Source organism: Eublepharis macularius, chromosome 10 (genome assembly GCF_028583425.1).
Source record: "Eublepharis macularius isolate TG4126 chromosome 10, MPM_Emac_v1.0, whole genome shotgun sequence".
NCBI lineage: Eukaryota > Metazoa > Chordata > Lepidosauria > Squamata > Eublepharidae > Eublepharis > Eublepharis macularius.
In genome coordinates, this window is record NC_072799.1 from 26611492 (window position 1) to 26672775 (window position 61284).

At 43.8% G+C, this 61284-nt stretch overlaps 2 protein-coding genes across 2 annotated transcripts in view; both read right to left on the minus strand.

Moving 5' to 3' along the window:
- Window positions 1-22852: 22852 nt before the first annotated feature.
- Window positions 22853-42474, minus strand: LOC129336565 (alcohol dehydrogenase 1-like). The gene is made up of 9 exons (XM_054989729.1): window positions 42343-42474; window positions 38983-39084; window positions 36240-36381; window positions 33759-33846; window positions 33438-33657; window positions 30955-31215; window positions 29072-29207; window positions 25063-25201; window positions 22853-24559 (listed from the first exon to the last, which is right to left on the minus strand). Exons 1-9 carry the CDS (start codon window positions 42358-42360, stop codon window positions 24535-24537), a joined length of 1131 nt encoding a protein of 376 aa, XP_054845704.1. The 5' UTR covers window positions 42361-42474; the 3' UTR covers window positions 22853-24534.
- Window positions 42475-52904: 10430 nt separating this feature from the next.
- LOC129336611 (alcohol dehydrogenase 1-like) overlaps window positions 52905-61284 on the minus strand; it is a 19429-nt gene continuing 11049 nt past the window's right edge. Inside the window, exons 5-9 of the mRNA XM_054989823.1 lie at window positions 60889-61108; window positions 57989-58249; window positions 57051-57186; window positions 54700-54838; window positions 52905-54186 (exon numbers count right to left, since the gene is read on the minus strand). Coding sequence (XP_054845798.1) covers window positions 54162-54186; window positions 54700-54838; window positions 57051-57186; window positions 57989-58249; window positions 60889-61108 — 781 coding nt within the window. The 3' untranslated portion in view covers window positions 52905-54161. The remainder of the gene's footprint in view (window positions 54187-54699; window positions 54839-57050; window positions 57187-57988; window positions 58250-60888; window positions 61109-61284) is intronic.

Genomic DNA, 61284 nt, shown 5'->3' on the forward strand with positions numbered 1-61284 from the left:
CTCAGGTGCTCCACTAATGAGCTAGGGACCATAGACTTCACACATAGAGTTCACCACTATGTTGCCTTATGTACTATCTGTTGCTTTAAATATGTGCTCCTATGTCAGCCCTAGAATTGCTTATGTTCTGTTTCACCATTTCTTCTCTGTATTGCTTGAAGTGCTTTTGTTCTGTCTCAGCATTTCTTCAACTCTGTATCGGATTCTTGCTAATGTTATGTCTTTGTAAACTTGCGTTTATTTTCCCTATGGCATTGTTTATGAAATTGTCCTTGACACTGACTGTACTAATCTCACACTGCATAATCAGCCTTGAGTCTCAGTGAGAAAGGTAGACTATAAATGACATGAATAAATAAATAAATAGATTTTTTAAAAAAAGTTTCCTTTTGCTATTGTTTGTCATATATTAAAGAGACAATTTTATTGAGATGCTGTAAACATGTGAGCCCCTTTGAGCCCTTGTTGAACAGGTAGAATAAAAACGAACAAAATAAAAATTCTGTGAGAACTCCAGATACTTACCTTAACTCAGTCTTTACATTCCCTAGGCGGAATGTCCTCAAGAGACTGCTTCCCAGACAAGAACAACCTTGCATTTAATAACCTGAAAAGGAAAATAGCATATGTTAGGGTGAAATTCTTATCTATTGAGATCTGTGGGAATTTTGTCATCGAGTTCTCCAATAGTCAAAAATTTTGTAATTAAGGTTCAACCTACACATCTTCCTCCTTCATTTTTTAAGAAATCCAAACCATCCAGTGTTACCCAAACAGCAGGTCTCCTTGTGAGTAGGGGGATTAGCAACAAGGAGAAGCTTGTGAGGGGGGGTGGTAACTGGGATCTTTTGCTCCAATCTATATGAGGATTCCTTCCTCTAGAGAACCCTTTCAATAAGCAGGCAGATGGTCAATTAAAAAGGGTTTTTATTTAAAATACTACAGATCAATTGCACACAAAACACACAGCACATACACAGAGCTAATTACAAAGATCAGGGAGGAAAGTTGGAGAGATTTGCAGAGTTGGGTTTATAATTACCAGGTCCAGAAGATTGAGGGCAAAGCCACAAGTGACGAATAACACTTGAATGGCAAGTGTATTTCTCTCTGTTCACTTGTGCTCCACTCAATCCACTTGCTGTTCAAGTGTCATTCGTCACTTGTAGCTTGGCCCTGAGAGGGTGTCCTAGGAAGAGCAGCTTTAGTGACTAGTACTTCATGGCAAGAGGGAGAAGGGCTCAGACATGCCATCTGAGGGCGTGTGGAAGGTGCAGAACACACACACACACACACTGCGCACAAGGCAGGGCAGTCAGATATACTATGAAACATGCCCTGAGGCTGGACAGAGAGTCTCTACCCTAAAACAGTGCCTTACTGGTTCTTCCCAGGGTAGAATAAAGGACTGGGAAACTGTCTCCAAGGTGGGACAATGAACTAGGAAGGTTTGATTAGGTCTTCCTGAGAGAAACTATATGTGTAAAATTATTATTTGATAACCTATGATGGCTGGATGGGCGAGGCTATAATACAAAAGTGGGTAAGGGGTAGAATTGACAGGGTGTGTGAATGGATTCATTCAAGTACTTCTGGAGACCTCCATTGTCCTATGGTTATGCACAAACTCCAGGGTGTGGGACTAAATCAGCCTTATTTCACTTCTTACTTCACTTCTCACATTCTAGTACTTTTCCATCTCCTGCCTAGCCAGGCAGCTTGTCTGTGTTTTAAACACATGAGCAGAGGGGCTTATGATATTGCCATATTCATAAGCCTTAATATCGTGAGGGCAAGTATGACCACTTACTACACCAGGGTCCTCCTGCATCTGAAGCTCCATTGTGAAATGTAGATGTTGCTGTGTAAGTCAGGGCTCATTTCGAGGGGGAAGGCGCAGGAACATAGTTCCGGCAGTTCCCCAAAGAAGTCACATGTCAGGTGGCCCTGCCCACCTGACTCTCAGCCATTTTGGGCCTGTTTCGTCCTGGATTGCTCAGCAGCGGCTCGATCCTGACCATTTTGGGCCCCTTTTCTGCCATTTTCAGACCCTTTTTGACATTTTGGGCCCAATTTCGGCCCTGAATGGCCAGGATTGGGTCCAAAACAGCCAGGATAAGTGATGCCAGGGGGTGTGGCATATGCAAATCAGTTATGCTAATGAAACATTTCCAGTGATGGCAAGGGGCATGGCATATGCTAATGAGTTATGCTAATGAGTTCCTCCAGCTCTTTTTCTACAAAATGACCCCTGGTGTAAGTAATATGATTTTTATCAAAAGAGCCAATAGTAGCCCCATAGGGTAGACTGAGGACGTGAAAACAGTAGCAAGGTGGGAAGTTAAAGCAACTTCTCCTTGCGTGCTGCAGCCACAAACAGAAAATAGCCAGCGTGCATCTGGGAGGTCCAGAGAGTCCAGACTACCATGGCACGTGCAATACAAAGCCTTCATGTTGTTCCCCAACAAACACAAGGACTTTGCAGAATCTAAATGGAGCCTAGGTAGGGAAAGGCCACTGAACCCCATCCTCTCTTGTTACCTGAATACAGGTACCTGTGTTCTACCAATGCCCTTTTTAGTTGTTATGACTTTGGTGCTTCCAACTATATGTGCCAAGATTGTGTACTACACATGATCCTGTTGAGAAATACGCTTGTCATTTTTTGAGAATAGGGCAACATGTGAGTTTGCTGAGCAGTAAGTATGAACATGTACCCTCAAAAAAATCTGGGTTTTCCTGTAACATATATTGAAGATGGAAAATATGCATGCCGTAGTCACAGGAAATGGCAAATGCATGTATTGAGAGGATCACACATTGATGCCGTCCTGGTACAGAAGGTAAAAGGTAAGGTAAAGGTAGTCAGTCCCCTGTGCAAGCACCGAGTCATTACTGACTCATGGGGGGATGTCGCATCATGACGTTTTCTTGGCAGACTTTTTACAGGGTGGCTTGCCATTGCCTTCCCCAGTCATCTACACTTTAGCCCCAGGAAACTGGGTACTCATTTTATCGACCTCGGAAGGATGGAGGGCTGAGTCAACCTTGAGCCGGCTATTTGACCCCGGCTTCCACCAGGATTGAACTCAGGTCGTGAGCAGAGCTTGGGCTGCAGTACTGCGTCTTTAAAATCATAATGAATGAAAAGGGCTTGAGTCAGACCATTGGTCTGTTACAGGCAGTTTTGCTATGCTGTCTGGCAGTGAGTCTCCAGGATCAAAGGTGCAAGCCCTTCATATCACCTCCTATCTTCAAAAGAAAGAAGATGCTAGGGGCCTTCTGCTTGCTCTGCCAATGAGCCACAACCTTTCCCCTTGTCCTTTTTAGCTCAAAATCACTCTCCCAAGCTGTTTTTTCATTCATCTGAAGGAACGGTGGTGGGAAAGGGACTCTGTCCTTCCTCGTACATGTTGCAAAGCAGCAAGGGGAGTGACTTTGAATTCAAAAGGGTTAATCGGCACATCTCCACCTGCCCTTCTGAAGAGATGGTTATTGATTAGTTTTTTAATTTAATAATAGGTTTGATGTTTTTATGGAAGTGGGTTTATAGATACATATCTGAATGGTTGTTTTTATTGTTAGCTGCTTTGAACCCCAACTGTGCCCTACATTTTTGTTAGTGAGCCACGTGACAGGACTGTTGGGCAAAGCATTGGGCAAATCCTGTTTTTATGGCTTGCCAAAATTGGCTTGGCTCATGTTCCCAGTGTTATATGTTGGACACATTCCATAAAACGATAGGAGGTAGATTTCTATTCCAAGGGGATCGTCAAAGCCACACCAACCTCCTCTAACCATATTACAAAATACTTAGCAAGACGGCAATCACATGGCAATGTGTAAAACTCTTATATAATCTTGCCTTGCAAAAGTAATCTTTAAAATCCAGAAAAGAAACTATGCCTGAATTTGTCAGAACAGCAATTGCAGTTGATCACTGTACAAAAAGGGAAGAGGCATTCAGAGGGTTAATTCAGTTTTAAAGTTCTCCAATAGACAGACTTTGTACAAGAGGTGATCTTACCTAGCAACTAATTGGGCCTAGGAGGTTCTCTTTTAATTTATGTTTTGCTTCGCTTATTCCTTTTGTTGTTTCTGCTCAGTTGCGCTCTGCTCTTTCTCCAGATGTGGACCCATACAGTTACCTGTTCTGTATTTTTAAAAGCTAAGTAAAAGGAATTTCCTTCTTGTGAAAGGTAACTTTAGCCTGGGGCTCAGGCATTTGCAACCAGTGACACCCACTGGAATTCACTTATTTTTCTGGAGGATTTAGGACTATCATAGAAGATAAGAGTCAGCAGGGCGGTTTTCTGGGGAAAGAGGTGGTGGAACTCAGTGGGTTGCCCTTGGAGAAAATGGTCCCATGGCTGGTGGCCCCACCCCCTGATCTCCAGACAGAGGGGAGTTGAGATTACCCTCCGCACCGGTCAGCAGCACGGAGGGCAATCTAAACTCCCCTCTGTCTGGAGATCAGGGGGCGGGGCCACCAGCCATGGGACCATTTTCAAGAGGTTCCCGCTGAAAAAAAGCCCTGAGAGTCAGAAATGGTTGCTTTCCAAAAAAAAGTCAACAGCTGTTCACACTCAGCTTAGGAAGCAGAAGTTCCTACTCATTGTACACTTTCTCTGGCACAATAAATGACCATTGGGTTGGACCGTCTTCCCTTTAAGGAAGCTTCAAGAGAATGGACCTTAATAGTTTTGGAAATTGATGACCAAAGATGGGGGAGAGATGGGTGCATCCTAGAGGTTTAAGAGCTCTAAAGCAGAACAGCACCTGGTAGATGCAGCTTTCCCCTTCAGTTGGACACTGCAACTGGAAAAGTCGCAATTGTTCTTTCATGCCTCAGACTCTTTAAAGAGCAACAGCCTGGTCCTTTAAGACTAAGCCCCCCCGCCCCCCACAAAAGAAAGGAAAGGTCTCCCGCTGAGCACCCTGTGATCCACTCTCATTCAGTCTCTCTCAAGACAGCACTGTAAATGATCCAAGCAGTGGACTTATAGATTAATTTAGCTGCAATGTCCCCCCATGGCATCAACCTCACTCTCTTGAGGTTCTATCTGACTGCTTGAGTCACTGACTCAGAAGGTTTGATTCTTCTCCCAGCTGTTGCTTGCAGAATATCCACTTGGGTCTGAGAGAGGGTGGCCGTCTTTCCATCCGTCTTCCAGGGCTTATAACCGTCAGAAAGGAGGTGGTTTCACTTGTTTAAATCTCTTCTCACCTGCACTGTGGCCAGGAGTCTCCATTGCTGCAATTAACCTTTAAAAACACTGAGAAGATCTCAGCATCGTGTGTAGTTTGGCTCAGAGGGGAGACAGAAAGGAAAGGAGGCTGAAGGAACAGAGTGTTGCCTCACTGCTGTTTATCTTCTGGCAGCGGTAGAGTCTTTCCAGAATCCCAGATCTCTTGATCTCATCACAGATGGTGCTTGCCCTTAGGGAGTCCCAACCCACATCTTAGAACCTCAAAGGCATAAAGAAGTACAGAGAAGCTAAGAAAAACAGTAACTTCTATAGAATGTAGGTCACATTGTTAGGTTTGTTTTTTTTAAAAAACCAACAGTTTAACCCTCTTTTCTTCTCAAAACAGCTCCCTGCACATCTGTTTTCAGCAAATATTTACCCTTGTTCTAAAGTAACAATCAAGGGGTGGGGGGAATCATTGCATTAAAACGTTGGCTCCAGACTTTGCAGATTCTGCATTGATATAATTCATTGTCCTGTCTGTCAAATAATTTGACCTGTCTGTCAAATAAACCAAATGATTTATTTATGTAATGCTGTATATTTTCAATATTCTAGATCTAAAGAAATAGGTTGACTAAGGGCCAGACTAGAGGATGCCACATTCCCCGGTCTGCTATGGGGACAGGATGCCATTTTAGAGCCTTTTAAAAACTTTTAAATAAGCTGCAGGGGCCTGATTCCACTGGCCACTGTGGTGCGAGGGGATTTGCAGCTCCTGTCCCCATTTACTGTTTCCAAGAGTCAAAACAGGCAACTGCAGCATGTGAAGAGCAAGAACCCTTCATTCCTCCTCATGGTAGCAGACATGACAGGACACTTGGGTGGCTAGTTGACATTGACAGAGAGGTTGTGGAGAGGCACCTGGCTGCACTGGACAAATACATATCCGGATGGTGTGCACACAAGAGTGCTCAAAGAACTTTCTAGAGAACTTGCAGAGCCTCTGTCCATCATCTCCAAGGCCTCCTGGATGATTGAGGATATGCCACAAGTTTGGAGAAGAGCAAATGTTATCCCAATCTTTAAACACCACTTGTCGCTAGAGAGTCCAGACATTTACGTTACCTAGTTTGTGAATCCTTTAAATTCAAAGACATAGGAGGAGAAAATTTTTGCAGCCCTTTAAATATAAATGTATTTCTTTGTGTCGGTTGTAAGTTTCTTCTTAATGGTCCCTTCCAACTCTGTGATTCTGTGATCCACACCATGGTCCTCACCAGGATCCTGCACGGCATTTTTAAAAATAAAAATAAAGGCTCTAAAATGGCACCACATCCCTGTGGCGGACTTAGGGACCTTGTATCATCTAGTCTGGCCCACTGACTGAATTAGTGCAACAGTATTACTTGAAATTATTTATTTATGGAATTCATCGGCCACCTCTCCGAAGTCCTGTGTTGCCACTTAAAATGCTCAAGAAGTAAGCGATATGATTGACCTTGACCTGAGACCCTGGAAAGTCTCTGCCAGTCAGAGTAGACAATACTGACCAATTGTCTGACTCAACGTAAGGCAGTTTCATCTGTTCAGTCCTGGTTTAGAATACATGAACTGTCACCAAATTTGGATGTCGCAACCATCTGTTACTTATTAGGAATCAAGAATTTTCCAGGTGTGTATTATTTATTATTATTATTTATTATTTATTATATTTCTAATCCACTCTCCCCGCTAAGGGAAGCACGGAAGGGAGTGTGTGACTTACAGATTCATTCGCATCAGAAAGTTTGTTTGTGATGTCAAAATATGGCCGCTAAGTAACATCAGCTTGCTGCGCAAACCGGTTTATTTCCCACTCTTTAACACCAATGATAGTTCAGAATTGCATTTTGTTCAGAGGACTGAAATTCCTTCTTCTGTTACTTTTAAAATCATCTAAACTAGTGACTATCAGTATCGCTTTATAAGGCCTGTCCAGCAACATGCACAATTAACAAATATTGCAGTTAGGCATTGCGCTTTGAACCATTTGCGGAGGTTTATTTCATAGCCTTTCTGAGCTAAGGTGTAATAGACATCCGTGGCGCTGGCAAATATATCCTCAGCAAAATGAAAAGGCAGCGGCTTTCTGAAAGTGTCATGTCAACTGTTTACACAAGTGCAGCTGTAGATAGTCAGAGAGCAAAAGTGTAGGCCTTTTCAAAAGCAAGGTTGAGATTTTAAAAAGGATTCCACTTTATTGAACATAATTAAATATTTGTAGTAATTTATCTCTTGCCAACATGGTTATGAATGAACCATCTGCTCCAAGAGATGGAATCCCTGTTGACATTAATGCCTTTTAATTAGTAGCAAGGCTGCTTTGAGTCTGAATATTTGAATGATACTAACATTCGATAAGAGTAGTTTGCAGAGTAAGAAAAAGAATTGTCATTCGGCAGAATTGCTGGACAAAGGGGAACAAAGCCTCTCTAACAGGTATGGGAGTCTGATTAATTTCAAAGGAATTTTCCATTGTTGCTAAGCATTCACATTTGGGCTGATCTTCAGTGCCGCATAGCACTGTATGGCAGTAATCAAACATCGATTTGATTCTCTTATCTGGTTATTCATAACTTTTTTTGTTTTGCATTGAGGGACAGTAATTCCTGTTCCTTAGCATCTAATTACTGGAGCATATTCTTTTAATTCTGTTTTGTGTACTATTGGCGATAAGGTGTTTATAACCGCACTTTGTCACTTTCTCAAACTAACCTTGTTTTTCCTCTTCCGTTATGTTCTGTTTGCTTTCATTTATTATACAATTTCAGGATCAAAGCTATTATGTGGGATATGTGGTTTCCATAGTGTGTACAACCACAGCACATCCCCATTATCTGTTTTTTTTTCCAAAGAAGAGCTTCTCAACTAGAGTGAGAATATGATGCAAATTCTGTGTGAACCACATTGGACCTGGAATTAGATTCGCAGCCCAGCAGCTATTTGTGCAGGCTCCCACTAGCTTCCTATTTCTTTCACGTGCATTTCATTTTTTCATTTGGTAATTTGAAACTATTCCTGGTTTGAGAACAAATTCTTGTCCTCTCAGGTTTCCTGTTATATTCCAGCTTGGCAACAGCATGTGAACAATTTCATTAACGTAGATGCTGAAACTGAGCATGTTTAGTGCATTTGAACTCTAGTGGGAGCTGGAAAGTATATGCTGTACTTTTGAGAGCCTACTGAATGCTTCTGCTGCACCCCCCCCCCCCAGTTCTGGCTATGCTTTCTCTCTGTGAGTTCTTTTATCCTGAAGGTCTGCTGTTGGAAAGCCTGCAGTTAGTTTTGTTTTGCAAATCCTGTTGTTGCAATAAACTTTATTAAAACAACTCTGCAGGCATAGGATTTCCCCAACTCTGCTATCAGCTTAGGGCCAAGCTACAAGTGACGGCTTCCATGGGTTTTAAACCTGTGTCTGCTGAATGCTGACACTATTTTTAATCAATTCGTAGTCTTTTAACCGAGAGTCCTAAGTCGTCCCCCCTCTCCAGAACAGTCATGCAGCAGGGCAGCTTGAGAAAGATACAGGAGGAAGATGGTGACGGGGCTGCCTTCTCTAAGAGCCTTGCTACAAGTGACATTTTACACATGAAGGATAAAGGATCATTTTTGCAAGTCTTTCTGGGAACTGAAGTTCCTCTCCCCCACCCCTTTTCCTTTTGTTCCTTCCCCTCGCTGCTTGAGGAGACAGAGAAAGCCTGCGGCAACAGCAACTTTTGCAAATCGTTCCTCCAGTCACAAGCCTGCTCTCAATGATCTTTGGGGAAGGCAGCTGCAACTTTCTCAGCTTTCTCCGGAGCATTCCCCCCCCCCCAGCAAGACGATTTGCAAAAGCTGATGTTGCCGTAGGCTCTCTCTGTCTCTTCAGGCAGTGAGGGGAAGGAACAGAAGGAAAAGGGGTAGGGGAAAGGAACTTCAGTTCCCAGAAAGACTTGCGAAAATGATCCTTTATCCTTCACGTGTAAAATGTCACTTGTAGCAAGGCTCTAATAAGGCAGATGAGCGCTGCCTGCCTGCCTGCCTGCCTCTCTTTGCCCAGCCCAGTGTTGAATCCACGTGCAGAGAGGGGAAGGCTTCTTTGCAAAGGGGCCAGGGAGAGGGAGGGCGGGGCAGGCGCTCTGGGCTTCAGCAGGCACAAGAAATTGGAGGCATCTAGCCCACCCCCTCCTCCTTCCAGTTTGGAAAGTTCCCTGAATCCATCCCTGTCAGTATTTACAGGACCCTGTGCAGGGTCTGTAAGCTGGGCAGAATCTGTGCTTTCATTTGGGCCCTTTCACAAGGCACCCCTTTGCCACTTCCAGGACAGTTAAGAGCTTACGAATCACTGTGCTGTTCCTGAGGGATCCTTCAACCCTGATTTTCAAAAGAAAGAAATACAAAGCGGCCCATGATGCAAAATCTGTTCATTTTTGTACACAGTGAAGATTGCCAAGTGACATCCTTTTGCACAGCGGGCAGCCCAGCAGTCTCTTGCGCTTTGAAGATGTTTGGTGGGTGTAGTTAACAGCAGGGAGACACGGCAGGGCTCGCCAGCCATGTCGCCCGCCTATCTCCTGTGAAAGGAAGAGAGCGCAGGAGTCAAGCAAGCCCGCTCGACTAGGGCTGCCCCACTGCACATCTGTTCTGGAGGGGGCCTTGTGGTTCTGTGTTAAAAAAACCCCTACAAATCGATTAAAATGGTGTCCGAATACACAGATTTAAAACTCAAGGGAAGCTGTCCCTTGTAGCTTGGGCCTTATTCACAACACAACCCCAAGGCCAGTCTGTAAACTGTTTAGGATGGCAACTAAGTCCCTGCCCTGATGTAACTTGGAGAGATGACTGTGTAATGCTCACCTGGGCCCTCATCCTTTTGATATAGGCCATGGAGGCCTATCCGTCAGTCATCCGTCAGACTTGGGAATCAAGGATACTCTGGAGAGACTTGGTGCCGCTGGGCTGTCCCAGGGAGCAGACTCCATGCCCTTGGATTGGGGTTTTGGGAGATGGGAAGTTGGAGGGCAAGGGGCCATTGTGTCCTGGGGTAGTCCTGTGTGTGGTGGCCAGCCCCAGGGTGCAGGGGGCATGGCCCACACAGTGCATCCCACCCACCTTCACATCATTGAGAGGCCAGGCATGAGCAGAAGGATATGCTGCCCTGCAGTCAGCAGTGTTTGGGCTGCTGAGGGTCAGGGGACAGCTACTGTCAAGGTAGAATGGCTGGTAGCAGTCACTGAGGACGTGGACTGGTGGCAGGCAGGCATGAAGGGCATACTCATGGGCATATCAACAGTGATCTGTAGCCTCACTGTTGGGCCTGCCCCTGAGGCCCCCTTCATCTGTTGGCAGTGGCTGGGGTCCCCCAGGTTGGTCCACAGGCATGGCCTCACCAGCATGGCTGTGATGCTAGGAGGTACCACTCTACTGAGCAGTGGGCATCTGTGGCATGTTCCATGTTTCTGGGAATATGGCTCAGCCAAGAGTACGGTTGTGCTTTGGGTGATGGTATGCAAGATGGTTCGTGTTGCTGCATCCATTCTGTTTGGCAGGTGTCTGTGCCTTGAAGGGCAGGTCAGGGGCCCAGCACTGCACCGTATCATCCCTCCTCTCCCCTCTCCCCACGTCTCTGTGGTCATAGCTGCTGATTACTTGGCTCCCTCGACTATCAGGGCCAGGACATCATGCCCATGTTACATTGTTTGGGCACAATGCTGCAGTTGCTGAGGACTCCAGTGTGGCCCATGCAACTGCAGGGGCATTGACATACTCCCCAATCTTTGTAGTATCCCCTTGGGGAATGGTCTATTCTTGCATCAGTGGATGTCCACCTCCACTGCAGTGGCCCTCAAAACTGGCTGCCTGTTACCTGCATCCTTTTTCTCTGGCTTCTTAATGTGCATGGACTCCTTTTCTTCCTTTCTCTACTGACACTCTTGTCTCTTTTCTTTTTTTAAAAAAAAACTTATGTTTTCACTGCTTTTTTTCTGCCTTTCCCTCTCATTGCCCAATCATAAGCAGGGTTACATAGAAGTAAACTACACTGAACTGAATGGGACTTACTTCTATGTAACCATGCATATGAGTGGGCTGTTAGTTCTTCACTCTTCACAGGAACCTGCAGGACTTTGTCCCATGCTGTCTTCTGCTAGTGGAAGACCACTTCTGCTAGTGGGGAAATGTAGGGATTTTTTGGTCAATTCCCCCTTCCAGATCCCTGCATTGCATTCCACACTATTCCTGAGAGTCCCTTAGAAGCAGCACTTCAGGGAGTGCCGTGGGAAGTGCAAAAAAATCTGTTGTGAGAGTGGCAGTCTGCTCACAGTCCCTTGACTCAAATCTGTATTTTATTTTATGACCCGCACTGGAATTTTAGCTCATTTTAAGATTGTATCTAAATGTTCCTACATTCATTGCAGGTTGTAGCAAAGTCACATTTTCACTTGCAATCTCCCCTCCTGCAGTTAACAATATAATGGAAGGGATCTCTCACTTGTGTAATGAGGCTCCCTGTGTCCATTCAACTTTAGTACTTTTTCACACTTTGTAACAACAAGTGGTCCAAATGACGTCAATGTTCTTTTTAAGTGTTCTGAAACACCACAACCGACAGTTCAACTGGTTTCCATGCTACTGTATTGATCCAATAGTCCTTTAAGCTGGGATGGCCAAGCCTTGAGCCGTAAGAGGCGCTTGTAGCCCAGCAACATTTTTGCTAGTTCTGGCAGATCCAAGCAGGCGAGTACTGCACAATATGCATTTTGGCATTTATTGCTGTTCATAAAGCAAAAATGGCCTGCTGATGATTAAACCTGGAATTTCCCCCTTTTATGACAACTTGACACAGAATTTAATGGACACTTTGTAAGGAAAACACACTGGTACATGTTTGGCTTATGGAATCATTTACAAAAAGAAAACACCACTGGTCGCTAGAGAGTCCAGACATTTATGTTACCTAGTTTGTGAATCCTTTAAATTCAAAGACATAGGAGGAGAAAATTTTTGCAGCCCTTTAAATATAAATGTATTTCTTTGTGTCGGTTGTAAGTTTCTTCTTAATTTCATGATACCCTAGCCTAAAATAACAGATGAAAGTTATCCAAATACTCAGCTAACTTCCTTTTATATATTGTCGAATATATATGTCGAAAACTTCCTTTTAGTCTGTCTGTAATTTTGTTTCTCTTGAACATGTATTTTAGATCGTTACTTTGATCAGAAATGTCCTTCTTTCTCTGCAATTACGCTACGTGATCAAGCAGAGTGCAAGTGGAGCGCAAGTGAACAGGGAGGAATACACATGAGTCTGTTCACTTGCCGTTCAAGTGTTATTCGTCACTTGTAGCTTGGCCCTTAGAGTTAACTATGTTATGATGGCACTGTACATGTATGAAATCTGGAGCTCTGGTTGCTTTCTCAGCCACTATGTGCTGTCATTAGGGTTGTCATCCTCCAGATGGTATGCACAAAGAGAGTATCATGGGAAAAAGCCAAACCAAAACAACCAGCTGTGAAAACTAACTACATCACAAGTTAAAGAGATACATCATATACATCCTATAATGGCATATTTAAAGGTATAAACCCAATAAAGTTTTAAATTATATGCATTTAATCATATGCCACTTTTTTGGTATCTAGTAAAGTTCTCTAATGCCTAAGCAAAAAAATTTCAATAACATAACAAAGGAATTTCAAGCCTACTTAAGGAACTAGCAAAATATCCAAATCTTATATAGGGAGCACATCTCAGAATAGTAAAGTGCTAGTGCAATATAGTTCTTGAATGGTTTGGATGCACTAGCACTTTACTATTCTGATACTATATACTATTCCTATAACCTGTTTTCAGATTTTCTATTCAAATGCAAAGAAGGGGGTGTTACTCTCTATTCTCAGGGGGATTTGCCCCTTTATCATAGAAACAGAAACTTGCTGATTCTGCACCCGTTGGATAATGCACTTTCAATGCACTTTATCAATTGTTTGAGGTGGATTTTTTGTTCCGCACACAAAAAAATCCGTTCCAAATGATCTATAAAGAGGATTGGAAGTGCATTATCCAACGTGTGCGGCATCACTCTAGCTGTTAGATTTGCTAATGCCCTACCCTACCATAGCCATCCTTTCTTGCCAGGTCGAGCTGCTATATTTCCAGTTGAGACTTCACATTTATGACTAGAGAATCCCCATAATCAGTAGCAACTTCCACAGACCTTCTGTATGGGCACAATCCCTCACTTTGGTATCAGCACTGCTGTGAACACAAAGGCAGTTGAAGCAGCACGGAGTCCTTAGGGCAATTCTCCAGTCTTTTCCTTCCCACCTTCTTCCCCCCTCTTTACCTCCAGCAGGCTTTTTGACAGTTTTTTTTAAAAAAATGGTAGCTTGTTAAAATAGTATTCTGATATTCTTACTAGTGGTGATTTAAAAACCTGGCAAAAAATCTGATGGTCGTGATGCGGGGTGGGAGCAGGTAGGAGGAGAAATGGTGCATCTTCTCTATCGTGCTTTTCCCAAACCCATTTTGGGTACAGTATTTAAGGAAAGATTGTACCAAAGCAGGTTTGGGAAACTTTCCAGGGAAACCTGGAAAGTGGACGTCATGGGACAGGATGATAATGTTGTGTGGAATCTCCCAAAAGAACCCCTGAACTTAGGGAGGCAAGGCAAAGAAAAAGCTCCCTGTCAGTAAGGCAACCTCTATCACTAATCTCAAGTGTGCATGCATCATATTTGTGTTTATTATTTATTATCATCAGAGAATTTGAACTATACCCAGGCTTGCCATCTTCCCTCTGGGAGCAGGGAATCCTTTACCCCAGCTCCCATTTACTGCCACAACTTCTGTGGCTGGAGGGAATAAAACAACAGGAGGGAGTATATGTTGGGAAACAGTATATCACTTCCAGGGAAAATCCAGAAGTCCTGTCAGTCTGCTCTAGGAATTGCCAGAATCTCTATGGCTTTCCCCAGAAGAGATAATATGCTGTTGCCTGATGGTGCCCCCCTCGTGTTCCTGCCCCCAGGACTCCCTCTTGTTGCCAGCCACTGCCAACCCTAATTATACATCTTTTCTGGTGAATGGGGGAGATTAATAAATAAAGTATCGATACATAATTATATATAAAGGAGAAGCAATTCATTTAGGCATTTCTGCCTCACTTGTCCCATTAAATTTCATTTCCCACAGTTTTCATGTGAAAGTTAATTCCTCATTAAACTGATCCAAATTGTGGACTTGTGTGTGTGTGTGTGTGGGGGGGGGGAATGATTTGGAACTCCCCTTCAATCCCATTGCTTCCCAAATTCTTCCCCTCAAACATTTTGCGAGTTCTCAGAGGCTTGAGCAAACAGATATTTCTCCTTTTCCTCCTTTGACTCTCAGCTTTATCAACATTCTGTCCTTTTTGGATTTTGTGGCTTTCATAATCTGCACAAACGCCAGCCAGTTTACTGTTACAATGACAAGTGAACCTTTGCCTAGTGTTCCCTATTACAGTATTGTACATGGAACAGTTTTGACTGGCAACCTACAAAAATGTGGGTTATTGGGCCTTTCTCGATGTATACAGGAATCTTAAGATGTGAACTGTTTCATGTCAAAGCAGATAAACTGTAACTATAGCAACACATGTTGTGCATAACAATGCATACTACTAAAAATTTCTGTGCCTAAAAGAGTATTAGGGGAAAAATAATTCTTTTAAGACCACTGGAGAAAACTTTTTAAATTCAACGTTCTTGGGTTTAAGTGCCGTTATATAATTCTGCTGCCTGTTTTATGGTAACTAATGCATCTTCCTCACTTCCCTTCCTTCTGGATATATGGTCCGTTTCCACACTGCTTACCTTCCCTCGGAATGACCCAGAACATTGCGCAAAAACCACGGAAGATCGCGTTTTCTCGTGCGAGATTTGCGCGACGTCACACAAATCTCACGTGAGAAAACGCGATCTTCTGCGTTTTTTGCGCAATGTTTCGGGTTGTTCCGAGGGAAGGTAAGCAGTGTGGAAACAGCCATGGTCTGACAAAATACATTCACGTGAACAAATACTTGGCAGGGAAACTTGGCACAGCAGTCTATAAACCACGCAAATCACAAACTGTGCGGGTTAATAAACTAGGGAACAAGACGATTGACAATATGTTTTGAAACCTAGCTGTTCCTCAAGACAGCCCAACTGAATAAGATTGTGTACCACATTTGGCAGTAGATTCCTCATCTATCAATTTGGCATCTACAGTAGAAACCAATTATCTTGAAAAAAACCTTTTTGTGCAATTGTATAACTTGCGTTCTCAAGCAGACCTTTGATATGTTCTACCATAAGACTAGTACGGTATTTACCTAAGAAGAGATGGAGAAATGCACAGATTCTTCCAGACTTCTGCTGAATTATTTTCTGAGCTGCTAAAAAAACTATCTTTGTTGGCTGTGTCACTTGTCTGATATCACTGCTGAGCCGAAAGAGCTTTTGGACTCTCTTTCCTGGCACCTCTGCTCAAATCTTTCACTGGGTAAAAGGAAAGGCCCCCAATGAATTGCTGAGGAATGATAGCTGAGAAGAGGCTGCCAGCCAGGATTGCCAAAGCACCCCCCAGCCAGACTAGTTTTACCTCCTGCAATTTGTCAAGTGCTATGCTTCCAAATGCCAGGAAACCATGCCTGCTGGGGCACTGGTCAACAGCTGTGTTACTGTAAAAATTACGAGCAATAAGACCCTGACCTGCAGGCCCTCTCAGTACCATCAGACTTGGGGTTAGGCTTTAATATCTTGAATGTGTCAGTCTTTTGAGCCACTGTGGGATGTAAGAACACCTATTAATATTGTTTCTTTTGTTGTACAAATATATTAGTTTCACATTAACCTGTGAGAAATGTGACTGAAAATTTAAGTGACATCTTATGTTCCCTGGTGCAGGGGTTTGAAGAAAGAGGGAGGAACAGCAACACTTCAACCTGGACCCAGACAGATACATATCAGTGAGAGATTGTATTCTGGAAGTGCATCTTCTTGGCTTCAAAATGACCAAGCTGATGTATCCTAGGATCCTGTGGTTGTTGTGGGTTTTCCGGGCTGTATTGCCGTGGTCTTGGCATTGTAGTTCCTGAGGTTTCGCCAGCAGCTGTGGCTGGCATCTTCAGAGGTGTAGCACCAAAAGATAGAGATCTCTCAGTGTCACAGATACTGAGAGATCTCTGTGACACTGAGAGATCTCTGTCTTTTGGTGCTACACCTCTGAAGATGCCAGCCACAGCTGCTGACGAAACGTCAGGAACTGCAATGCCAAGACCACGGCAATACAGCCCGGAAAACCCACAACAACCATCGTTCTCCGGCCGTGAAAGCCTTAGAAAATACTAGGATCCTGTCTTAGTGACATGTTTACCTTTTCAGAAGAAATTAGTATACTATTTTGGATTTGGATATGTTCCTGGATGCCAACTTGGCAGCTATAGCTGGGAAAGCTAGAAAAGCCTTTTTATTATCAATAAAGCTTGTTGAATTAGGCCTGAAACTAATCAACTAGTTAGTAAAAGTGTCTTTAAAATGGTGTTAAACGTTGCATCTGGTATACCGACTGCATTCTGTTTTTAAGACAGGAGGAGTCATGCTTTCAACATGATTTTATACATAAAGATGGGTTGAGTTGAATGAGCTCCTACTTTCTTTCTCCCTTTTCCTTCTCCTTTTCCAGCATTACAGTGCTATTGGCAAGGCAAGGCAAGGCAAGGCACAGTGTTGGGGAAAAGAAATGGGTTGTTAGCTTGAACCACTGGAAATGAGTAAAATTCCCCCCTCTGCACATTATCCAGAAGAAGGGTGATTGTAAGCTTGCCCAGGGGGTTATTCAGTCAGGGATATGTGATGCCCGAGGGCATTTAACCCATGGCGACCCTCCATGTGTTCCTGTTTTAATATTTCTGGTACTTGTTTGGCATTACATCTACTCCTGTTCCCCATGACTTCTAGGCCCTAGTTCCACCCTGCAACATATTCGGTCTTGCCAGAAATTACAGGATCTCTCTATTTTAACTTTTTGTTGCAATTGCCTTTCTCATCCATTTACTTTCAGACAGATTTTGTGGTGATGATAACTAACGAACCCCATAACTCTCTCTGTAACTCTTAAACATTATCTTTACTGAGTAGGAGCTGTTTGTACGAGGTATACTCCTGTTCTGCAAAAACAGTGGGGTGGATGAGGAGATATAACTAGACATGGGCATGAACTGCATTACGAACTTCAAAAACCCACGAAATTGGCGATCGCACAATCGTGATCTGGCAGTTCGTGATTGTCCATGGCAAACGAACCAGCGTTCGGAAGAAGCCTGGTTCAGTGTGTTTGGCTATGGTTCAGGAAGCCAGTCAGGCACCATCAATCAATTCCCCTGGAAACGGAGCTGGGGGAATGCCTGAACTCTGTCTCCGCTCCTTCTGTCACCCTGGAAACCCAAATCGAAGCCCAGCTTACCTTGATCTGCAGGTCTTCCTTCCAACCATGGAGCTGCAAAGTGGTTACAAGTTGGGAGAAGACACCTGGGGGAGGGAGGGGGAGGGGTGTTCTGTAGCCACGGGCACTCCAATCTCATCCCTGCAAACCGTGATAAGCAGCTCTGACAGCCAAACACAGACCTCCTGCGTTGCTCTATGGGACCTCAGCTTATAAAAAGCACTGCGCTCCTAGGCTGGCTTTCACTTTCAGAGAGCAGTGGAGTGTGAGAGCTGTTGCTTGCTACTTGCTAGCCTTTGGGGACAGACAGAGAGAGTATAATTGAGCTTGGATTTTTGTGGGAGTTTCCTGGGGGCCTCAGATTGGAGAGGGTATAACTCCAAGATCCCTATTGCAATCTTGACCAAACTTGGATGCTGGCTGAAGGAGAGCCTGCTACACACTCCCTGTGAATATGGGCTCTCTAAGTGCAATGGGGGCCGTTCTGAGCACCACGAACCGCAAACCAGTTCGGCAACGGGAAATGTCCGTTGCAGTTCACGACTTTGGGATTGTCATTGGCACCGAACCACAAACCGTGGATTCGTTAAATTTTTTTGGTTCGTGCCTATGTCTAGATATAACTACTTAGGGAAAGACTATTATGGTAGCAGTGTGGGAAGGAACCAGGTTGCTTGCTCTGATGGTTCTTATTTATATGTCTATTTAGAGCAGTATGGACTGGACCACACTGAAGCATTTCCCGCACTGCAGAAATAATATTTGAGTTGGCCTTTTATCTTGGATTAAGCAAGAGCCCTTGTTGAAAATATACAGTGACCATGTTACCTTAGCAATAGCTTTGTATACAAAACTGTTGCGGATACCTTGCTTTTAACATTTTCGGTAGCAAAACAGAGGAACCAAAGATTGAAATTTCCGCCACTAAAGCAACAGAGAACGTGCCAGTTTGCAAAAGTGTGTTAGGTGTACCAAATAAGATAAAATCTTTTAAAAAGATATGAGCAATATCCTGCATCCTACCAGATCTGAAATAAATACTTGTTTGACATGTATTAGACATGAAGAGCGAGGAAGGATCAGGACTGGCCATTGGCCAGATTCATATGTGCTGCCTGTCTCCTCTCTGAGGGCCAAGCTACAAGTGACGAATGACACTTGAATGGCAAGTGGATTGAGTGGAGGGCAAGTGAACAGGGAGAAATACACTTGCCATTCAAGTGTCATTCGTCACTTGTAGCTTGGCCCTGAGTGTTAAGTAACAAACATGCTTGTATCATTTCTTAAAATGTTTACATATTTGATGAAATTTACACTATGGTGTGATTGGGGAGGGGGAGACACAGGAGCTAATTTCTTGATGCTCACTTGTAGTGGCATCTTCCTGAAAGTTGTCCTTGCTTAAAACAGATTGATGCCATGTCAGTCTGATGTTCATCTGTTCTCCAGATGACCTCTAAGAATACAAACTTTAGAACATCAGACTTTATATCCCCAGATGGGAACAAAACTGTCAGGAAACCAAAGTAAATATTTATAAGCTATGAGCTCATTGCTGGCTCATGCAAAGACCATGCTTCGAAAGGCAGTGCCTTGAAGTTTCTTATATACTTGACCGTGAGTTAGTATGAATTTACTGAAATTGAAAGTGTTTTGACACCATGGCAAGAACAGCATCAGACTCTTAAAAGCCAAGATAGGTATTTTCAGTCTTATTTTACTTTGAAAATGTTTTCCCGTACACATTTATCCATAATGGAATATTGCAAAAAGCAAAGCACAGGAGTGCCACAGATTTAAGATCATACAACTTAACCTTTGTGGCTATATTTCCACAAAACATGGGGGCTTAAAAACAGTTGCAGTCTAGTAGCTGATGGTTCGATTTAGCTTTCCATGTGCATTACACGGGGGCTGCTGTTGTAGCAGTTGCACAGCAATATGCCTGGCCATAACATAAAGGTCCTTTACTTATCTTATTGGGCTACAAAGCTCCCCAAGCCAAATGCACACAGACTAGGCCTTCCAGAATGAGACTCAAATGCCACGTGAGCTAATCTCTCAAGCAGCAGCCGCGACGCAGATGGCGCTGGAGTAGTGGGAGTAGGCTGACTTTCTTCACCCTGTCCACCCCCCCTCCCCAATTCTGTGACAGTTCCTGCCATTAATGAATGACAAGCAAAATGGGCCCAGGATATAGCGAAGTGTGAAGGGAGGAGAAAGTTGGCCCAGCTTACTCCCTCACCTCCATCTCCCTTGCTCACTCGTATGTGAACCCTCCGAAAACAGACAAGAGAGTTGTGTCCCTGGACAATCAATGTGACTGATGACTACCAATCTTAACCTTTATTTTGATCAGATTTGCTTTTTCAACACATTGCCCAGGTGGTATTTATTGTCCACAATACAATGGGAATGCTAATTGGTTTATTATTGAGATCATTTCCTCTTTCTGGCCTTCCACTGTTAAGTTGCTTTTAATGTCTGAAAGTACACAGAGTCTGGGGTAGGGCACTGCTAGCTTCCTGGTTTAACAGTCTGCCCTGGAAAAGAGTCTGGCATATACAGTGGAATTAGATATTTCTCACAGAAGTGAAAGAAGGGAAACATAGCGTCTGGATTTTGGAGAGGAAATGGCTATTGTTGAAGTAAAGACAGGAAATGAAGTACTGAGCCAAGAACCAAATAATCAAGAGAAGTAATCTCCTCCCATTTGTAACTGATGGGGTGTCTTTCTGCTTGGTTCTCCTAATTTAATTCTTCGCTCAGAGCCACTGCATCTCTTTTGTTGAGGTTCTGCCAGCCAGCCTTCCTAACTGTGCTGCCTAGTGCAATACCACACAAGCAAGAACTTCTTACAGCTGGCACCATAGCCTCTCAGTCTCCCATAGAGTTCTCAGGTGCCTGTGGGTGGCGGGCAAACTCCTGAGGGTTTGCTCCCTTGCCTGCTGATCCGCCAGTGATTGGTGGGAGGTGGCAAGTCCCCAGAAGTTGCCCGCCACCGGCAGGCACCTCAGGAACACTTGTGGTGCGCGCGCTCCCAGGAGGGCGTGACAACATCACTTCCAGAAGTGATGTTGTTGCACCACCTGTGGGAGTGCCACCACACTTTGTTTGACATTTCAGTGGTGCTAGGAGGATAATTTCTTAATAACAAGCTGTTTGAACATAAAAAGATGTGCAGGCAACGAGCTGGATTCAGGTACTTTTGTCTTTCAATCTTGCCAATTCTTTTTTTTGTAATTTTTGTTCATGCAGGTCTCATGGTCCCCAGCATAGCCTTTTTGGGTAGTCAAAGGGAACGCATCCTCCCTCTTTCACCAGTGGAAAAATAGGTTGGCTCCAACCCAATGGCTCACACAGTGGCATGTTAGACATACTTGACAGTAAACTGCCAATGACCCAAAGCCATGGAAAAACTAGATTTGGATCCTTGAAGGGGCTAATATATATTGAAATGTGTTCCTGTGACAGAGCGAGATCCTTTTGAGGTCTGTAGGATGAATGAGCATGGGAGCGAGCACATACAAATGTCAAGTCCCCCCCCCCGCCCCCCCAGCATGATTGGGAACTTTATTTGGACAAAGTTCTTCAGTACACAGAAAGAGCCTTATGTACATATATGTGCAGGCTCAATGCACCCATTAAAATGAATGTATGTTTGTCAGGGGCGGAACATGCCACAGCAATCCTGCTTTGCATTCATAATACACCCTTCAAATATTTGGAGACACTTTTGAAATAGACCTGCACTGACATATATATGGCAGTATTGTACAGCAACTGTGGCGCCATCTTGAATGTACAGATCCCTCCTTGGATACTAAAATTGTGTCACTTACTTTATTTTTCCAGAAAAAAAGCTAAGTGCAGATATCTGTTGAAAACAGTTGGCAACACTGGATGTATAAATCAGATTTCACCAGCACATGCTATGTTTTCTTTGAGGTATGGAATTTGTTTTTTTCTTAATAAGAGTTTAGCTGTGAAGTGACCTGAGTCACTGTTCCTGGACACAAGCTGTGTGGATATCTGAGGACCAATTCATATGTTAAACCTGACTGCTAATTTATGCACATAATACTTCCAGTGAGCAGTGGAAATCTCTGCATCTCTTGAAGTACAGGGAATAGGGTTGCCAGGCATGGCCTAGCACCTGGCAGTAGTCTGGGGTGGGTCAAGTAGGGTTGCCAGGTCTAGGATGGGAAATTCCTGGAGATCAGGGGGAGGGAGCTTGGACAGAGTTAGGGTTAGTTTGGCAGGGGGCCTCTGCAGGGTATAATGCCATAGATTCCACCCTCCAAAGCAGCCATTTTCTCCAAGGGAACTGATCTCTCTGTTCTGGAGATCATTGTAATTCTGGGAGATCTCCGGGTCCCAGATGGAGGTTGGCAAACCTAAGAAGAATGGTGGCAATGGTGTAATATCACTTCTGGAGAAAATCCAAGTGATGTCACATCTCTTTAGGAATTGTCAGAAACTCTATGGTAAATCCATAGAGTTTTCAGCAATTCCCCAAGAGGACTTATGTCACTTCTAGGTTTGGAAGTGATGTCATGCCATTGCTGAGAGCTATTTTTTTCTACATTAATTTTTTCACACCTGCAACAGGAGCAGCGGCAGGAAGCAGCAACCAGTGGGAACCTGGCAAGCCTAATATGGAGTATCTTACACTTACTTCTAAATATGTTTCAGGTATTATCAGTTCACTAGGCTTACGACTTTTAACATCTTATGTTAAATTATACTCATATCAGAAACTCTCAAGTAAAATTTACTTAGCAAAAACCAGAGCATACTTGATGTTTCTTTTACATATCTGATTTTTTTTATTTTGGGTTTCCTAAATAAACTTGGTTATCCTTTATTTGTGTTGTGTTGACTTTGGCTTATTCAGAAGTTCTGACACTCATAAAAGTTTCCTGCCTCTTGCAAACACATCATTTTCGACAGAATACAGGTGAGAGATAAACAGTATGGTTGGGACTCTCCCTGAGTTAAGAATGGTGTGCATGGATTTGGCAGTTTTATTCAAAACTCTGTTAAATATACTTTCTTCCAGTGTCTAAATTAAATATTTCATTTTCCTCCGTGACAGGCCTGTTGCACTCATCTCTAAAACAACTGAGATGAAGTTACAGTGTTTAAAATACAATAACTGAGTCCACAATACCTATGCTCAGATTAATTGGTTTACTTTAATGACTATAAGCAGATCACATTTTTTAAAGTTTTAAAACCCTGTAACAGAAATGGAAAGTATCACTGCTGTGAATGACTGCCTTTTGCTACATATAACTCTCTTTCAAAGATTTTTAAAGCACCCACTCACTGTTGTTAAGATTATCTTGCAATGCCAAGTGTATGAGGAACTATAAATTTCCTACAGCTATATATACAGCCTAGAGACCACGCATTCTACTCGCCTAAAGCTAGAGAAGATCTGTTTATGTTGAAAGCTAATCATGTATCTCCACGGCTAAAAAAAAAAAAACCTGCCAGAAAGAGGCCGTCACAGGGATCCATTTACTAACCTAATTATATCCTCACAACCTATAAAGCAGGGGTGGCCAAACTGCGGCTCGGGAGCTGCATGCAGCTCTTCCAGACATATTGTGCGGCTCCCAGAGGTCTCTGAGTATTGCCGTGGCTGTACAGTTTATTTTAGTTTATTTCCCTCCCTCCCCTTCTTTCCTTCTTTCTTTCCATGTCTTTCGTATTTTCAAAAAAAATGTTGGGGTTGCCAGGTCCGACTCAGAAAATACCTGGGGACTTTGGGGGTGAAGCCTAGCAAGGATGTGATATCACTTTTGTCAAAGGTCAGGTGATGACTCTTCCCAAGCTCCACCCCTTTTGATTATGTCACTTCCAGCATACTGCACCAAAACCCCACCCCTTCCTGTGATGCCACTTTCAAGACACTCCCACAAACTTGTCTCTTCCTCCGAAGTCACTTCAATGTGTCATGTTTTGCGGCTCTCAAACATCTGACATTTATTCTGTGTGGCTCTTACATTAAGCAAGTTTGGCCACCCCTGCTATAAAGTATCACTCTTGCATTGGTAATGGAAAGGAGAATTATAGCTGCATTGCAACACAGTTACTCCAGTCAAAGGCCACTGAACTCTTCAAGTGTGGGTCATTGCTGAAGAAGCAGATGGTGGTATTCGGATGTGTCAAGCAGACACACATCAGATCTTTTTCTCTTTGGTGGGAAGCTAATTTTTGTTCCAGAGCCTAGCTTAGGGAACAAGGACTGATGGTATGCATGCAGGGGAGTGACATGAGGAGAAAGAAGTTCATCACCCCTTTCTTGTCCTGTGGTCCTCGGCAGCAGCCGCCACTGAGCTTGCTACTAGTTACTAGTCTGAGATCAATTCATCATGACAGAAGCCTACCACGTGTTTTTTTTTCCTGTGGTCCTTCCTTACAGGTACAGTTAACATAGGAATTGCCTCTTGCTGGCTGCAAAAATGGATGGTGAGAGCCAGTTTGGTGTAGTGGTTAAGAACGGCAGGACTCTAATCTGGAGAACTGAGTTTGATTCCCCACTCCTCCGGTTGAAGCCAGGTGGGTGACCTTGGGTCAGTCACAGCTTCTCGGAGCTCTCTCAGCCCCACCCACCTCACAGGGTGATTGTTGTGAGGATAATAACAACACACATTGTAAACCACTCTGAGTAGGCCTTAAGGGTGATACATAAATCAAATGTTATTATTATGTTATTATTAAAATATATTGGTGTTCATTGAAAATTTTGTGAATGTAAATATCTGTTGAATTTCATCCGGTACATGAAGGATCTAAAGAAGAAGATGTTCTGTTCTGCTGATGCCCCACTGACTGGTTGCCTTTGGAACTTTAAAACAACAGGACAGAACGAATACTGAAAGAGAAAGGGGAAAGATAAAAACATTTCCAAAAGAATCTTTAACAATGCCCAATAGATATTACGACCCAGTCATGACTCTGTTTGCACGTTCCCATCTCTTATTAGACATACATGGTTGTAGCTTACCAGAGGTACATGTTTGGCCAAAGCCTTAGTCAATGCATGTGAAAGGAAGATGGACATGTCCACCTTGGACTCTTCCAGAGAAGAGAGCTCCTGTAGCATAGTGGTTAAGTGGTTGGGCTGTGAATCAGCACTCTGCTGGTTCAAATTCTGTTACTACCCTGAGCTGAGTAGGTGGCCTTGAGTAAGCCACTCCTCTTAGCACTAGCTCCTCAACAACACTGGCTTTGTTCACTGCTCTGGCTTTGTTCACTGTTCTGACTGCGGCACTAATCTGTCTAAAAGAGCAGTACATAAGGACAGTTGTTGTGGTTGTTATTAAAGAGCAGATTTTTTTGGCTTGGAATCGTAACAGTAAAATGTGCGTTCATTACCTTTTACCTGCATGCAGCAGCTCAAAGCCTTCAGCAATTTTCTCAAAGGGCAACATGTGACTTATTAATGCATCTGGATTACATTTCTTGTTCATGTAATCAGAAACTAGTTTGGGGAGAGCATCTTTTAGCTTCCATCCTGGGTAAAAATAAGAGAAAGGCAGTGGGTCAGTCTGTATGTTCCACTTCTTTTTTAAAGGAGGGAAGACATTGTTGGGTGTGACCAACATTCAACAAAAACAATGGGTTGCATCTAGTGAAAAATTTCACTTGAGCTAGAGCAGTTGCACAAGAGGAAATGCAAGAAAAAGACCATGGGTAGCTGTTTGCACTTAAGTCAGACTTATTGTAACCCCTCTTGCCTTTCTACTTGCTGAGGATCTTCGGAAACCAATTTCTGGGCACTATAATCTATGGAGAGGAAACTGCTACATATGGCACGAGAGCTTGCACAAGCGGAACTGCCTTAAGTCCGTTTAAGTTTCCACTTGTACATTAGTGTACCCCAAAGGCTGAATAAATACTAAAACACAGGAATATTAAAAAATAATATCACGTAGCAAGTTGGCACAACTAGGCCAACACTACGGATGAGAACAGCAAAACAAAGTAACACAAATCAAAACATCTTCATCTAAAACTGAAAAGAATAGGTGCCAGGTGAATGCATGCAAGGAAGTTATTCCAGACAGGAGTTGGAAGCACATGAAAGAGACCCTCTGATATTAATCTCAGCCATCACCTCTGGTCCCTACAGCTAAGTAGCACTTTCAATTCTGCTGGAAATTGAATTGGAATCCAGTGATGTTCTGATGATACTGGCCAGATGTGTTCTCAGGGAGTTTTTAACCAGCCAGCAGCTATTCTCTGAAGCACCTGAAGCTTCTGAACAATCTTCAAGGGCAGCCCCATGTAGAGTATATTGCAGTAATTTACTAAGGATACCAGATTCAAATAGTAGAGTCCAGTAGCACCTTTAAGAGTAACCAACTTTATTGTAGCATAAGCTTTTGAGAACCACAGCTCTCTTCATCAGATGCATGGAGGGTATGAAGAAACTGGACAAGGATATATACAGGGATATATAGATGCTGAGGGGAGCGGGGAGCAGATGCAAATCAGCTGCAAAAGTCATGAAAGAGATGGAGTGCACAATTCAGGCTGGGTGTGACCCCTCCCCTCCACAGCTGAATGTAAATCTTCCCCCTCCTCTCACTACCTATGTATCTCTGGCCAGTTTCTTCATCCCCTCCATGCATCTGATGAAAAGAACTGTGGTTCTCGAAAGCGTATCCTACAATGAAGTTGGTTAGTCTTAAAGGTGCTACTTGACTCTTTACTATTTTATGACTACAGACTAACATGGCTAACTCCTCAAAATTCAAATAGCAGGCTCTATTTTAGACAGTACACTGGGAAGTCACTCAGTACCAGAAATGTCCCTGTGTGCACCATGGTATACCAACACCATCACACAAATGGCCCAAGAAATGTTGGTGCCTGAGGTAGAAAATCTTATTTGTGCCCACCGTGGTGGGAAAAATATATCAGTTACCTACATAATTGATCATTTTCAGTTCTTTAATGGTGCCCCACACTCTTGTCTCCTGAGGTGATCAGCTTCACCCTGGTTCTACTTTCAGTACACAAGCATGCAGGGTCAGTCCCAGATTTTGGGGGGGGCCTCTGGGTAGACAGAGTACAGGGGTCTCTCTCTGCTCACAACCGTCCCTACTCATGCCTTCCTTTCCATTCCTACCTGTTTGCCTATGCAGCCTTCTCCCACCTGCAAGTCTCTCCATCGCCCATACTCAGTTACCTGCCCAATCAGCACATTTTCCCCCAAAAGCACGGGCAGGTAAATGCAGCTTCATATGCTGCTGTCAGGGCTACAAGGAGCTCCACCACTATGTACAACCCAATGACACTGGGCAGCTGGGAGCATGGGGGTTGGAGCCCACTTCAAGGAAACAGGTAGGGAAGGACATGCAGACAGGTGGCAGGGGGAGTGTGTGGGTGGGGGCCCGTGGCAGTGGGCCCCAGAAGAAGCTCTGAGCAACTGCCCCATCTCAGAGTATGCTTTACCTTGCCAGTGGGTTAGAGTGTTGGCCTAGGATGTGGGAGACCCAAGTTTCAGTTCCCACTCTACCGTGAAGTTAGTGGGGATGACCTTGGATCAGTCACATGTCAGCCAAGCAGATTTTCACAGAATCACAGAGTTGGAAGGGGTCATACAGACCTTCTAGTCCAACCCTGACAAATATTCATCCAACCTCTTCTTGAAAACTGCCAGTGAAGGGGAGCTCACCATCTCCCTAGGCAGCTGATTACTCCTTTGAACTACTCTGATTGTGAAAAAGTTTTTCCTAATATCCAGCCGGTACCTTTCTGCATGTAATTTATGCCCATTGCTTCAAGTCCTATCCTCTGCTGCCAACTGGAACAGCTCCTTGCCCTCTTCCAAATGACAGCCTTTCAAATATTTAAAGAGAGCAATCATGTCCCCCCTCAATCTCCTCTTCTCCAAACTGAACATTCCCAAGGCCCTTAGCCTCTCCTTGTAGGGCTCTGTCTCCAGACCCCTGATCATTCTTGTTGCTCTCTTCTGCACCCTCTCAGTTTTGTCCACATCCTTTTTGAAGTGAGGCCTCGAGAACTGCACACAGTACTCCAGGTGTGGCCTGACCAAGGCAGTATAGAGAGGGGCTATGCCTCCTGCGATTTTGATGCAATGGCCCTTTTGATATAACCCAAGACTGAGTTTGCCTCTTTTGCCACTGCATCACACTGACTGCTCATATTTAGGTTACAGTCCACTCTTACTCCAAGATGTCTGTCGTAAGAATTTTGTTAGTGGGTTATAACCAGCTATAGTTTGGAAAAAGAAATCTTCCAAAGGTTCTCTCTCTCTCTCTCTCTCTGCAGAATAAAGTTGCGTTTCCTGAGAAGATTTCACCCTCTGTGACAGAGAACAGATAAGGCCATAAAAGTTGTTAATTGTTTGGGACCTTTGAAGGGTCCTCTGGCCTTTGCATGTAAATTACTAAAGAGCAAGGTGATAAGGACCGGGGCAAACAGCTTATCTCCAGAAGAACAGGACATCCCAAAACTATAGCTAGTGAAGTGTGAACATCCCTTTGTAATTTACATTGTAGCCAAATGCATATCAAAGATGCACTCTATCTTAGAGGTAAAGGATGTATGGACTTATGTTTACATGAAATACCCTCAATGGAACTGTCTTTCAAGAACAAAGACAACGTAATTGATTAGGATGTTAATGAAGCAAGCCTTTGATATTTCCCTATAAAAGAGGGACTAACCAGGCATTTGTTACTCCTAGCTCTTGTCAACATGCAATGACCTACTGAGGTTCTGCTGCTCTGCAACAGGGGGAGTCACGAGAGCTCTCGGTTGGGGGAAAGGGTATTGTAGCTACCTTAGTGTATTGTTGTGTCATGCATACTGTCTTGTATTCTGTATCTGTTTCTAACTGTTATAGAGTTCGGAGGGACGGGCCCAGGACTGGTGCCTGCCCCTACCGCTTTTTAATCTCTTTGACCTTTTTAATAAAACTTCCAGCTCTGGTTGAAATATTTTCTGTGCTGTGTATATCACCTTAGTCAGCAACGTTAGATCTGAATTAGGGAAAGAAAAGTCTAGGGAAGATCCAATCATGCCTTCAGTAAGGGGCAACCCTAAACAAGAACCGGAAGGCTACCAGTGGACTGAGTCCTGGTAGCAGGGCGGAGAAATTCTCCCTACCATCTCTTCCTCAGGCCCCCAAATTTCTTACCCTAACTTCCCTCAAAATGTTGTTGTGAGGACAAAAAAGAGAAGAACAGAGCAAAGTAAGTTGCCCTGAGCACCTTAGAGAAAGGGCAAGATGAAAAATGTACTAAATAAAAAAAAATATTTCCATTCAGAGCAGATACATATGATTTCAGTGAACGTAACACACACACAGAGCAACTATTATATGAGATAACCCATTTCAAGGAATCTTCACCTCCTATTAAGGACCCAATCAGCTTCCTCCCTGTGAGGAGCAGTGTCGGATCGAAAGCGAGCTGCGACCCTGCAGGTGGTGCTCCTACCAGCACACAGGTTCCAGAACCCAAGCAGGAAGAGGCAAGAGCAGCTACCTGGGAGGCACAAGAAAATCATCAAAGAAATAGAAATGATGGCGCCTTCCACAAAGATTTTCACTACAGTTTTGGCATAGTTCAAGATTTAGTAAAATATAGAAGATGCCATTTTGACAAGCTATAGGGTGGGAGACCTATAGAAATTAATGTATGTGCCCCTGCAGCTTGAAATAAGGGCTGGATAGTGACTTTTTCCTAGAAAGGTTAAGGCTGCTTCCACAATGGGTGTGTGAAAATGTGTCCCAGCAAGAAACATGGGCCGTTTCCACACGTCTTACTTGCCTGTGGAACATCGTGCAAAAGACCCGGAAGACAGTGTCTTCTCGCGCGAAATTGCGACAGGAAGACACTGTTATCTGGGAGTTTTGTGCAAAATCGCGTCTTCCTGGTGCGATTTTGTGCAAGCAGGCGCTATTGTCCAGGTCCTTTGCACGATGTTCTGCAGGCAAGTAAGACGTGTGGAAACGGCCATGGAAGAAGGCAGGAACAGCTTCTGCATACCTCCACTCCTGCACCGCTCGCTACTGCTGCTGCCCCACTCTGTTCCTCACCTTTTCCTCCATCGTGCCTATGCAAAAGTGCAGCCCTGGCCATGATCACAAGTATTTCCTTTTGAAATGGGAAAAATAAGAGGTTTTGCTTTGTTCTGCCTGAAAGGGACAACCCTGAGGAATTCCACCAGGAATGAGCAGCACCTCCTGTTCCCCTTTGATAAAGGATTTCCTGCTTTCCATGCTAGGAAAATTCCCTGAGTGGAAGAAGTTCAAGCTAATAAGATAAAGCTATTTGCTGCTTATGAAGAGCACATTCATCCTGAATTTGTTTTGCTACAAAAATCCGGCAAAAAGTTTTCTCCAAAATTGTATGAAGTATGCATAATAACTGATTTACTAGGTAACTTTGCAGTTGGGCACACCCCCTTTTTGGAGTAGTTAGTATTTGGCATATGGAATTTGCAATGAACTGATAGGACATCTCATTTGGAAGCACCAAAAGATTAATGCATCTTCTTTCCTTGCTTTCTTCCACAAAGAGGCTGGAAGCAACAGTGAGGGGGGAAGCAGGTAGGGATGATGTCCATGCACCCCCTCCCTGTACCACGTGCTATTTTCTTGGCTGTGATGAAGTGCTGATGTGCCAAAGATCATGCATCCCCTCCCTCACCCCTTCATAGCTGAATCATGATTAACGGGACACCACAGTTCAGCTGTGAACTGGAAAGTCCATTAAACGACTGTGGGGGGAATGCTGAGCTCATCTCTGCCACTTTGAAGGTGGAGCTTATACGCACCCTTCCTTGAACTGGCTGCTGGTAGGGCATCTACACAAACACTTTGCCTTCAGCCAACTCACACTTCCCTTTTTCCGACAGAGCAAAGGAGGTTTTTCTTTGCTCTGGCGCTAAGGAGAATGCCCTGAGAGTCATGCTCAGAAAAAGCACAACATCTTGGGGAAGCTCATGGGGGGCATATCATGTTCAATGGAGGGGGAACCACTATGTGGAAGCAGCTGTTGGTCAGGCAACAGCTTCAAGAGAACATTTATACAAACATGAATTATGTACACATCTAAAACTTGCACATCTCCAGTTAATAGCGGGGCAGGGCGGGTAGGAATACAAAAAAATCCAGATACTACGCAGGAGCATGGAAAGAGGATGCATAAGTGACTCATGTATCCTCTTTTTGAAGATTCTGGGTATTGTCAGACACTCGCTCTCAAGAATAAAAGAGGAATCACTTACCTCTGTGTCAATACGCCCAATCACTTCAAATGAATAGTCCACGCCAAGACCAGTCATTTCCACAAGCACCTTATGAATGGGTTTGCTGAAATCATTAGGAGAAATGCATTCGGTGGCTCCTAACTCTTTCGCTTTAGCGAATTTTTCTTTGTTGATGTCAACCCCAATAATCCGGGATGCTCCAGCTGCTTTGCAGCCTATAATAACAGACAGACCAACTCCTCCCAAACCAAAGACAGCACAGGTAGAACCAGGTTCAACCTGAGAAGCAATATAGAACAAGAGCCCTGAGTTCAGCAATTGTAGGATATTATCTATCATTCGATAGATATAACAAATTATATAAATTCCCACAAAGCAGCAGAGATAAAAAAGCCAAGATTTGAAAAAGCCAAGAGATCAAAAAGCCAGTGAACATAATAAACTAAAAATTAGTTAAGATATAACAGTAACAGTAGCTATCATCCAGGAGAATAAAAAAGTGTTCCTTGCACGCTTAAAAGTCTAAAGTGATACCAGACAAACTACAGAAATGAGTTCCATTAGCAAAGTGTCACCAAGGCCTCAACTCTTGCATCCAGCCACTTCAGAGAATATGTGTACATAGAGCAAAAAACTCTGATGATGATCTTAAGACATAAATAATGTCACAGTATCAGGGGACAAGGAGGAATGTTGGCGCAAGATGAAGATGAGGAAAACTACAGGCAGACAGGAAAGGAACAGACACAGAGCCTCACTACAAGTGACATCTTACACGCGAACGGCACTTGATCATTTTCGCAAGTCTTTCTGGGAATTGAAGTCCCTCTCCCCCACCCCTTTTCTTTCTGTTCCTTCCCCTCTCTGTTAGAATGCCTGCCTGAAGAGACGGAGAAAGCCTACGATAGCAGCTTTTGCAAATCGTCTTGCTGGGGGGTGGGGGATGCTCTGGAGAAAGCTGACATGTTGGTGAAGTCCTGGTGTCCTTTCAGTGATCTTTGGGGGCGGGCAGCTGCAACTTTGCTAATTGTCTTGCTATGGGGGAGACGCTCTGGAGAAAGCTGAGAAAGTCACAGCTGCCCACCCCCAAAGATCATTGAGAGCAGGCTTGTGACTGGAGGAGCGATTTGCAGAAGCAGGCTTTCTCCGTCTCTTCAGGCAGACATTCTAACAGAGAGGGGAAGGAACAGAAAGAAAAGGGGTGGGGGAGAGGGACTTCAATTCCCAGAAAGACTTGGGAAAATGATCAAGTGCCGTTCGCGTGTAAGATGTCACTTGTAGCAAGGCTCTCAGAGGCAGGATAAGGCTGGAAGAATTCAGTGAATAATTTATTTGCGGTCAGAGACCATAACAATGACAATACATCCTTATCAATCAATAAACTGATTAAATCCAGCGTAAAAATGTAAAGGACATTAAAAAAAACATTTAGCATTTAAAATCTTATCTTAAAATGTATATAGTTCTCTGAGAACCGCAGGAGTTCTAATATTTAAAACATTGACATTAAAATAGTTAAAATCGTAAAAAGAGCAGGAGACTATGTATGGCTGTTCTTTTTATTACGGAATTTAACCAAATAGAGACAGAATTTGGCTATTTGCCTGGACATAGTTGGATTTTCATCAATTAGGAGTTTCTCCAGGCAGGCCTTATTTGCCTCTGCAATCGGTCTGTCTGAGTGGGGAAATAAACTTGTCCCTATAGACTTGATGGAAAGGACAACGAAAGAACAGGATGACTCAAGATAGCCTAGGACAGGGGTTCCCAACATGGTGCCTGCCAACACCATTCCTGGCACCTGCCAAATGTTTTTATAAAGGCGGGGGGGACGGGGACCAAGGAGGCTTTTGCCCAGCAGGGCTGCTGATTGGCCATTAGCAATCTGATTGGTTGTGCAGTTTGTTTGTTTTTTAAATTGTTTTGCCAGCAGCTGCTACCACAGCACAAGGATCTTCACTGTGTGACTGAAGGTAAACTGTGTGTAGGCAAGCCAATATTTTAAAACAATATGTTCATTTTAAAAGGAATCCTGTTAAACAGAGCTTCTGCCTGAAATGTTAAAGAGTTACTAATAGATTTATACATAACATAACCTGTCTCCCTGACTTTTGATGGTTGGCTCGATGCCCAACTCCTGCAGCAGTCATTTTTGTGATCGATTCAATTTCTGTGCCAGCCATTTTGTGGTTGCTTCTACCACCCTGTGTCAGAATTCCAAGGTTCCCACAAGCTCAAAAAGGATGGGGACCCCTGCTCTGGGACATCTAAACATGAGATCAATATAGTGACAGCATATTCATGCTTCCTATGAGAGGGGCTCCTTGGAAGCTGGATCCAGTAGTAGCAACAAGACAGCTCAAATAGTCCTAGCTACACTTGCATCTGAAGTATCAGGACAAGTCTGAAGAGTGATTCCTGATAGTATAACTTCTCCAGCAAAGAGGAAGCAAGCCTTTACTTTACCTGTCTGAGAAGCGCACACATTCATGGATTCTTACCTTGGCCGAATTGATGGCAGCACCATAGCCAGTAGAAAACCCACAGCCAAACAGGCAGACTTTTTCCAGAGGAGCATCATCGTCGATCTTCACAATGGAAGCCTCCGGCATGACTGTGTACTCGGAGAAGGTGCTTGTCCACAGGAAGTGGTAAACTTGCTTCCCTCTGCAGGTAAATCTGCTTGTTTTGTCTGGCATCAGATTCTGAGATTGGCAGAGGCTATTTGAAGAGATCCAGACAGGATCTGTATCATAACCTGACCTAAATGCTGCTTCTTAGAACAAGACTAAATGAATAATAAAGGATGCAAACAGACTTACTGTCCTATGAGGCAACAATTTGATTTAGGATTCAGACAGGAGGCACATTCTCCACATTGGGGAATACATAAAGGAATGACTTTATCACCTTGCAGGGGGTGAAAATAGTTCTTAGGTTAAAATTTGCCTGAATGAAGCACACAAAAATGTTATTTTAAACAGAAAAATCATTGTGCAATTCTACGCTGAGTTAATTTCAGGCTCTTGATTTCAATGGATTTAGACAGGCATGATGGCACTGACTGTTAGCTTCACATCCGTTCATGTATAGAGCATACACATTTTCATATTTTGAATTTTAATTTTGGCTAAATATTTTATGCCAAGTTAAATGGACTTAAGTAATAGTTAATCAGCAGAAGTAAGAACAGAAGGAAATGGAAGATAAACGGTTCAACACAATTTCTTTGTTAAAATATAAGAGCCATTAGAACAATAAGTTTTGGTTATTGGTTTTGGTTAACAATAAGTGGTTAAGAGCGGCAGGGCTCTAATCTGGAGAATTGGGTTTGATTCCTCACTCCTCCACTCGAAGCCAACTGGATGACATTGGGTCAGTCACAGCTCTCTCAGAGCTCTCTCAGCCCCACCCCCCTTACAGATTGATTGCTGTAGGGATAATAATAACATACTTTGTAAGCCACTCTGAATGGGAGTTAAGTTGTCCTGAAGAGTGGTATATAAAGCGAACATTGCTGTTGTTGTTATGGTTAGAGTCAGGGCTTTTTTTCTGGGAAAAGAGGTGGTGGAACTCAGTGGGTTGCCCTCAGAGAAAATGGTCACATTGCTGGTGGCCCCGCCCCCTGATCTCCAGACAGAAGGGAGTTTAGATTTCCCTCTGTGCTGCACCATGGCGCGGAGGGCAATCTCAACTCCCCTCTGTCTGGAGATCAGGGGGCGGGGCCACCAGCCATGTGACCATTTTCAAGAGGTTCCGGAACTCTGTTCCACCGTGTTTCAACTGAAAAATAGCCCTGGTTAGACTAGAGGAACTCATACTATGGATTGTGGAGAGCTACATTTGCATTTGCCATCAACCAAAACAGCACAACTCCTGTATGCCTGTATGCTACTCCACCAAACACATACACACGTAAGATATAACTATTAACATTGAATATACTGCTATAAGCTTTTAAAATTTTTAAACTAGGTCTGCCCATGTAGAATAGCCCCCCCACACACACACTGTTAAACACTTGTGTATCCCAAGTTAGGGGAAGGGCCCCTTCCTTCACCTTCTTGTTGTCTCCTCATGTGAGGTACAACAGCTCAGAGAGAGAGAGAGTGTGTGAGAGAGAGAGATGACCAAGGCAAGATTGGCCTGGAGATCTCCTGGAGTTACAACTGATCCCCAAACTACAGAGATCAATTTTCCTGGAGAAAATGGCTGCCTCGGCGGGTGGGCTCAATACCCCGCTGAGATCCCTCCCCAAACCCCTCCTTCCCAGGCTCCACCTTCAAATCTCCAGCAATATTCTGTTATAATGTCTACAAGCAACCTCTGGGGGACAGCTTTTTGCTTTGCATGTTCTTCAGTCTTGGCCCTTCAGGGCTCCTGTAGCTGCTGAGGCTTGACTGAGCAGCTGACTACAAATGCAGGCTGAGCCAGAGGGGGAGCCGAATAAAACCCTGTTCATTGTATATAAAGCTGGCATGTCCTGGTGTTCAATCAAGATACAACACGAACCCTGAGTTGGCAAACCCTGGTACCAAAGGGCCTGGAGGACAGCAAGGTGTTTGTGGAGCAAGAGGAATACACTCAGCACTACACTGAGGCCAGATGGCTCTTTTCATGGATAGTTGTCAGGGTGGCTGTGGAGGTATACGGCTGCCAACTGCAGGTTGGGAAATTCCTGAAGATTTGGGAGTGGAGCCTGGGGATGGCTGGGTTTCAGGAGGGCAGGGACCTCCGCAGAAATGCTGAAAATCTATGGAAATACAACTGTGAACATGTTAGCATAGTACATATTACTTATGTTATATATTCTAAAAATTATGATCTACACTCTCTGTTAAAAATACCTGAGGCAAATTACATACAGGATGACCACCAGATATGTGGGAACAAATACTGGAGAAAATATGAGTTATCAGTCAAATCTAGTGGCTAGCATTTAGCATACATAATATGCAGACTTTGATTTTTATTCCATTTCTGAAATTTTTAAAAAATCTACATTGTTCATCTGAAGTATTTAGAAGTATTTTTGTACTGGGCAGCACTAAAGCAGTTTAGCAGCACTGAAATTCAGCAAGATACACATAGCTGTTTCTCACCTGCTTTTAAAAACATGTTTAATTGTAAACTGCTTCATATATGTTATATGGAGAAACAACTAACAAATAACTTAGATGGATGAATAAATGAAGCGGAAGGACACAGGAGGTAGCAGCCCAAATAATGAGCTACTTTCTTGCAAAGCAAAGAAGTGTCTCGGGTTCCGATTGCTTGCTGTTCTCACACAATATCCTCCTTACCTGGCTTTACACATGTGACTTCTGGTCCAATGCTTTCAACAATACCAGCTCCTTCATGGCCCACAATAACGGGGTATTCGATGTTAGGAAAAATACCTTTTACTACATGGTCATCTGTCCGGCAGATCCCGGTGGCTACTATCTAAGTGTAAATAAGTGCAAATAAAACTTCAATGTTTGTACTGCTTAGTCATGTACATTTACAAGGAAAAATGCAACGGAGGAATGCTGTGACCCTCCATTACACAGAATACCTTCCAGGTGAATTCAGGAGGACTTCCTGATAAACAGCCAATCACATGGAGGAACACACAGGCTGTTTCCCAATGTTCTAAAAATAGCACCCCACTCAGGGAACACTGGCAGCTCTGTTGTGCAATTTCTGATGTCACCGTTTCCAAAATGGAGGCAGGCCATGAAAACGGAATCATAACTGCCTGCCTCCGTTTTGGAAATGGTGACATCAGAAATCACGTGACAGGGCTGCCAGCGTTCCGTGAATATTTAAGACATGGGGAAATTGCAGCAGTCATATGATCCCCCCGCCCCATGAAGGGAAGAAATCTTGCATACAGAAGCACCTTCCACTTGATAGTCTGTAAAGAAAAGAAAAGAATACGCATTGAGAATGGGGGTGAAAACCAGGATCACTGCAGTAGGTTCCATCCCTGACATACACTGAGAGTTCACTGAGAGGTGTTAGAGGAAAGTTGCTCAACATATCTGTGTTGGGAGAAGCAAAGTCTGGTGTCAAAGAGAAAGATCACTCTGCAGGGGGCAGCAACGGATCAGCACCTCTCTTTCTATTGAGTGTCATTTCCTTGTCTTTTCTCCAGATTGGTACTCTCAGGGCAATATCCTGCTTCTTCTCAGAACCCCCCCCCCTCTCTCTCTCAGTCACCTGGATAGTTAGACATCTATCTCTATTTCTCCACTTTACTATCAAGTATGTTAGTTCCAAAATAAATGTTCTTTACTGTTTAATTGCCCTGACCTGGATAGCCCAGGTGAACCTGATCTTGTCAGATCTCAGCTAAGCAGGGTCAGCCTTGGTTAGCAATTAGATGGGAGACCTCCAGTGAAGACCAGGGTTGCAAAGGCAGGCAATGGCAAACCACCTCTGTTAGTCTCTTGCCATGAAAACCTCACCAGAGGTTGTCATAAGTCAGCTATAACTTGAGGGCAGTCTGCATTCCACTCTTTAATCAGTTTGCGTGACTATTGTTGTGTAGATACTCTGCCAACCATTTGGACAAGGGGTGCAGGGACAAGGGGCGCAGCGGCGGCAGCAAGAGAGCGAGCTGCAGTGGCCACAGCCTGCTCTCTTGCCACGGCTGCCCCTGTGCAGCCTGACCCAGCAGGGACAAGGGGCGCGGCGGCGGGGGTGGGAGCGGCGAGAGAGAGAGCTGCCTGCTCTCTCTGCCCTTCCCCAGCACGCGTGATATCATCACGCGGGGCACCCTTTGACCCTGCATGATGACGTGACTCCCGCGAGCATGCATGTGCTTCGCACGTGCACAGTCACAACAGCAGGAGCGGCGACAGGGTAGGAGCCAGCGTCCCAGTCTCCCACTGGGAGACTTGAGGGACCTGGCAACCCTAACGTGGTGAGGTGGGGCAGCTGCCAGAGCCCATAGCTGCCAGTGTGGCCCACTGCTGCTGACTACCTACTCATACATCTCCTCTGAAGCCTGCACTCACACCCTGCCACTGCCTGCTTGTGAGAGCTTTGTCACCTCTGGTTCCAGCTTTATATGCTGCCTAGTGCTTCAGAAGAAGGGTGTATGGGTAATACACAAAGCGTCAGCATTCTTGGTGGCCATGGCCGTGGCGTTCTTAGCTGCACCCACCACACAGCACCAGTGTGGAAAGGCCATGGCAGGCAGTGTGGGCATCCTTGAATGCAGGTGGTAAGATAGTTTGCGAGTGGGTGAAAGAAAGACACACAGGCAGGTGGGGGGCACATAGGAGGGAGGGCATAAAAGGGAACCTAGTAGTGGGCACGCCCCCCCTCCAAAAAAACCTGAAATCGACCCTGGAACCCCTTCACTTGATCAGAGATCTTTGAATTGTGGAGAGAAAGCTCAACACATGCACGCTTGTAGGACTATGCACATCTTCCAGTGAATATGGTTGGATTACAACTGTGCACTTTATTATCAGGTATTTGTGTAGAGGCTCCTGTGGGAAGTTACTTGCATGACAGAGCTTGTGTTTCTCCTAGTGATTTAAGAGAAGGTAAGCTTTCCAAAGGTCCTGGGTTATGGCAGTAGGCTCCAGCATGGAGTGGTTTACTCAGATTATCAGCAACATGTTGAAACTGTTCCTGGGTGGCTTCACAACAACCAGAGGGGTTGTAGTCCTAATGGATCATCTCTGTTTGAAAGGAGGGGAGGCCTTCTCTGATGCTCTTGGTCAGATCTCTCTGCATTTGATACTGTGGATGAAACCATGCTTTTTAATAGACTCCAGGTGGATGCTTGAGTGGTGTTATTGTTTTTTGCTCATTGATGATGCTAGCTCACTGCTCTGGAAATTGTCCTTGGTAAGTCCCAGAAAGAGTGCAGAGGAGGGGAGAAGGTGGGAGATATGTTAACAGAGAGCCTCGTTTCTCGTCCATCACCTGGCTGCGTGATACTACAGCAGATACTAGGGTTGCCAGCCCAGGGCTGGTACCTGGCAGAAGATTACAGGGGCAAAGGAACTCCCTGATTGGTAGGTTCCTTTGAGTAAGAATGTTTACCTTCACTCGAATTTCACGGGTTCTTGGAGGTGCCACCTCAACTTCTTCAAGAGAAGGTAGTTTGCCTGCTTCCCAGATGACTGCAGCTTTGCATTTAATAACCTGTGAAAAAGGACAAAATCAGAACTGTGTAGAAACTAAATTCCATGATACCCTTCATAACAGTAATTGAGGGGTACTTCTCCAAGCAAACAAGACAGGAACAAGGTTATTAAGGATTCAAATATCCCTTGCCCTGTTGGTGGCAGCGTAAACTACAATTCCCATCATTCAAAGCCTTAAAGAGGCAACACACATTTCTGATAGAGCTAATACAAGCTTCTAAGCTGTGGTTAACAGCACACTGATAGTAGAAATGAAGTGGAAAGAAGCGAAAAACGGGAGATTTAGGTATTTCTGGAATCGGGCCCTCCATCTCCACATCTGCAAACATCTACAGCAACTCCAGCTGGCTTTCCCACAATTCAGGACTGGGAAAAGATACTGTAAAAACACCTAATTTGCACTTAAGCTTTGGAGAGGAAAGTACAGAGGGTGTAAATCTGAAAATGCATTTAAAAGAATACATTTTAAGCCAGTCTCTTTGCTTGATCCAGTACAATTTCATATCATTCTGTGTTAGATCACTATAGTTTTGGCATCACCATACATTAGCAACCATCAAAAATTGAGATATATCAACTTTGACAAGCTGCTTCTTTGAAGTGCCTGAGCTGGGTTTCAGATTTAACTACCTACCTACAGGCCAAAGCAATATGATTTTCTTACTTTAAAAAAACCATGTATAGACTTGTAGAAACTGCATTAACAAAGTATATAAATGTCAAAAGGCGGGCAGAGCTCTTCCCTCTGCCACAAACCCTTCCCCTTTTGTATTTACTTGACACCAGCGCCAGCCTTCCCCCCCCCCCGCCCCCCTGGCATCTATGGCTTTGCTTGTATAAGCTAATCAAAACAAAACATCTGAATTCTAAGGCAACTGGAAACCACAAGAGGAAGTGGGAAAAGACATGTGATTGGAACGATATGGAAAGGGTGGGTATAACTTAGGTAGGATTGGGGGAGGAGTGCTGTGCATAGAGAAAAAAACCAACAAGAGCTTATTTATTTAAGAAATGTTGTCCCACTTCTGTATACTAAAAAAAAATCTCCCAAAGGCTCACAAATAAACATTTTAAAATTACAAAGTCCAAATAAAATGATAGGCAAACATGAAAACAACAATATTTTTGAGGATGTTTATATACTTTTAAATTATTTGTATGTCTCATGGAACCTAACTGATGGTCAATGGAAATGGACCCTCTTCGGCCTTACAGCTGCTAAAAGACTTACACGGCAGCATTGGTGAGACTAGACAAAAGCCCATTTCCTATAATTTATTGGATTGGGGACCTTATAACTTTATTGACATTTGAACATAGTGCATATAGATGACACTTATGGACTCATTTTTAGATATTTGGAGATCTTTTATAGAAGCCTACATATAGATTTGCCACCATTTTGTTTTGATTTGTTTTTCCCATTTTTTTTTCTTTGCATGAATAAATAAATATCACTGGAAGGAGCACAGTAGAATCATACTTACTCTGTTCCCTTGACTTCCCACCCAGCCAGAAATTAGGAATTGGCCCAGTGCTCCTCCTACGATGTCTCCAATTTCCAGGAAGGGAGCCAAGCAGAAATAGCTCATAGCTCTCTCCAAGCCTCATTGGTACTGATGGGCCTTGATATAGGGCATGAGAGCCCCACTCACTGCTTCTTCCTGGGCAACTCTTTCACATACCAAAATTTGCTAGCTGGAGCTGAAGGAATGACACGAAACTTCTTTTTCCCTGGGGCACCATAAAGCAAGACTGTCCTAAAGACCCTGTGACTTTGCAGAGGCCTCTGGGGACAACTTTCCATCCTGCAACCAACACTCCTTTAAGTCCTCTCATGGAAGTGGTTAGTGCTGAGACTCTATGCCTTGGCAGGTCCTTGCAACTGACTGATGATGCTAATTAGGTCTCACATCTAGCAATAGATGAGATTGTAAAGCATTGTCTAGGCTGTACCACTTCAGACAGCATGTCCTTGGTATTCAAGAATTACCTGCTCATTGAAAATTGGCACATCGAGTAGAAGAAGAGGCTGACATTTAGCCCCAAGATCAGGGCTTTTTTTCAGCAGGAACGCGGGGGAATGGAGTTCTGGAACCTCTTGAAAATGGTCACATGGCTGGTGGCCCCGCCCCCTGATCTCCAGACAGAGGGGAGTTTAGATTGCCCTCTGCACTGCTCAGCGGTGCGGAGGGCAATCTAAGCTCCCGTCTGTCTGGAGATCAGGGGTGGGGCCACCAGCCATGTGACCATTTTCTCCGAGGGCAACCCACTGAGTTCCACCACCTCTTTTCCCAGAAAAAAGCCCTGCCCAAGATAATATATCCTTTGCCGTTTGATGACATATATATACAATGGAGATCAGCTTTGCGTGTAAAAAGAAAAGGAGGAAAGAGGAAGTGCTAGGGAGTGGAGTTTCCTCTTAACATGCTTCTGGTGTGATATATGAAAAGAAATCTGCAGGAGTCAGATGCATGAGCGACAAGCCAGCACATCTCCCCTCTGCAAATTCCCTTTCATAGTTCACTGGAAGGTGTCGTGTTCCTCTTGTCACCCTTCATGGATAAGCTGCCCCGAGATGAAAGTTTCCCCCCTGCTTGTGTGAAGAATGTCGAGTTGCTTTAAAAACTTCTGTGCTCTTACATCAACATTGATGTATTAAATAAAATTGTTTTATTTAGAATCAGAAATTTTGCAAACATTTAAAATACATTATGTGCTATACAAGATCCTTTAAAAATTATTTTTAACATAGAAATCGATCTTGTTACAGACTTACAGTGTTCATCCTAGGCAGGGTTATACCTCCTAAGTCAAGGGCTTACAAGGATGTAACTCCGCTTAGGGGGACAATGTTAATCTGCAGACAAAAGATCTCAAATGTCTTACTTAAGATACTTTGAAGGACATCCCGTCATGCTCTGGAGTGTTCAATACACATGCATTAACCTCAGAAGTCCTTATAACAACCCTGTAATGTAGGCCAGCATTAGTAAGTACATATTGCAAGTGGAGGCTGAGATAAAAGTGACTTGTATAACTTGGTTAGTTTGTGGGAGAGGCAAGATTTAAACCAGGGATTTCTAACTTTACAGTCTGCACACTTAGCATCATCTTGGCACTGAGAAATGAATCTGCACAAATATTTCTTTAGGCAATGGACACTTTTAAAGAGTCTATTCTTTCAGCAACCGAAGGCATGCACACAAAACACTTTTCATATATGCTGTCGAGTCACAGGAATTGCCTGTCTTACCTTCCCTGCAGTTGCCATGTCTCAGGATTTCTGCCCAAGCCCCTCTGCAAAAGACGTCTCCAGCCTCCTCTTCTTCTCCTTCACTTTGGCTCTGGCAGCAACATAGAGGCACAGAGATGCATAAAAGCAACCCTCTCCCCACACCCTGTATAAACTATGATAGGCCAGCTGTGGAAGGGGAGGGCCAATGTGCAACTCTGATAAAGTCCTTCATTGCCAAAGGTCACCTTTCCAACTATTGGATTGAGTTAATGTCCTCCTGGAACAAACTGGCATCCAAATTTAAGTACTGTCAAAAGTCAGAAGAATAACATTTTTTTTAAAAAAGTCATTCATTCAGTTAACTGTTTTTCTCATTAACAACTTGTATTTCCTAAGCAAAAAATTGCTCTAATCCACGCTCTCCTGCTAAGAAAATTTAATAGCGTGTACTCACATAGTGCATTTTCACAAAGGCAAGAGACCACGCAGATTTTCCTGATGTGCATAAAACTGCGTATACAAAGAACTGTACAGTCAAAAACCAGAAGAAAAAATCCCTAACAAATCCGGGAAGAATAGCTGTTAGGTCCATGTCACATTTCATATAGCAATCATGTGTGCTTTGGCTACCCCGTGTTGCATCAGTGTTTCCAACTGTAGTTAGCTAAGTGTGAAGAGCGTGCACATGTGCACGTGCATGTGCACACACACACACACAAAAACCGCAGGAACATGTTTAAGGAAACTACAATCCCGGGTATGTGTCCACTGGCGCAGGGTCAGTTCTATCTAACTGTTTGGGGCAGCATACTGGGGTGGAGGGAGGGCACTGATGCACCACAGGAGAGGTCAGCAACCTTTCACAATTAAAGAGCTAGATTACATCAAATTTCAGAAAAAAAGATCAACAAAACCTTTTTGCATGACTAAAATACACAATTGACCATTATTGGTAATTGACACATGTATTAATAATCCATAAATTTTCCACAGCCAAAAAACTGATTGTTGTGAATCATTTACTAGGAAGTGACACAGAGGAAGCCTCACAATAAGTAAGAAATATACACAGGCGCACCCTGCACAATTATTTTATTGCACTGGAAAAGGTCTGTGCATGAGTTTGGATTCAACCAGCTGATCCACTGATAAAAAAGGAAGACGGGGGTCCCCTTTGACCATGAGAAAAGCTATGCTAGAGATCATGGGACCTGCATGCCATGTGTGACAGGCACTGTACTTTTGGGGAAGTGGACCAGATTGAGCAGAAAAGCAGGCTGGATTCAGCTAATGGTTTTCATTAAGATTCCTGGAACTGTTCACCTCAATCATTTCTCTTTCTGTAAAGAATCTCAAAGAACCCCTTTAATCTAATAAAAATACTTGCCTGTCAGTACCGTCTCATACTGGTTATTCCAGCACTCCACCCTCCCTTCAATATACCCGAACTTAAATATTTCATTTTCTTTTAAAAGAGCCATATTTGGTTCTGTACGGAGCCTCTTTGGCTCTACAGCCATTGACCTCTGCTTCTCACAGGCATCTTCCAGGCAGCTGTGCTGATCAAGGTTTTCCATGCTTCTGGAGTACCACCGTGCATTTGTTGTAGCTGTGGGCCTTCCTTGTGTGTGTCTTACCTCCTTTACAGATTGTTCAGTTTGCAGCTTTCTGTCTCTATTGCTCTCTATTAATTTTGATCTAATTTTTTATTGTTGTGTTATTTTCTTTGTTATCCTTTGTATTCTGTGTATTAAGAATGGAAGAAGAGCCTGGCTGGATCAGACCAGGGTCCAATTAGTCCAGCATTCTCTGTCAAACAGTGGCCTTTGAAGGCCAAAATCTGGGCATGGAGCCCGAGGCCTTCCCCTGATTTTGCCTCCTGGTGCTGGTATTAGTGGTTTACTGAACTGAATTATTCAACTAAATGAAGTCGAACTCTTAATACAAATTAAGAGTATAACAGCCTTTGGCAATATGTAATAAAATTTTATTAGTATCACTAATAAGTTCATTATATTGTTATCAGTCACTCAATACCCACAGTAAAAATATCAAACAATACTACTGCCTGTTCTGAGAATTTCAAACATTGGTTCAACAAGGATGGGAACCACTTCAGTTGATGATCCTACAGCATTTACTTTTTAGCGCATGTAACTGTGACAGAATGTACTTTTTAAAAGCTTAGAAGCACTGTACAAACAGCTGAAGGACTGTGAAGGGTTAATTCTTCACAGAAACAGAGAGCCTTGAGTCACAGGCAAAGTCTAAGACTGAGAGCAGTTTAACATAGACTGAAGAAGTGGGGGAAAGTTGGCAAGGAAGTTTGGGAAGTAGGTGGAGATTCCCATTCGGGCCAAAGATAGAGGCTAGATTCTAGAGAGGAGAATTTCCGTACCCAGTCAAACAGGGAGTAATCTCTGAAGAATGAGGAGATGTGGTGTGGTTAGAAACTGCCTTTGGAAACCTTAACGGTCAGTTAAAAACTGAAGGTGAATACTGGTGTTTCAAAGAAGGGGCTTGGGTATTGAAAAGAGGGTACCAGCCTTCTTAAAACCAAAAGAGTAAGAGAATACTCAAAAGAAAAGATACTAGAGTGATTGGGAAAACACTGGAACAAAAGCATCCAACCATAAAGCTTTAAGTAACTGTGAAGAACTTAAGAAACTCTTATTAGTCTGAAACATAAAAACTAAATTCTGTGCATATAATGATTTTACCTCAGAGTTATCTATATTGAATTACCTCCGAAATTTTCAATAACAGATTTCACCTGACCTTCCCCCTTGCCCCTATGTTAAATAACATATTTTGTTATTTTTGAATTTAAAATTGCTGTCATGGAGACGGGGGGCAACCACATTTTGGTAGGTTTCAAGTTAAGCATCCTTCATCCTATATTTAGGTTCCTAGGTGCCAGCCAGTGGCAGGCAAACTCCTTGGGGTTTGCCCCCTTGCTGCCGATGTGCCAGCAATCTGTGAGAGGTGCAAGCCCCTTGGAGGTTGCCTGCCACTAGCAGGCACCCCAAGAACATGACGTCACTTCCAGAAATGCCGTTATCATGACGGCTGCAGGAGCGCTCCTGCACTTCATTTGGGGCCAATTTTGGCCCCAAACGGGCTGAACCAGGCCTGCATGGAGTGCTGGAGCATTTCCATAGCCAGCATGATGACTTCTAGGAAAAGAAACACTATGCCACTATGGCATGAAGTAAGTGCCAGGGCCCCTCCCTTCCACCAAGAGGATATAGGGACCTGGCAACCCTATCTATAGTGGAAGCGGCTGTTTCTGAATTAGCCCTCCCTGCAGACACAAACATGATGCCTCCTGAAATATTCTGAAGCACTTCCTGCTCCAAAGAGGTAGAGGAAAGCTGTGATTGGCTCTTTGCTCTGGGTAAGAGATGCTTTTGGGAAGAAGGACGTGAGCGCCAGGAAACACATTGGCAGGTGCCATGGTGGGGATTGTCTCAACAAATCCAACAGAATGCTTCGTTAGAGAATGGGAAGTTGCTCATAGATGCTTTTCTAGCTGTGGAACCATTCAAATGCAGCACAGATAGCAACTTTTGGTGTGAGTGGTTCAACATGAGAATAACTTTACTGACTGTGATTAGTGCGTGTCTGTGTCAGGATCCCTAACGCAATCTAAACTGGCTTCTGTTGCTCATCAGTTTGGCAAGAACATTCAAGGTCCTGCTACACACAAACAATTCTTTACTCCTACGACCTATAGGTCAGGTGGTGAAAGGATAAGCCCATTCACAGCTGTGTGTCCTTAATTGTAGAAGATCAGCCTATCCGTACTTGGCTTGGCTGTTCCTTCTGGAACAAGCATCCAGATTTAGCTACTGCCAAATCTAGGTATTTGGATTAAATTAACTGGTTTAGTTACTTTTTCTGATTAAGAGCTTGTAGTCACTAGCAAAAGACATTCCTGTATTTGTATCTATGCCATATCTATGGAGACAGTATGTTTTACCTGTTAAATGCAATGTTTTGACTTTGGCTTGGATCCCATTAATGAGTTCCATATGCAGTAGATAATCTTTGCCACAGAACATACTTCCTCTTTTACTGAAACTTTATTTTGCACAAGAGCAATGGTATTCAATGGGTCTTTGCACAAATGAAAGTAAAAAGAGGACATACGCTTCACAGCAGAGACTAGCATGCATGAAACACATTGATAAGATCCAAGCCCATAATTTCTTCCATATATTAAATGGATCAGCTTTTTAGTCTACTTTTGAAATAGCAGGAGATAAAGGGACGCATCTGCTGGAAGAGAAAGAACCTGGGAGGTTGGACTAGGTCATGCTACCACAATTCAAATCACAACTACTATTTATTTATTGCGTCAGCAACAATTCTAGACACAATTCAAAGTTATAGGCCTCTATGGCTTGGGGTCTGAGTATGAAGGATTGCCTCCTTCTGTACTGTCCTGCCCACCAATTAAGATCGTCCTAAAGCCCTCCTTTCTGTGCTCCTGCCTGCCAAGATAAAGTGGGAAGCATCCTTTTTAACTGTTTTTTTATTTTTCTCTGGATTACTGTGATATCGAAATTACAGTGAATCAATCATTCGAATTTAAGAAAACACAGAGCAGGACCTCCATCATGCCTCCAACACCAACCAAACCCACCATCCCCTAACACCCACAAAGAAATCTCCACAAAATGCTTGCCTTTTTATAGTTATTTCAAATCCCCCGCCAGAAAACGTGAACCATTTGCTTTCACGGTCATGTGTTATATCGCTTCATTGATGTTTCCTTATAAGGCGAGATCGAAATAACGGAAAAGTCAGTTCAAAAAAATAAAAAACATTTGTTCCTGCCCACAAAAGCGGATATTCCAGTCTCTGTGTGACCGTAGGAGCACGCGAGAACAACGCATTTGAGGATGGAATGTGAACGGAGGGGAGAAATTTGTGGATTGAAGACAAATGCAAAAATACCGGGGAAAATGCGGGTGAGAGGTGAATGTGGATTCTGCCGAGGTCCCTCTCTATTATTTCAGTCTGCATTCCAAAGTGCAGGATTCAGAAAAGGAAAAGGACTAGAGATTATATTGCAAATTTACAATGGTTAATGGACATACCATGAATGGTGTTTAAAAAAATGAGTGTGCCACAATAGCTGACTGTTTTGATGCACAATCTGTACTCTGGACAAGAAGCTACTGGTAGGACAGAATATGGGGAAACAGAATGGTTTCCAGCCGGCAAAGGTGTAAGACAAGGATGCATATTATCTCCTTATCTGTTCAACCTCTATGAAGCATATCATAAGGAAAGCTAGATTAGATTTAGAAGAAGGCGAAGTAAAAATTGGTGGAAGAAACATTAACAATTTGAATATGCAATAATATCACATTACTGGCAGAAAATAGTGAAGATCTGAAACGACTACTGATGAAGGTTAAAGGAGAAAGCACCAAAGCAGCATTACAACTGAACATGAAGATGTCAAAAGTCATGACTACTAAGGAATTACACAATTTTAAAGTTGACAATGAGGAAATTGAAATTGTTCAAGATTTTCTGTTCCTTGGCTCAATCATCAACCAAAAGGGAGACTGCAACCAAGAAATCAGGAAAAGAGTGAGACTTGGAAGAGCAGCCAAGAAGGAACTAGAAAAGTTTCTTAAAGATAAAGAAGTATCTCTGGGGACCAAGAACAAGATAATGCAAGCTATGGAATTTCCCATTACAATGTATGGCTAAACCAATGTGAAGAAAGCTGATAGGAAGAAAATTGATTCATTTAAAATGTGGTGCTGGAATAGAGTTTTCCGGATACCATGGATGGGCAAAAAGACAAACAAGTGGGTTCTAGATCATCAAGCCTGAATTCTCCCTAGAAGTTAAAATGACAAAACTGTGGCTATCATATTTTTGTCACATTATGAGAAAACAAGATTCTCTGGAAAAGTCAATAATGCTAGGAAAAGTGGAAGTCAATAGGAAAAGAGGAAAACCCAAAACGATATGGCTTGACTCAATAAAAGAATCCACGGCCTTCAGTTTGCAAGATCTGAGCAAGTCTGTTAATGATAGGATGTTTTGGAGGTCTTTCATTCATAGGGTCACCATAGGTTGAAGGTGACTTGACAGCACATAACACACAAGCCAAGTGCAAATCTGTCAGCCAAATATGTAAACAAGCAGTGAAATAAAAATATGCCTGTTTCTCAGATAAGCAATAATGATTACCCTATGGCAATAATATATTTTTACATAAACTTTCAGTCAGTTGGTTTTAGAACAGTCTGTGTTAGAAGTTCTATTCATGAGGCCCGTTCCTTAGCATTCCTTGACATGGATTTTTTAAGCATCTGGAGCTAAGTAAAGCCAGCTTTTGATGCCATCAACAATGTTATGTTTGCGTAGACATTTTTCTCAAGTAAAAAACTATGGGGGAAAGAATCGGGATGCGAGCACTCTTCATGAGGCTGAAAGCACCAGAACAGCAGCTTAAAACAGCAGGACAATACGGACACTGAAAGAGAAAAGACAGAGTGAACTTTACAAATTCTGTAGCAGGAAAGAGAATGAAACACCAATCTTGCTTTAGGACACACATCCCATTATTTTATGTTCAAGATGCGGATGACAGACGCAGCTGCTAAACCCTTGGAAATGTAGGGCGGGAGACTTCCAGTAGAAAAACATGAATGTGCTGCTCCTGCCGAGGCTCCGGGAAGGAATGGCACTGACTGATCATGCAGCTTGACCGGAGGAGGGACGGGCGCTTCTCCCCTTCTTGGCTGACCATGCCTCCACTGCATCCTGCACGACGGTGCCAACACAGCCCGCCGATGAGTCAGCGAGCTTCTCTTCTTGGCCCATATTTGAGGCCCTGAAGTCAGGACAGCATTTACCATTCCTTTGCTATCCAGCTGTTTTCAGAGGCATGGTAAAGCTCCTCTTGCTATGGGCCAGAAGCTTTAGATTATATAGTTGGTTGTAGTCCCCCTGAAATAAAGCTTATATGCAGCTACCTCGGTGCACATCAGCCATCTATGTTAGGCTGCCTTGCGGCAGGAAGGACTTCCCTCTCCCACATCTAGGTGTATGCAGAACCACTTGGCTATTTTAATGCTGCAGGCAAACTGTGTGCCATTAATTTGTGGAGCTCACTGCCACAGGATGTAGGTGGCTTTAGAAGAGCATTCGACAAATTAATGGAGGATGAGGTCAATCAGCCAGGCTAGAGGAATGGAACCTCTATGTGCAGAGGCAGTGTGCCTCTGAGTGTCAGCTGCTGAGGAGGTATTATCAGCAAGTGGCTATGGACTCCCCTACAGTAGCATCTAGCAGGCCATTGCGGGAAAAAAAATCCTGATGGGAGTGTTGGTCAGATCAAGCAAGGCTTTTATGTTCTTATGAAGAAGAATCCACTAGACTTGTGTTAAGGAGAATGTCTGCCTGTTGATGCTGCCATAGGAAGTTGTCATAGGGATGTGACCTTCAAAATGTCTTGTCCCTGCTTTTATTTGCCACAGGTTATAGCAGCCTAGCAAATGAAAGTTCTGTTGAGTCCCTTTCAACTGCCGAGTAGCAATGCAAACCCCACAGAGAGGGTGTTTGCTCTGTATGAAGTATTCAGGTCTTTTTTACACATGTAATAGAACTGTGCTGTAAGGAAAAAGTTCAGAGAGATTACTACTGTGTACTGTCTTACATATGCTCCTCCTGGGTAGTTCCATGTCATGTTATGTCACGTCAGTCTGCTTATGTTTTGGTTCAGCATCGTTTTCAGATTTCTGCAACCCTTACCCTGTCATATTGTTCACTGAATGTACCACCTGTTGACTGTATTGACATATATGGTGTAATCTGCCTTGAATCAAAAGAAAGAAAATGTGGCAAAGCTCATCTGAGGAATGCCTTCTGAAGGTGCCATCCTGCAAAAGGGTAGCTCTCCGTTCACATGCATTCTCTGTGGCTCCCACCTTGTGGAACAGCCTGCTGGAGGTGGTCAGGATGCACCCCCCATTATTTCACAGAATGCGCAGAACAGAAAATGTCCAGGAGTGTGTTTTAAAGAGATTAGAACCATAATATAATGCTTGCTACTACAATGTCGTCATCTTTGTAAGTTCCTTTCTTCATTATGCTTCAGGAGTTGAGGGAGAGATGGCTCTGAGGGGAGATGTAGATCTAGTGTAACCCCAGGTACCCAAATATTGTGCCTGCCCACACAACATCTAATTAGGGCATGAGTATAGAGAAGCAGAGGGAGATAAGAGTAGGGGTTTCTGTTTTATTATTCCTTCCATTCACTGTATATTTGCCTGTGTATAGTTAGAAGTTAAATAAATGATTTTTGGAATTTATGAAGGAAGAAAGCTCTTCTGTTCCACATAGTCCTCCAACTACTTGGGCCCACTAGCAGAGGAGGGAGGTTAGGAGGCTGTCCCACCTAACCAGGACCCCATACAGGGACAGTGGTGGCAGCAAGTACCTGGAGACAGGAAAGTGAGACGGCTCCTCCAGGTGCTGGGCTAGGCAAAGGAGGGGTAGGCAGAGCGGGGGGTCTATCAGTTAAGACAAAAAAGAAGGGAGAGGCCCATTTTGCCACCTCAGGCCTTTGACAGTTTTCCATTGGTTTTCAGTTCTGAATCCTAGCTGTACTGCAATGTTTGTAGGTCTTTGCTGCCGGACTGAATTGGTTTTTATCTTATGCAATCTGCCTTGAATTCTTCCTTGAATTCTCCTTAGAAGCTAAAATGACAAAATTGAGGCTGTTGTTCTTTGGTCACATCATGAGAAGACAAGACTCACTGGAAAAGATAATAATGCTAGGTAGTAGGAGAAGAGGAAGACCCAAAATGACTCAACGCAGGAAGCCACATCCTCCAGTTTGCAAGACTTGAGTAGAGATGGGTACGAACCAAAATACGAACCAAAATTCATGACGAACCAGGCCGGTTCGTGGTTCGTGAACCAACGGTTTGTCAGATCCCATTTCTGATGAACTGCCACGAACTTTAGGCTGGTTCATTTGGTTTGTTTTTTGGTTCATCACTGCAGACAGCCTGCCGATCTATCAGTTTCCTAGGCAACAGGGGATGGACTTCCTGCAGACCTGCTGACCCAGAAGTGACCTTCTGCTGACCCGGAAGTGACAATTTCCTGACCTGGATGTGACGTTTTCATGAACCAAATGAACTGGCTTGTAAACCGGGGGGGGGGGGGAGGTTTGTGAAAGTTTGTAAAATTTGACGAAACACAAACCACATGGTTTCCTTTTTTTCTGATTTGCGCCTATCTCTAGACTTGAGCAAGGCCATTAATGATAGGACACTTTGGAGGTCATTAAGTCATAGGGTTGCCGTAAGTCCTTTTGTCTAATTTAATGGTGTCTCATAACACACACAATCCAACTTCAGAATCAGTGAGTAAGGCAGACTATACATGAAGATAATAACAGTAACAATAAGGGTTGAGATCCTGATTTCAATGAAGGGGGTCTGGTAACATCCTTAGAGCCTGCAATCTTGTACCAGAACAAGTGTTAATTTAGTTCAACAGCTGCATCCATCTCTTGTTCTCTTAGTACCTTCCTTGGACAACACTGTAAACTGCCAATGACCAAAACTAGATTTGGATCCTTGAAAGGGCTAATCTATATTGAAACTTATTCCTGTGACAGAGAGAATGCCTTTTGAGTTCTGTATGATGAATGAGCATGGGTGCAAGCACATACACATGTTGAGTTCCCCCCTGCATGACTGGGAACTTTGCTTTGACAAAGTTCTTCAGTACACAGAGAGAGCCTTATGTACATATATATGTAGACCCAATGCATCCATTTAAATGAAAGTATGTCAGTCAGAGGTGGAGCATGCCACAGCAATCCTGCTGCGCATTCATAATACCCCCTCAAATATTTGGAAACGCTTCTGAAATAGAACTGCTCTGACAGTATTGTATGGCAGTATCGTACAGCAACTGTGGCCCCATTTTGAATATAAGGACCCTTCCTTGGATACCAAAATTGTGTTAGGTCACACAATGTCACACCGCTCTAGGGACTGCTAGAAAATCTATGGTAAATCCATAGAGTTTTCAGCAATTCTTAGAGAGGACTGGCATCACTTCTGGGTTTTCCCTGGAAGTGATATCATGCCGTTGCTGATGGTTATTTTTTTTTAACATTAGTTTTCTCCCACTGGCCACAGGAGCAGTAGCAGAAAGCAGGAACCAGTGAGAACCTGGCAAGTCTAATCGGGAGAGTCATACATTTACTTCTAAACCATGCTTTAGGTAATATCAATACACTTTGTTTATGGCTTTTACCATCTTACATTATATTATGCTCATATCAAAAACTCTTAAGTAAAATTTACTTATGAAAATCAGAGTGTACTTGATATTTCTTTTACGTGTTTGATTTTTTTATTTTGGATTTCCTAAACAAACTTGGCCATCCTTTATTTGTGTCGATGTTAGCTTATTCAGAAGTTCTGACACTAAGTTTCCTGCCTCTTGCAAACACATCATTTTTGATAGAATACAGATGAGAGATAGTATGGTTGAGACTCTCCCTCAATTAAGAACAGTGTGCATGGATTTGACAGTTGTATTTGAAACTCTGTTAAATGTACTTTCTTCCAGTGTCTAAATTAAGTTTTTCATTTTCCTCAGCAGATACTAATTTACATTATTTAAAATACAAACACTGAGTCTGCAATACCTATGCTCAGATTAATTGGTTTACTTTAATGACTGGAATCGCATTTTTTTAAAGTTTTAAAATCCTGCAACAGAAATGGAAAGTATCACTGCTGTGAATGACTGCTTTTTGTTTCAGTTAACTCTCTTTTAAATCATTTTGAAAGCAGCTACCCACTGTTGTAAAGATTATCTTGCAATGCCACGAATGTGAGGAGCTATGAAGTTCCTACAGCTATATATCCTTAGTCCAATAACACAACCTAACGATCAACTGGAGAGAGAAACCTTTAACAGAACTGGGATGAAAGGCTAAGCAGGAATAAGAGGAAGCAAGAACTGACAATACCAGACGATACAGAAGAGGCTATTTTATGTTGCTCTCCTATGTAGGTGCCCTGACCTGAGCCTGATCTTGTCAGATCTCAGAAGCTAAGCAAGGTCTTCCTTCATTGGTAATTGAATGGGAGACCTCCCGTGAAGACCAGGGTTGCAGAGGAAGGTAATGGCAAACCACCTCTGTTAGTCTCTTGCCATGAAAACCCCACCGGGGGTTGTCATAAGTCAGCTACGACTGGAGGGCACTCTCCACCACCACCTAGGTGGGTATCAGATGGCATATGTTGGGGAATGAGAGCACAGGGGATTTAAGCAGTTTACTGCCTCAGGCAAAATTAGATGGGGGTCTTCAAGTGTGGGTCGCTGCTGAAGAAGTGGGATGGTGGTATTGGGGCAGCAGGCCGTGTTCACTTTGGCGGCCTAATTTTTGGTCCCAGAGCCTGGCTTGGGGAACAAGGGCTGATGGCATGGGTGTAAGGGAGTGACGGGTGGAGAAAGGGGTTCATCACCCCTTTCTTGTCCTGTGCTTCTCTGCAGCAGCTGTCACTGAGCTTGTTGCTAGTCTGAGACCAACTGAATGTGACAGAGGCCTGCTGAGCATTTTTCCTCCACAGTCCTTACAGGTACAGTTGACATAGGAATTGCCTCTTGCTGGCTGTAAACATGAAAGGTTTCGATGTTCAAATATATTGGCATTTGTTGAAAATTTTGTAAATGTAAGTAACTGTTGAATTTAGTCCGGTACATGAAAGATCTAAAGAAGAAGATGTTCTGTTCTGCCGATGCCCCACTGACTGGTTGCCTTTGGAACTTTAAAACAACAGGACAGAACGAATACTGAAAGAGAAAGGAGAAAGATAAAAACATTTCCAAAAGAATCTTTAACTATGCTCAATAGATATTAAGACCCAGTCATGACTCTGTTTGCAAGTTCCCATCTCTTATTAGACATACACGGTTGTAGGTTACCAGAGGTACGTCTTTGGCCAAAGCCTTAGTCCCGCTAATGTCAATGCATGTGAAAGGAAGATGGGCATGTCCACCTTGGACTCTTCCAGAGAAGGGAGCTGCTGTAGCATAGTGGTTAAGTAGTTGGACTGCAAATCAGCACTCTGCTGGTTCAACTCCCCTTATTGCCATGACCTGAGCAGGTGGCCTTGAGTGAGCCACTCTTCTCAGCCCCAGCTCCCCAGCTGTATTGTGGGGATAATAATAACACTGACTTTATTCACTGCTCAGAGTGGGGCACTATGTTTAAAAGAGCAGTACATAAGAGCACTAGTTGTTATCATCATCACCACCATTATTATTTTAGCTTGGAATCGTAACAGTAAAATGTGCGTTCATTACCTTTTACCTGCGCGCAGCAGCTCAAAGCCTTCAGCAATTTTCTCAAAGGGCAACATGTGACTTATTAATGCATCTGGATGACATTTCTTGTTCATGTAATCAGAAACTAGTTTGGGGAGAGCATCTTTTAGCTTCCAATCTGGGTAAAAAAAAAATAGAAGGGCAGTGGGTGAGTCTCTATGTTCCACTTTTTTTTAAGGAGGGAAGACATTGAGCCAAGCTACAAGTGATGAATTACACTTGCCTGGCAAGTGAACAGACTCACGTGTATTCCTCCCTGTTCACTTGCCATTCACTTGCGAGAGCTTGTAGCTTGGCTCTTATTGTAACCCCTCTTTCCTTTCCACTTGTGAAGCCAATTTCTGGGCACTGTAATCTATAGGGAGGAAAGCGCTAGGTATGGTACGAGACCTTGCACAAGCGGAACTGCCTTAAGTCCATTTATGTTTCCACTTGTGCATCACTGGATCCAAACCACTGAATAAATACTAAAACAGAGGAATATTAAAAATAAACAAAATCACGTGGCACTACTAGGTCATCACTACGGATGAGAGCAGCCGAACAAAGTAACACAAATCAAAATCTTCATCTAAAACTCAAAAGAATAGATGCCAGGTGAATGCATGCAAAGGAGTTATTCCTGACATGACGTGGGAGCACATGAAAGATGCTCTCTGATGATCATCTCAGCCATCACCTCTGGTCCCTACAGCTAAGTAGCACTTTCAATTCTGCTGGGAAATGAATTGGAAGCCAGTGATGTTCTGATGATACTGGCCAGATGTGTTCTCAGGGAGTTTTTAACCAGCCAGCAGCTATTCTCTGAAGCACCTGAAGCTTCTGAACAATCTTCAAGGGCAGCCCCATGTAGAGTACATTGCAGTAAGGGTATGATTACTGCGGACAGTTCATGCTTTCCCCAAAGGATGCAGTAAGTTTGCAGTTCCCACTAGATGCTAGAAGATTGGATGGCAGTTCAACACCAGATTCAAATAGCAGGCTCTATTTTAGACAGGACACTATGGAGTTACTCAGTACCAGAAATGTCCTTGCATTTACCATGGCATACCAACACTTATGCATACTGCTGCGTAGAGGGATTTGTAGCCGAGCACACTCCTGAGTACTGCAGAGGATACTAGTAAACTGGCTCAAATTGAAAGCAGTCCTGATTGAAAGCATCTCCTGATTCACAGTGCTATAAACTGCTGTGAAGCTGCTATAAAGCAACTGCTGAAATGATGGACGCCAGACATAAGAAGGCCCACCTTCCATTTCCATTTCCATTTGAGCTCCTATGTTTGTTTAGTGGCCTAAGAAACGTTGGTGCATGAGGTAGAAAATCTAATTTTTCCACACCATGGTAGGAAAACTATATCCATTACTTATATAATTGATAATTTGCTGCCCTTTAATGGTGCCTGAAACTCTTGACTTCTCAGGGGATCTGCTTCACCCTTCCATCATGATAGGCCAATGCTCTAACACACTGGCACGGTAAAGCATACTCTGAGGTGTACCTCTGTACACAATCATGCAGAGTCAGTTTCAAGTTTTGGAGGATACTCGACAGACAGTATCCAGGGGCCCCTGTTTGCCTACCACCAGGCCTCACTCGTGCCTCCCCTTCCACCCCTATCTGTTTGCCTGTGCATCCTTCTCTCACTTGCACGTCTCTCCATTGCCCATGCTCAGTTGCCTGACCAATCAGCACACTTTTTCCCAAAAGCACTGGCAGGTGCATGCAGCTTGATATGCTGCTGTCATGGCCACAAGAAGTGCCACCACAGAGCGCACCACCCACATGCCCTTCCCCAATGACACTGGGCAGCTGGGAGCATGGGGGCTGGAGCACTTCAAGGAAACAGCTAGGGAAGGACATGCAGACAGGTGGCAGGGGGAGTGTGTGGGTGGGGGTCTGTGGCAGCGGGCCCCAGAAGCAGCTCTGAGCCCTGGCAACAGCCCCACCTCAGAGTATGCTTTACCTTGCCAGTGGATTAGAGTGCTGGCCTAGGATCTGGGAGGCTCAAATTCGTTTCCACTCTACCATAAAACTAGTTGGATGACCTTGGGTTAGTCACAAGGTAGGCACCAATCAGATTTTCTTCGTCAAGTCCCAACATTTTTCTCACCCTAACCTCCCTCAAAATGTTGTGAGGACAAAACAGAGGCGAACAGAGCTAAATAAGCTGCCCTGAGCACCTTAGAGGAAGGGCAAAATAAAAAATGTACTAAATAAATAAAATTATATTTCCATTAAGAGAAGGTACATATTATTTCACTGAATGTAACATACACACACATAGAGCAACCATCATATGAGATAACCCATTTCAAGGAATCTTCACCTCCGATTAAGGACCCAGTCAGCTTCCTCCCTGTGAGGAGCAGTGTCGGATCGAAAGCGAGCTGCGACCCTGAAGGAGGCTCCCCTACCAACACACAGGTTCCAGAACCCAAGCAGGAAGAGGCAAGAGCAGCTACCTGGGGGAGACAAGAAAATCGTCTAAGAAATAGAAATGATGGAGCCTTCCACAAAGATTTTCACTACAGTATTGGCACATTCCAAGATTTAATAAAATATAGGTGCCATTTTGACAAGCTCTAGGATGGGAGCCCTAAAGAAATTAATGCATGTGACCCTACGGCTTGAAAGAAGGGCTGGATACAGACATTGATCACGCATCCCCTATCCCGCTCTCCCACCTCCTCCTCTTCACAGCTGAACAATAATTAATGCGACACTGCAGCTCACCTGTGAACCGGAAAAAGTTCATTATATGGCTGTGTGTGGGGGGGATTGCTGAGCTCATCTCTGCCATTTTGAAGGTGGAGCTTATACCTGCTCCTCCATGAACTGGCTGCTGGTGGGGCATCTACAAAAACACTCCGCCTGCATCTGCCTCACACTTCCCTTTTTCAGACAGAGCAAATGATTTTTCCTTTGCTCTGGCTCTAAGGACGAAGCCCTGAGAATCTTGCTCAGGAAAAGCACAACATCTCTCGGAAACTCCCCAAAATCATGGGGGGGGCATACCCCTTTTCATGGGGAGGGGGACTATGTAGAAGCAGCTGTTGGCCAGGCAACAGCTTCATGAATTATGTACACATCTAAAACCTGCACATCTCCAGTTAATGGCAAGGTGCGGGGGGAGGAATACCAAAAAATCCAGATACTACCCAGGAGCGTGGAGAGAGGATGCATAAGTGACTCGTGCATCCTCTTTTTAAAGATTCTGGGTATTGTCAGACACTCACTCTCAAGAATAAAAGAGGAATCACTTACCTCTGTGTCAATACGCCCAATTGCCTCAAATGAATAGTCCACGCCAAGGCCAGTCATTTCCACAAGCACCTTATGAATGGGTTTGCTGAAATCGTTAGGAGAGATGCATTCGGTGGCTCCTAACTCTTTTGCTTTAGCGAATTTTTCTTTGTTGATGTCAACCCCAATAATCCGGGATGCTCCAGCTGCTTTGCAGCCTATAATAACAGACAGACCAACACCTCCCAAACCAAAGACAGCACAGGTAGAACCAGGCTCAACCTGAGAAGCAATATAAAACAAGAGCCCTGAGTTCAGCAATTGCAGGATATTATCTAGCATTATTTGTGAGATTTTTAGACTGTCTCCTATCCAAATTCTTGAACTGGTTTACAAGGAAGTTCAACATAATGCAAATACACAAGAAATGGATGAAGTTGATAAAGTTATAACAAAGCAGCAGAGATTTAAAAAAACAGCTATCATTTAAAAAAGCAGAGATCAAAAAGCCAGTGGAAAAAACCTTAAAATTAGTTAATATATAAACATCCTCCAGGAGAATAAAAACGTGTTTCCTGCTTGCTTTAACGTGGTACCAGACAAACTACAGAGAATGAGTTCCATTAGTAAGGTGTCACCACCGAAAACGCTTCGTCTCTTGCGGCCACCCGTTTCATAAAATATGAACACGCAGTAGTGTTACCAGGTCCCTTTACCCTCTTGGTTGTGGGGAGGGATCTGGAACTCACCTTCTGTAAGTCTTTGTGCGTGCACTTTGTGCAGGTGTACTCCCAGCATGACACAATGATGTCACTTGAGGGAGTGACGTCACCTCGCCAGCCGCAGAAGTGCTCCCATGCTTCACACAGGGCCGGTTCTTAAAGAATTGGCCCTCTTGAGTCCCAAATCAGCTCAGTATGAAGCATGGGAACACTCCCACGGCCCATGCAATGACCTCACTCCTGGAAGTTACATTGTTGCAGCATGCCAGGAGTGCACCCCGGGAGACCCATTCCCATGCCTCCCCCCCCCGCCGCCAGCCAGGTGAACGGTGGCAGGGGCGGAGGCTGGGAGTGGGGGATCTCCCGCCCCCATCGGAGGACTGGCCATCCTAACACACACAGCAGAACTTCAGATGATGAACTTAAACCATAAATAATGTCACAGAATCAGAGGGCAAAGAGGGATGTTGGGCCAGGATGAAGAACAGGAAAACTTCAGGAAAGGAACAGACACAGAGGTGGGATTAGGCAGGGAGCATTCAGTGTAGAAAATACAATCAAGAAAAGGGGCTGGTGGAAGGAACAGAACAATGCAAGAAAAAGAATAGAACAGAACGAATGGTAGAGAAAGAGAGGATACCCTAGGAGAGGGGATCCCAGCATGGTACCTGTCAAGGTTTTTTAGAAAGTGGGTGGCATCAAATGAGGCTTTTACTCAGCAGGGCTGCTGATCAGCAATCTGATTGGTTGTGCAGTTTAAAAAAAACTCTTTTAGCTGTAGGATTCCCAGGTCTCTATACCCTCCCAGTTGGTGGGCGTGTCCTGGGACATACCTTGAGGTTAATTCATGCGTGCGCAAAGGATGCGAGTGCTCCCGGCACTGGAGCCATGATGTCACCTGCGCCAGCAGCAGGCTTGCTCCCGCACTTTGCTGAGGCTAATTCATACTTCAAGGACAATACTACAGGACAATTCATAAACTTCAACAGGAAAGAAGAAACCTTAAGAATGAACAGAGCATGGTTTCCAGTTCTGAAAAACACCAGGCTAACAAAACATTCTATCCCCAACAATAGCCCTGCAGAGAAGATTAGCCCAGCAAGTACCAATCCATATGCAAAAGAACCTCCTCAGGATACAGTGAAGCCTCCCGCCATTAGCATTCCACACCCTGGGAAACTCTTAAAGGATGACTCAGCTCAACCCCACCCCTCCTGAGTAGATACAAATGACCTACATCTTTTCCACACTGTGACACTGAGAGATCTCTGTCTTTTGGTGCTACACCTCTGAAGATGCCAGCCACAGCTGCTGGCGAAACGTCAGGAACTACAATGCCAAGACCACGGCAATACAGCCCGGAAAACCCACAACAACCATCTAATTCATACTGTTGGGGCGAAAATTGGCCCCTGCAAAGTGCAGGAGCATGCCCACCACCAGGCGCAATGATGTCACTTGAGGAAGTGACGTCATCATGCCCACTGGGAGCACACCCACAGCGCACTTGCCTGGGAAGTTCCTTGTCTGCTGGGTCCATTCCCCATGCCTTATCCCTTCACTGGCCAGGTTAAGTGGGAGGGGCCAGAGGCAGGCAGGGGAGCTCCCTCACCCCCACTGGGGGACATGCAGCCCTATTTGGCAGCAGCTGCTACCACAAAACAAAGATCTTCACTGCATGACTGAAGTTACACCAATATTTTAAAACAATATATTCATTTTAAAAGGCATCCTGTTAAACAGGACTTCTGCCTGAAATGTTAAAGAGTTACTATTAGATTTATACATAACCTGTCTCGCTGCCTTTTGTTGGTTGGCTCTGAGCCCACCTCCTGCAGCAGTTATTTTTGTGACTGATTCCATTTCCTGTGACAGCCATTTTGTGGTTGTTCCCACTACCTCGTGTCAGAACTCCAAGGCTGCCCACAGGCTCAAAAAGGATGGGGACCCCTGCTCTGGGACATCAAACATGAGATCAATATAGTGACAGCATATTCATGCTTCCTATGAGAGGGGCTGCTAGGAAGATGGATCCAGTAGTAGCAACAAGACAGCTCAAATGCTCCTAGCTGCACTTGCATCTGAAGGTATCAGGACAAGTCTGAAGAGTGATTCCTGATAGTATAACTTCTCCAGCAAGGAGGAAGCAAGCCTTTACTTTACCTGTCTGAGAGGCACACACAATTCATGAATTCTTACCTTGGCCGTATTGATGGCAGCACCATAGCCGGTAGAAAACCCACAGCCAAACAGCCAGACTTTCTCCAGAGGAGCATCATCGTCGATCTTCACAATGGAAGCCTCCGGCATGACTGTGTACTCGGAGAAGGTGCTTGTCCACAGGAAGTGGTAAACTTGCTTCCCTCTGCAGGTAAATCTGCCTGTTTTGTCTGGCATCAGATTCTGAGATTGGCAGAAGCTGTTTGAAGAGATCCAGGCAGGATCTGTATCATAACCTGAACAAAATGCTGCTGCTTCCTAGCAAGACCAAGGGCCAAGCTACACATGACGAATGACACTTGAAGGGCAAGTGTATTTCTCCCTGTTCACTTGCCCTCCACTCAATCCACTTGCCGTTCAAGTGTCATTCGTCAT

Bases quoted from the DNA above. Each gene is read 5' to 3' on its own strand.
- LOC129336565 (XM_054989729.1), bottom strand. The intron at 36,382-38,982 runs GTAAACATTCTT...ATTTACACTTAG, and splicing joins CCCGTGAAATTCGAGTGAAG to ATAGTAGCCACCGGGATCTG. The intron at 24,560-25,062 runs GTAATGAACGCA...TTTCTCTTTCAG, and splicing joins CTGCTGCATGCAGGTAAAAG to TATTCGTTCTGTCCTGTTGT.